This window comes from Phodopus roborovskii, unplaced genomic scaffold (genome assembly GCF_943737965.1).
Source record: "Phodopus roborovskii unplaced genomic scaffold, PHOROB, whole genome shotgun sequence".
Classification (NCBI taxonomy): Eukaryota; Metazoa; Chordata; class Mammalia; order Rodentia; family Cricetidae; genus Phodopus; species Phodopus roborovskii.
In genome coordinates this window covers 1,767-73,855 of record NW_026125064.1, presented here as the reverse complement: position 1 = coordinate 73,855, position 72,089 = coordinate 1,767, and the positions used below count along the sequence as shown (strand labels likewise).

Genomic DNA, 72,089 nt, shown 5'->3' with positions numbered 1-72,089 from the left:
TAAAACACAGGTGCAGTCCTTATGGGTGCATGATTTAATATAAAGCTAGTCTGTACGACCCTCAGCTGCTCAGAGTGTTGTGTGAGAAGAAAGATATGCTGGCTTCCAGCAAGCATGTAAAACTGCCACAAGGTAAGGCTAGCAGCATCTGTCTTCAGAGCCTTCAGCAGTCTGGCCTTGGGGAGTTGGTTGGTTGGAAGGACTTTGTTGAGGTTCTGCCTGGAGATTTGCTACAATATGCCCTCCTCCTTTGAAGCTGGTTGCTAGTGAATTCTTTCCGGCTGTCTCTCCTCTCTTATAGGAGGCCATGGGCCTCCAGACTGTAGTTACAGACGAGAACACTAAAGCAATCAAGGTGGAGGTGATTTCAGGGCCTGTGCCAGACTGGAAATGCTGTGTCCTTCATTCACTTGCTCTTGCAGGCCCTGGCTCCCAGGGCGACACTTTCTTCTCATGGAGCGGCACCAGCGAAGATGCAGATTGGCCGTTACATCTCAGTTCAGGAGATCCACAGAGAGGAGGAAGAGAGGGTGATACAGTCTGTGTGGAGGAAGGGCCTCAGTTAGGCCCACAGTGAAGATGGTAGGTGCCAGGGCTGGGAAATCAACTATGCAGGTAATCTCATGCCAAGACGAGGTTGGGGAATCAGATACATAGATGAGCCATTTGGCTGGACCCATTTACTGAAGTTTTCTCCAGCGATTTTAATGTCAGACATACCCCAAGTCCACTGAGCATTTGGGGGACCTCTCACCCGGCATATTGCTGATGCTTGGGCCTGAGAGATCATATGTAAGGTTTTGGCTCAACGCTAGACTTCTCGGGACCAAAACATGCTCCCAAACTATGGCTGGGGACAGAATGGAGTGGGGTCTAGCTTCAGAGCAGGTGCCACATACATGCCTGGGCTTAGGCAGGAACTGGAGCTGATGGGAAACACTCTTCGGCACTCCTGGTTGCTCCTCCTCGAGGGGTCCATCCTCTTTCCCCTCCCCTTGACGTGGCCTCTACTTCTTCCTGGTCTTGGGGGCGTGGCCTCTGCAGCTTTCGGTTCTTGGCCATACTTACCACCTCAGCCCTTCGTCTGACCTCTCAGTCTTCTCCAGCATTTGCTAACCCTAATTTCTGACTTCGACTCTTGGTCATCCTCCAAATGTCATCTATCTGACCCTTTTGTTCTCCCTCATCCTCCCTGTGCCACCTGAAGCCACAACGCCCCTCTGGTTTATTTGCTCACTTGCTCCTTAGCTCCTGGGACTACAGTGCACCTGCACTATGCGGTCTTGACCAGTCCTCATCGCCTATGAGTTTGTGCAGCATTTGGAAAGACCTTGCTGCTAGTCTGTCCAGTGTTAACTCCCTGGTCCTATATTTTGGTGGTGAGCCTAGCCTTTAACGGCTGAGCCATCTCTCCAGCCCACTTCCTGGTCCTAACGGATAGACAATGTCTTTAAAGGCAACACATTGTCCTATGAGAAGCACTGGTAATAATAAGGACCACTGGAAGCCAGCCGAGTCATGGCTGACCAGGAGTGTCAGCCCAAAGCCCCTGATGCTGCAACTCATAGTCTCTGGGAGGGCACCCCCCCCTTCCACATAGCACCATCACAGAGGGTAATGGAAGCCTACTAAGGCGTCTATGATGTGATAGCCCTTTTGTACACCATAAGGATGAGTCTGTGCTTAACGTGCCTTCTGATTGGTTTACTAAAAGGCAGAATGGCCAATAGCTACGCAGGAGGGGATAGGCTGGACTTCTGGGCAGAGATGCATCTTTAGAGTGTATGAAGAGAACATCCCACAACGGGCTTGCCACCGCCATTTGTGGCACTAAGGACTCTGTGAGCTAAGGTACAGTTCCAAAGTAGGCTAGGATCTGGGTACTCAGCTGGACGGCCCTTGGCTGTGAAATACACATTTCAGTTGCTCTTTGGCATTGCAGGCCAGCATGGAGAAAAGCTATTCTTCCCCAGTCCACCAGAAAGCCATAATCTCACTTGGAAAAAGGTTGTAAAAAAAAAAAAAAAAAAAGAGTATCTTGGCCAGAGCTTAAGCATCCAGACAACTAAGTCACCAGTCACTGATATCCAGAGCTCATAAGGGAGAGGAGGAGGTTGTTTAAGCTTGTGCAGCTGTGCATGGAGCTGGCCTAGGTGCTGACCTGTTCCTGACTTCCCAAAGAGTTCTTCATTCTAGAGTACTGCCTTCTTTTATCCATATGCTCCACAGACCACCTCAGAGTTGAGGAGTTCAGCAATAGCAGGGCAATCTGGAAGTTCCAGGAGACTATTATTTACCACTATTGCCAAATATTGGCTTCTCAAATAGACAGGAGGCTAGGCTAGCCTGGGATGTCCCAGGTGCTACCTACCTGTCCACCTGACACCTGGCCTGTGGTGCACACTTAGTGTTCACATGCTTCCACTGCAGGCTCTGATATGGTTCAAAATGCTTAGATGGTGTTATTTAATCCCTCAATTCTTCTCAGGTCTTCCTCCTACCTCTCAGGACCAATCCTTGAAAACTCCTGCTGGGATGCTAATTGCAGTTGGATTAAAATATCAATTTTGTGGAGGTGGTTTGAAGCCTTCCCCTCAAAACCCACAGAATGAGTTCCTAGTCTGTCTTATCTTGCTTTATGTCTTTTAATAAGTTTTTAAAAGTAATTTCCTTCACTATTTGTAGTTCTTGTTTTTATTTCTAGAAACATTGTGGATGTAGAGAAATGCTACGGATAATTGCATTTTACTTTGTATGCGTGTGCTCACATTAATTCTAAAGTCCCTTTGGCTTTCTAATATTTAATACCTTCAGCAAATAAAATGTTATTATATCACTTTTTCTCAGGGTTTTCAATGATTACTTTTCACTGAGCTGTTGGAATCACCCCGACTACATTAAACAAAAATTACAAAAAAGCAGTCAGTTTTGTACAATTCTTGGCTTTAATTAAAATAACGGTGATACTTTGCCATTTAAAAATGATAATGATTTTCACTAAGAATCTTGTGACTAAGCATGGGTTTTTTCATTCTATATCTATATTTGGCTGAAAGATCTCATTAGGAACAACAGGTCAGCATATCAGATGTTCTGAGTGTCTTTTGATTTATTGTTTAAAAAATTCCTCAATGCTGGGTGGTGGCGGCACAGGCCTTTGGTGAGTATCTGAGTTGGAGGCCAGCCTGATCTACAGAGTGAGTTCTAGGACAGCCATGGCTGCACAGAGAAGTCTGTCTTGAACCCAACCCCCAAAAATTCCTCCATAATGTATTAATACAAAATTACACATTTTGACAGATATCTGGGTCTGCACCTACTCCTACCTGAAATTAGATAGAAGATATAGATAATAAGATGGTTAGGTGAGAAATAGGTCAGTAATAGATACAAAGAAAGATATTAAATTGATGATAGATAGATGTTACATGATATATAAGGGGATCATAGATGCCTTGATACTATTGCATTAAAATATGAGTGCTTTGCATTAAAATATGAGTGCTGAGATTATAAAATAAGGTCAGCCAGTGGTGACACACACCTTTAATCTCAGCACCCAGGAGGCAGAGGCAGGTGAATCTCTGAGTTTGAGGCCAACCTAGTCCAGGATGGCCAAGGCTTCATAGAGAAACCCTGTCTTGAAAAATAAAAAAAAAAAAAATGTTATAAATTAAGAAAATATGCATCCTTTCTTTTGGGGCCAGGCAAAACAAGGGAACCTTGTATCCTTCAAATATTTTATAAGTTCAGTTTCAACTCCAGGTGGGCCTTTGGCAATGGTAGTCCAGTCTTGTCCACAGGACTTTAGAGATCCAAGTTCCCACTTGTTTTTCTAGTCATGTCCACTCCAGTTCTCACAGTGGCGTCTTCCCTGCCCATACCCTCCTGCCCCTTCTCAGGCGCGCATGTCTGACTGGGGTTTGGGAGACATTCTTGTCCTATATCTCATTAGTTTCAGCTCCATATTGATTTCTTCCCCTGGTTCCTTAAGGGTTAGCAATTTTCTTTTTCCTTTTCACTCATCCTGCTGTTTGGACCTGGCTGTCTTTTGTTCTATGCTCTCCTTCCTGCTTTTGTGACTGGCTGTGTTTTCCACCCCCTTTAATTGTCACCATAATTTCTGTGGCAGCAAGTGTGTCTACTTTGGGTAAACAGTGTAGCAGCCATTTCCACACAAGGATTTCTCAACTTTTCCCCTGTCCTCTCGATTATAACTTTTAGATCAATTTGGAGCACGTGTGATTCCTTTCTTCTCCTCTCCTATTCATAATTCTTCCCATTATGCTGTAGGATTTATAGAAATCCCCCTGTGGTTATTTTTCATGAGTTCTCAATGAGCAGTCATATGACACATTCTCACACAGTCTTTGCATAATAAACACCCTGAGCTCAGCCCAGGCACTGTGATCTGCTGAGAACTGCCCTTTCCAGTGAATTTTGTGAAGGGCACCCTGTAGACACTCCCTCAGAGCTCCTGTCTGGCACCCCAGTGGGATGCTGGCCCAAATAGGATTGTGGACTTCTGGTTCTTACTCAAAGTTGCTACTTCCAGTTCTTCCAACTTCCAGATCTTCCAGAAATGACAGACTCCCCTTTCCACCACAGCAATCTTGTTCTTTTTGCCTATATATTTGTGCTGTCTCTCTCTCCCTCTCTCCATTTGTAGCAGGAAGAATGTTGGTTCCAGAAAGATATCTAAGTCCTTCAGTTCTGCACATGTGACTTTGTGGGAAATCAGATCTTTGTGGATGACAGGGCATTTAGGGTCTCAAGATGATTGTGGGCATAATGTCCACAATCCAATGCAAAGAGTACTTAGGAGACAGGAGAGACAGAATTAAGACACACAGGTTGTCCTATTTTCATTTCTGTTACTGTGAAAAATTACCCTGGTAAAAAGAAACTTAAAGAAGGATTTTTATTTATTTATTTATTTATTTATTTATTTTATTTTTTATTTATTTGAGATAGGGTTTCTCTGTGTAGCTTTGGAGCCTGTCCTGGAACTGGTTCTATAGACTGGCCTCAAATTCTTGAATTCACAGAGGTCTGCCTGCCTCTGCCTCCTAAGTGCTGGGATTAAAGCTGTGCACCACCAGCACCCAGTGAGCAGAAGGGTTTATTGTGGCTCACAATTCCAGGTTATAGTCCATCACAGTAGGGAGGTCAGGACAACAGGAACTCATCCATGAGCAGACAGAGCAAATGCATGCAAGCCCTGCTCAGCTCACCTTCTCTATTCTTAGGTGGTCCAGGACGTACGCCTAGGGGAATGGTGCTGCCCAGATGGTCAGGCATTCCTACTACAATGAATGCAATCAAGACAATCTCCCGCAGATGTACCCACAGGCCAACCTGATACAGACAATCCTGTGCTGACACTCTCTTCCCAGCTGATCTTAGATATCATCAAGTTACCAAGTAAAATTCCCATTGCAGCAGAGATGCCTGTGAAGAGGGAGACAGAGGCAAAGATTGGACATTGATGCCTGGATGCACAAGGATTATTGCCAACAGAAAACAAGACCAAGTGCCTTACTTATAAGACAAAGCAAGTTCTAGGTGAAATAAAGACATTCTAACAAGTACAGGCTTATAAAGAAATGTAACAGTCATTTAAATTTAATACATTAGTCATAGCAATTCAGTCAGCAACATTCAGATGACAACCCTTTTACAAAATACACGTTAGATGACAGAATGTTAATTTCTACAATCTACAAATTAAAAAAAAACTCACCTAATATTTTAAATTGGCGAAGAGTACTAAACAATGAAGTTCTCAAAATGAAACCCAAGTGTGCAACAGTTGTCCAAAAAGATGTCCTAATAGTTCAATAGTAAGGGGAATTTAAAAGCACCTATTGCTACCCTAGGGTGTGGGGAGGGCACAATGATATGTTGCTAAGGAAAAGATAATTTTTTACCACTTTATTAACCAAAAAATTTTGAAAAACATTTTTTCTTAAATCTGAAAAACTCCTTTTTGATGATTCTAATACATGGACACAAAGTTATCATTTAAAAGTTACCCCAGCACATTACTCTTGGAGCCCTGTAATGGTTGACAGTGTGAGCTTCACAGGTCCTAGAGTCACCTGGGAGACAAAGCTCTGTGTGTGTCTGTGAGAGAATTTGTATCTCTTTCCTAGTGCATTGAAAGAATACCATGACCTAGACGACTTACAGAAGATGGGGTTTATTTGGGCTTACCTCTTCTCTTTGTTTCTTTTCTACTGTTGTAACAAAACACTGCAACTTGCAGGAGGAAGGGCTTATTTCAGGGTTGCAGTCCAGCGGGAAGAGTCCAGTCCATCACCACCACAGAGGGGATGCAGCATGGCAGCAGGGGCAGCTGAGAGCATGCATCTCCAATCACAATAGCAGGCAGAAAGGTCACTCAGGAATGGTGTTTTAGTCAGGGTTACTATCACTTGATAAAATGTGATCAAAAAGCAAGTTGGGGAGGAAAGGGTTTATTTGGCTTATACTTCGGCATTGCTGTTCATCACTACAGGAAGTCAGGACAGGAACTCACACAGGGCAGGATCCCAGAAGCAGAAGCTGATGCAGAGGCTATGGAGGAGAGCTGCTTACTGCTTTGCTTCATCTGGCTTGCTCAACCCACCTTCTTATAGAACCCAGGGCCAGCATCCCTGGGATAGCACCACCCACCATGGGCTGGGGCCTCCCTCATTGATCACTAAATGAGAAAATGCCTTACAGCTGGATCTCAAGGAGGCATTTCTTCAGCTGAGGTCCCTTCCTCTGATGACTCTAGCTCGTGTCAAGTTGATACACACACACACACACACACACACACACACACACACACACACACACAGCCAGTAAAATGGTGTGTAGTGTTTGAAGCCTCAAAGCCTGTCCTGAGTGACAATTCCTCTAGCAAGGCCACTCTCCTCCCCCCAAATATGGGGACACAATATTCAAATACCAGAGACTACAGGATGTAAGGAGTACAGAGACAGTTTTTGTTCAAATAGTTACAGAATTTATAGATTGGGTTACTGAAGTGAGAAAACTCATCTTGAATATGGAAAGTGCCAGCCATGGGCTGGGGTCATGGGCTAAAAACGAAAGGGAGACACTAAGCCAGGCTCCAGCATCATCTCTCCGATTCCTGACTGCAGATATTGCTGAGATTGGCTGCCTCAAGCTCCTGCCTCTCTGCCTCTGCACCTTGCTGGACCTGCAAACTTATTTAGATAAGTAGTTAACAAGGGCATGCCTATGAATCAACAGTGTGGTACTAGACAGTGGCATAGACACAGGCAGAAGATTACATGGTGGGGGGCTTTGTCTAAGCAGAGAACTGGAATCCACATGTATGTGGTGGCATGTGCTTATAGTCCCAACACTTGGGAAGCCAAGGCAGAAAAATAGAATTCAAGGCCAAGCTGAAGTGAGATCATGTCTCTAAACAAACAATAAAAGAGAAAGGGTAGATACAGACAGGCTTAGAGATAAATGATGTTAACTACATATATATATATATATATATATATATGTGTGTGTGTGTGTGTGTGTGTGTGTGTTTGTGTGTGTGTATATATATACATGTATATATATACATAAACACATACATATGAATGTATACAATGGATATGTATATTCTAAGAAACACAAATACATATGGTGGTAGTACCCATGTATGCATACATGTATGTAAGTCTTTGAGGTTTATATGATGATGGAGGAGAGAAAGTGGACAGAAGTGTTCTGGAATGTAGCCTTGGTCACATGGGAGTGAGATGAGATTGCTGTGAGGAAGCAACTGGGAGAAAGCAAAATGACGGTTGAATGATGACACCTGTGGGTATCAGCCATCCATGAAACATTTACCTCTGCCTGTCTGTGGATGTGTGAATGGTACCTGTGAGCTATACAGTCCATTCATAAGAATTTCCATCCATGGAGCTGGAGAGATGGCTGTGTGGTCAAGAGCAGTTGCTGTTCTGGCAAAGGACCCAGGCTCAGTTTCTAGCACCCACACAGTGGCTCACAAATACATGCACACAGTGTAAGTACCTACATGTAGGCAAATCACTCATTTAAATAAAACAAATCTTAAAAATATCTCCATCCATGTCTCCCCCATGGATGTGTGGCTGATACCTAGGAGCTATGTAGATCATTCATGAGAATCCTCACTGGTGCCTGTCTGTGGTGTGTCACTCCAGCAAAGGCTACTAATGGCAGCTACCCATGGAAAGTGGGGCTCTAGAACTGGGACTACCACTCTGTAATGTTCCGAGTCTTTATGATGACTGCACTGGGGATAGAACCCTTTTTACTGTGGTTGGAGAAAGATGCTGTTTGGGGACTGTGTTCAGTCAGGTAGAGCATGGAGGGCGCTGTGATCCTGACCTCCTGTCTTGCCTCTCACAGTTCTGGACTGCTCACAGTTGACAGATGGACACAGATGGGCACAGATGGGCACTGTTGCTTCAGGACCGGTGCCTTTACAACTGCTGATCATTGAGAGAAACAGAAGACCTCACCATTCTCCCAGTGTGGCATGTGACATGTACATACACCTGTGAGGGACACACTCGCATGTGTGTGCAAATATGCACAGTAGCATTACACTTACAGGCACGCACATACCACACAGGTCTGCACCCACACAGAGCACATATACAGAATGCACACACACAGAGCCATTCTCTGCATTCCCCCCAAATGCCCTGGATTCTCTGGAAAGATAAGGTCAAATTTCTGGTGGCATGTGGTTCCCAGGTCACACTACTGTCACAGTATTGACCCACAGTATTGACTCCCAATGTGGTATGGGAGGGCCTTTGTAGAAAGCCATGTTATGATGGGAGATGTCATTCTGTAACTATGTTTCTCTTATTGGTTAATGAATAAATCACTGTTGGCCAATAGGAAAGCAAGATAGGTGGGACTAGGAGACAAGGAAAACCCTGGGAGATATAGCAGAGAGGAGTCGAAGTGTAGGACACAAGAAAAGTAAGAGGTCCGGACCCACTCTCAGGTACATGGAAACACTTAGATTGATAGAAATGGGTTAATATTTAAGACAGAGCTAGCCAATAATAAACTCTAGTAACAGGTCAACAGCCTTATATCTAATACAGCGTCTCTGTGTGTTATTTGGGGCTGGCGTGGCTGAGGGACCAGGCTGGTGGGAAAACTGCTTGTAACAATGTACATTTTTTACCCGGAAGCCAGAACATTTGTGTCCACAGTGTGGGGCTAATGGTTAAAGCAATGACAAAGTGAGAGACTGACTGCTGATAATCCCTCAGAGAGGCTGGCCATTGTGAACAGGACCCACAGCTTTGATTCCCTGGCTCTTGCTGGCCATCCCACCAGGGTTACGCTTCATTTCCTGTCATAAGACAGGGCAGAAGCAATGGAGACTCAGTCCAGAGACACTTCTGTATTAGACCCTCTCCAGAGACAAACAGCCCAGAATCTTTGAGTTCATCCGCTTGAGCCCCACGCCTAGCAAACCTATCTGCAAAATGAAGTTATAAGAGGACCCACTGAATGCCGACATCCTCTGTGAATGTTGGCTGTCGTCACCATCAGGGTCTACGTTAGCAATCCTTTCATCCTTGTCAGCAGCATCTTCCTGATCACCATCACACCAGTAGCCCCCTCACACCCATCTTCCCCATCATCATCAACAACAGCAGCTGTATCATCGTTATCACACGCCATCAGCATCACTAGTTTCCGCCATTATCACCTTCGTAAGATCATCATCCTCATCAGTAGTGACATCGGTCCCTTCATCATCGAGACATCTCCATCATCATCACCATCATCGGTATCGCGGTAAACAGCAACAGTAGCCTTCTTATGGAGTAAGGAATCCTTGGTGCCTATGCCTACCAGCACTGGAAGGCAGAGTGAGGCAATCCATGTAGCTTCCTGTGTCCTCCATTGTGCTGTTCATTCACCTCCAGACCCTCACCCCACTGCTGAGCCATGAACCTGCCCCTCCCTGGGCCTATCTTGTCACCGTGGGGCGTTTCTGCTGCCATGCCCATTCTGTCACTTTCCTTAAGTCCCCCTGCTCTCTATTCTGTTCATTGAACGAGGACTGTACCTAGCCCAGAGTCTTGCTGGTAAAGATATGGTTTCTGGGTAAGTGAAGATGAATTCTGCTTTCCCTCATCAGGCTGGCAGGAAAGTTAAAGGGACTCACACAGAGAGCCAGGCATTGTGCCATGCATGAGGGCTCTGGATTGGCTCACCCAAGGCCCAGCACAGGGCTCTGCGTGTAGCACCTGGCTCAGGAACGTTTCTGCAATACGTTGGTGTCTTGGTCTTTCTCCTTGCCAGATAAGGTGACTGTTTACGGGATGTGTTGGTTTTTCTGGGTGGAAAATGCAGAGAAGCGTGCAGTTGGAAGGGCACCAGAGCCAGGTGCCTGTGACAGGCTGCATGGCAGGGCTGATTGAGCTGCCAACGGAGAGGGCAGTGAGTGGTGGCTTGCTTGGGACAGCAGGTACAGAGTGCCAGAGCAAGGCCATCATGTCAGGTAAGGGAGGTGGCTGTCAGGCTGGCTTTCATTAGACCAAACTGCAGCACGTTGTACAGCTCCATCCAGAGCTGGAGGAGGAGGATCCGGGATTCTCAGTGTGTGACTGGATGAGGTTGCCAGGAGCCAACATGAAAACCAGGATGGGTTCATAAGCATTTGAAAAAAAACTTGTTTACTTCTTTACTCATTTCACTAGGGAGAGGCAGGTGTCTGAGGAGTGGAGAGAAAAGGGGCATATTGTGGAGGGATTTAAAGAATAAACAAAGGGCCAAGAAAGAGCCTGGGGGAGGAGGGCCTGTCAGGCCAGTGGGTGGGGATCAGCTGGGCTTCAGGACCCTCTGAAGAGGTGACCGGCTGCAAGGCCAGGTGAGCACACTTAGGCAGAGCACACTCAAGCACACTCGGGCAGAGCATAGCCACTCAAAGGTGGCCATGTGACACACTAGAGACTCACCAGGAGGTGAGCTACCTGGAATCAAGGAGTTAGTGGGACTCAGAGCTTGGTGAAAGCCAGGCTCAGGCTGCAGATAGCATTGTCTTCCCAGAGGCCTGCAGGAGGGTGGGCCATGAGTTACCAGTACCAAAATTATGCTAAGCCTACACCCAAGCAGACCCAGTACCCTCCCCCATGATGCCAGGAGGTGAAGGTTAGGGAGATCTAAGACCTGTTTTCCCACCACTTTGTAACAGTCCCTACTCTAAGGTCCTTTGTCAGCCTCAGACCTGCTTGCTCTATGAGTTTCTCGACTTGAGACAGTCTTCTCTAATGCCCTAGTGTGTCCCAGCTAGCAGATGATCTGTAACTTTCTGTCCCACGGGAGGAGAGAAGATTCCATGAGACACAGTAGTTTGTTGTTTGCTTTTGAGATATATAGTTTCACGCCTTGCAGTCTGGTCTTGCTAAGCAGAGGGTGAGCTGAACTTCTGATCAGCCTGCTCCTACCTTTCAGCTCTGGTTTACAGCTGTGCACACCCATGCCTGGTTTATTCAGGGCGGGAGACTGAACCTGCCACTTCCTGCATGGTAGGCAGGCACTGGGTCAAACTGAGCCACAACTTGGGGATGGTTTTGTGAAGCCCCATGGATGCGAGATGGCAAGGGTGGGGACCAAGAGGAGAATTGCCTGTAACAGGTATAGAAGGGATTTGTCCCCTGGGGCACAGAAGGGAGCACAGTGACCTGAAGAGTACACCTGTGTGTCATCAGTCCACACATGTGTCTGCAGACACATGAGAGAAGCCGAGGGGCACAGGGAAGTGGAGCAGGAGCTCCTTGGGTGCAGTCTCTGGGGGCATGGCATGGAGTCCAGGTATTGGTTAGAGGTGATGGTGCCTGCTGGGAAACAAGGAAGTAAAGGGTAGATGTAGAGGCCATTGCTGAGTCCTAGTTTGGATCATGGTGGCTCATGATTGGCAGGGCATCATTCCACCTTTCAGAGCTCCTGCAAGGGCTGGGGAAGGGGGTGACCAAGTCTCTGGTGATGGGAAGGCATAGGGTGGCATAGACCGCTGGTTGGGGAAGGGATGCAGAATTCAAGAAGCAGAGCCATCTGAGAGTGCATGGCACCCGGTGACCTGGACCTCAGTGGGGAGAGACATGTGCTGGTGGGAATGAATCAGACCTTCCCTGCTGGTGGGAACACAGCAAGGTGCCAACAATTTAGAAGCCATTTTGTAACTGCCCAGACAGCCAGATAGAAGCTTATCGTCGCCTCCCACCATTCCACTCCTAGCGACTGGCTCAGGCGAAAGGAAAATTATGCCCACTCAAAACTGTCCATGAATGTTTGCAGAGGCATTATTCACTACCACCAAAAAGTGGGGACACTCCAGATGTCTTTCAATTGATAGATGGTGTATAAACCAAAGTAGAATGTCCTCACAGGGAATGCTACATGGCCATGGAGAGGAATGATGGTTCATACATGTTCCAACAAAGGTGAAGCAAAGTTGTGATGCTGCCTGGAAAAAAAACCATTCAGGAGGGGTGGATGGGGGGGTGCATACAGAGAATGAATCCCCAAAGAGGGCTCTCTGTAGAAATTAAAGTAGGTTCTACAATACCTGGAGTTGGGGTGGGGGTTGTTTATGGACTGAGGGATGTGAGGGAGTTGGCCGAAGGCATGGGGTTTCCTTTTTGGAAGCTGTGAAGTGTTCTTAAACTGTCGGTGGCAGCACATTATCTGAACATATTTAAAAAACAAAAAAACAAGAAACAAACAAACAAACAAACAAAAAAAAAACCCACTACAGAATTATACACTTCCAGAAAGCTGCATGTGTGCTTGCAAGTTAACAGCTCAGAGCTGTTTGAGAAAGGCTATTTCAAAAGCACATGCCTGGTATGGGAGATGCAAAAGGGTGGGGATGGGGGGGGGGGAGAAAGCTGCTGGATTTTCGATACAGCATTGTGGGTGTGGGAGCCCATTGTTCTGCTCCAGAAGGAGCACAGCTGGAGTACTGGCCTGAGGGCAGAGCCCAGGGAAGGCAACTGGGAGGGCATCTGTGCTTCATTTGAAAGCAGATTCCTTCTCACCAATGCCTTCTCCTGAGGTGTGTGTGTGTGTGTGTGTGTGTGTGTGTGTGTGTGTGTGCGCGTGCGTGCGTGTGCGTGTGCGTGTGTGTGTGTGTGGTCCAGCTCTGGGCATCTGGGCAGGTTCCGGCTTTGAAAGCAGCAGCACAGAACAGTCACAAGGGAGCGGCTGAGTCCAGCATGTCTGACTTGGGGCAGCAACTGTCTTTTGCCCATCAGAGGTCACCAGCAGTGTAGATCTCTTTAGAAACATTTGTGCTTAGAAAGCAACAACAACAGGAATCTACTGTAAGCTGGTGTGCCTGTCAAGCCTTTGGAAAATGCTGAATGCTGATGAAACAGACATGCTGAGGTCACAGAGACACTTACACTGGAACAAACTGTTAACAGAAAAACAAGCCCATACAGGGGACACTTGGCTAGCAGGCAGGGACCCCCCCCCCCCCCCCCGTGTTTCTTGCTTTGCTATCAGTCCTGTGGTGGCAAGGTGCTGTCAGTCACGTGAAGATCTTCCCTTTCAGATCTGAGCTGCCTTCTCTCCCACCCCTTTTATGTTGAGGTAGGGATCAATAGGTGTATCCGCACCCCCACAGTGCCCAGAGAGACTGGAAAAAAACGGCAAAGCTGACTCCCTGGGAACAGGAGTTGGGTTCCTTTGAGGTTGGGCAGGTGGCATTTGCCCTAGCCTTGCTGTGGGCCGTCTCCCATATCAATTTCCAATGTGATATGTGACAATAAAGACAGTTGTGAGATGTAAGGATTCTCGTAAGTAACTTAGGCAAGGCAGGGAGGTTTATGACCACTTAGGATGACCAACAGTCTGGATTAACCTACTGGGGGACCATGATGCGCCTCTGCTGGGCTCTTCTGCCTCCCAGGACATCTGTCCATTGTTCTTAGGATGTGTTATGATCATGAATAATGGTTTGGGACTGCAGGTGGTGGCTCCTTAGTCCTGCAAGGTCCCAGAGTGGGTGATGGATGGAGGGTGGATGTTGAAAGTTTTATTGAGGAGGAGGTAAGAAAAGACACACACACACACACACACACACACACACACACACACACACAGAGAGAGAGAGAGAGAGAGAGAGGAGACATACAGAGATAGAGAGAGGACAAAAGAGAAGATGAGACAGGAACATTCCTGTCTGCCCCAGGGGAACAGTGGGAAGAGAGGAAAAGGGGTGTGTCTTTTAAAGAGGTCCTTTGCACCTGCATGCATACTTTGCAATCATGGAACCCTGGGCTGCTCAGGGTGCTGCCTGGGTGCATTCTGACAGGCAACGGGACCGGGCCAGCATAATGCCTAAATCCTTACAGGGTGTGACCAAATGATCAGTGTAACCCAGGATGGAGACCCAAGAGAGGATGGCACAGATATATAGGAACGAGAACATCAGATATACATGGTGGACATGGGCAAAAGGAAAAACAAGGCTTCTCAGCATGGAGATGGCTTTGGGAGGCTGTGGTAGGGAGTTTGCGAATGAGGATGCAGAGGACCACTCTGGGGGGCACTGGAACATCAAGGTTGGGTGCAGGCAGGCTTATGTAGCTGTGAAATGGGCCTTGGTTTCCCCAGGCAGCTGGAAACCTTGGGTCCCCTCTTGGGTCTCCGGTGGTGAGGGCAGGGAGAAGAAACTGAGCTTTGACTGCCCAGGGTGAGTGAGGGAAGCATTGGATTCCCAGCAATGTCCTAATAAAGCGGGCCAGAGAGAACTGGGTGTCCTTGGAGTCCAAATCCATGAGAGGCTGGAAGGGTGATGTGCCCATGGGCCTGGCTGGGGACAAGAGAAGCTTGAATCTATTACAGCTGCTGTCTCCTGCAGGGAGGGAAAAGGACAGGCTCAGGGCTTGGGTGTTGCTGTGCTGAGCACCAGGAATAAGGCTCAGGGGTCTGGCTCCTGGTTCCTTTTGCTCCTCACCTCATTCTCAGGGACTGCCAAGTGGGCGAGTAGACAGAGCCTTTCCATCAGCAAAGATTGTGCCAGGAAGCCTTGCTCTAGACGGGATTGTGGCCTCCACAGGGAAACAAAACCAGGGACATGAAGCGGTGCTTGAGTTTCAGTTAGCATTCTTCTCACCAAGGCCATTGTGGTGTAGGATAAACAGTGCTCACTGACCCACTGGGACCAAACCTTAGGGCAAATGGACCCAGGACAACGGCAGGCACACTGCACGGTGGGTAGAGCTCTGTTGCTGGAATATGCATGCAATAAGACAGAGCATACAGCTCAACCCGACCACCTTGGAGCTGGGTACTGAAAGGTTTCTGCACCCCGATAAGCCTCTCTGCCAATGCAGCAATCCAAAGGAGACCAAATCAAACTGAGTTTTTGTTTTTTTAAAGCCCATGTTTAATGGATAAAATGTTCCAGGATGGCCTTCCAGCACCCCCAGAGAGGAGACTGGAAAGAGAGACTGGAAAGCCACTGGGGGGCAGTTGAAATACCCTGTGGTATTTCTGGGGGAGGGGGTCATCATTTGGCAGGCTTTCTGAGATGCAGGAGGGAGATGGGGGGTGGGGGCTTGGGTGGGACTTCCACCATAACATTCCAGACTCTGGGTCTATGGATGCCAGGGGCTGGGATGAAGCACCCACCAGAACAGGTAGCAACCCTTGGAGTAAGTTGATATTGCCTCTCCCACTCAAATACATAGCAGGGTAAACACCAGGCAGAGGAGGGAGGTTGCCATCTCTGCTGAGCCGTGACAAGCCTTAGGTGGTCCGTAAAGTCATGTACATCTGACCTTCTGTCCTCTAGGAAGCTGGCTGATTCCATAAAGCAGGGCTGGCTTGGCTTATTGGTGCACCTGCCTTCAGGGCTGGGTGGCAGACATAAATTAGTACAGGCTAGATTCCCAGGGGGGACTCAGGCAGCCATTCAGTCATGCAGGTGGCAGCAGCTGCTCACTGTCACAGCCTGTACTCCTGTCCATGTTGAACAGGAGGTGCCAAGATGTGCCCAGAAGGGGATCACAGGGCAGCTTCCTTTCCTGTGGTGGTAGCTGTAGGAGGGTAGCGTGAGGACAAGGGTCCAGTATGTTTGCTGGGGGTTAGGGGATACCTTTGAAGAGTCTGTACAGTCACCCCAGCCTCCATGACAGTGTGACACAGATGGTGGCTCACACAGCAGACATATATCCTTCCCAATCCTCTAGGGCCACCATCAGCAGAGTGAGTGCAGAAAGCCCATCCTCGGTCTAACCTTCTGTTCTGGACAGAACAGAAAGGCAGGAAAAAAAAAGTGAGGTGCTGTCTCTCTCTTTTAGAGCCTAGACACCCCTTTTGTGCCCCGGGATACCAGGACACCAGGCTTGATGGCCCCTGAGGCTTGTTCCCAGGCTCTTCAGGCTTCTTCCTGGTTCTGCTGCTTTTGGTCTTGAACCAAACTGCATTACCAGCACCTCAAGGAATCCACCTTGCAGATAGTCCGTCCTAGCTTTTTAACTTCCATATAATGCAAACCAATTCAATTGATAAATCTTTTCCTGACCAGCTATCTGGATATCTATGTACATTTCTAGTATCTATGTATATAACTATGAATCCATACCTGTACATCAATGTATCTATCTATAACATGTATCTTCCTATATATGTCCACTCGATTGGTTTTCTCTCTCTGACCAATATTCACCCTGTTTCCAAACATCACATTAGAATATATAGCTTCAATATCTGACTCACAGGAACACAAATATCCAGCTCAAAACAGGGGCCACTTGTGGGAAATCAGTGACCCTTCAGCTCTAATCCTCTCTGTCCTTCCTTATAGAAAATGCACTGCTTTTGGGAACATTAAGTGCTGAACAAGCAAAGAATAGCATCTATAGCAGAGAGTAGATGCCCTGGACCAGGAGTCTGTCAAGGACATTAGACTTTCTGGGCCTGAGCTGGGATGACTTGCTCTTGGCAGGTCTTTGGTCACAGTGATGAGAAAAGAAACAGATAAAACAGAAACGAACAAGAATAAAAACCCCAGAAGAAGAAAAATGAGCAGAGGGTGTAAAGAGGCAATTACAGAAGACAGAGACATCAAGAGCTTGGAAGCCTTTGGAGGTTAAAAGATTAAGATTTTAAGGTAATGGCTTTATACCCATCTGTGGTAGTTTGAATGTAAGTGGCACTATTAGGGGGTGTGGCCTTGTTGGAGTAGGTGTGGCCTTGTTGAAGGAAGTGTGTAATTGTGGGGGCGGGCTTTGAGGTCACCTATGCTCAGAGTATGGCTAGTGTTACAGACCACTTCCTGTTGCCTCTGGTTCGAGATGTAGGACTCCCAGCTCCTTCTCCAGCACCATGTCTGCCAGGGTGCTGCCATGTCCTACTATAATGATAATGGACTGAACCTCTGAACTTTAAGTCACCCAGGTAAATGCTTTCCTTTATAAGAGCTGCAGTGGTCATAGTGCTTCTTCATAGCAATAGAAGCCTTAATAAAACACTCCCAAGCTCTCACATGACACCCATGGAACTTGAAAGTACTTGAAGAGGGTGATGTTGCTTGCTGAGGGGTAGAAGCTCTCCCCATGGGGAGGAATGTTAACTGCCTTCTTTCTTCCTAGCAAGTCATCAACATTGATGGAAATTCACATCCTCTCACTGAGGCTCTGGGAAGTCAGCAACCTGAGGACCCACTCAGCTTGAGCTATAATACTCCTTTCCCCAAAGAGTGCTTAGCACCCCGAGTCCTCCACCTGCATGGGAAAAGAAGGGACTACCTTCTCTTTGGAGTCCAGATGAAGCCATTATGAGTCTTAGATGCTGAACACGGAGCTCCATGCTGGCTTGGAGTCAGCCCTGAGAATTTTCAGAAACTCAGGGCAACTGAGAGGCTGTACTAGAAAATGAGAAATGGGGGGAGACATGGACTCAGCCTCCAAAAGAGGTAAGTTCCAGAAACGACAGCCCCATAATTCCAGAACAAGCTAAGAAGCCTGATTTGTAACAAGGTCCCAAAGACCAGCTATGAGGCTCCCCAACAGCAGGTCAAGGTAAAACAACCTGTGCTGTGATTGACAGGCAGGGGCAGTGTACCACATAGGGCCTGAAGTCCAGGGTGAACAGAGCCTTCTGCAGGCTCCAGTAGCCCTGCTGGTTCTTGTCCACATGCTGCCTGCACAATTGGTTCTGGATTTTCTCCTTCTTCACATTTTCCATGATGTCCCCATCTTCCTATGATGCTGAGATGACAGTAGTGCAGTCCATCATAAGGCTCCACCTCAAAGTCCCAGACTCCATCAAACCCGTAAACTTCCTTCACCGGTGAGCATGAGGTGGGATGGAGTCTATTAGGAACCGGCAGGAACACCGGATAGGCATATGTCTTCAGGCCTTCACATTGGCCTCCACACCTGGCAGTCACAGTGTACAGGTTTGACCCACTCAATGCTACTGGTCTCAAGTGGTGTTTGTAAGACATCTTTTTGGATTGGTTCCCACCACTGAGTCCTTGGTCACCTGGCAGTGATACCACTTCCTAAGATCGCTCATTGGTAAATAGAGCCCCTGGCTGGCAGTCCAAGACCAGAGTCACTGGTATGAGATCTTCAGTAGATTCCTACATACCTCACATCTCACACTTGCAGTCTGTTATGATAAAGCGTGGGGGGAACCTTGTGTGGGTGACCTTGGTGGATTCCATGGTGGGTGAGGTTGACCGAGGCAGAGGGACAAATATGCCAGGCAGACAGAGCTTAAGTGATAAGTTTTATTAGAAAGGGGAGGGAAGGGGGATGGAGAGAGAAAAGAGGTGAAGAGACAGAGAGACAGAGGACAGAAGAGAAGAGGGAGACAGGAGAAGTCCTGTCTGCCCCAGGGGAACAGCAGGAAGAGAGGATAAGAGGGCAGGGGTCTTTCTTTTAGAGGGGTCCTTTGCACCTGTGTGCAGACTAGGCAATCATGGAACCCTGGGCTGATCAGGGTACTGCCTGAGTGCATTCTGCCAGATGACAGGGGCAGGCCAGCATCATGACTGAGTCCTTACACAGTACCCTCAGAGCATCCTGAAGATCCATGCTTCTGTCCTTTATCCTCACACCAAGACCAGCCCTGGGGAAGCAGGTCACTCCATCCCTCCAGTTCTTTATTCTCTGGAAGCACCAGCTTCTTGGATATTTTAAGCCTCCCTACCCCCAGTCACTTGACCACCTCCCTCCTTCTCATTTCTGTTTTCTCTTTGTCCCTTTCACCCTTCTCTTTTTAAGTTAAAAAAATTACATAGAATATACTGCTCTCCCCCCTACCGAAGTGGGAAAAAAGAACCCACACAAATAAGATGTTAGGAAGCTCAAGTGGGCAATTTGGGCCCATTTAGTGTGAACTCACTCTTTTCTGTGCCCACACAGCCCACTCCCTGCCAGGACTTCTTTATTCCCAAGGCCCCTGCTGGGCCCCACGTGAAATGCAGATACAGACAGAGTGACCCCAAAGCAGGATCAAACACCTTTTATTGATGCATCCCCATTTCAGCCCACTGTTCACAAGGAACAAGAAAGAAAGTATCTTGGGAAAGACACAAAGAAACAAAAAAGGAAATACATGATAACATGGGTCCTAGATGGATATTTTTACCCAGGTCTTGCTTGTGTGGCTAATCTGAGTTCTGTTTGTGGTTGAGAATTCTGGGTCATCTGTTTGGACCTACAGCTGGAAGGCACCAGCAGATACATTCAGCGGTGAAGCCTTGGCACCCAATGACAAATCAAGTGTCATCTCACCTGGATTCTCAAGCAGAGGCTGTCCAGAAGAAATGCTGGGAGTCTTCTATCTCAGGAGAGAATTGTCAGTGCAGTGTTTGGTTACTTCACATTTCATCCGGTGTCTCTTTTGCCTTGGCCTTGGGACTTGGGAAACAGTGACTAGTTACCATGGTCCATCAATACCACCAAGAATCCTTAGCCACTAGAGGCTGACGGCCACAAGAGGGCAGTGTCTGGCTTCCCAGATCTGCTCCTTGGTGACAGTTTCCTGCTTCCTCCAGGTACATTGTCCCTTTGCCTTTCTGCCTAACCCTTCAACAAGCCTTACCAAATCTGCCAACCATTCAAAAGATGCAGCCGAGCTGTGTGCCTGCTTGCTTCCGGCAGGTAGAACAATGAACCTGGAACTTCTCAGCCTCCGGCAAATCCTGTATGTGCCGCAGACAGGGGTGATTTGTACTGGGAGTCTTTTCCTCCTGGACTTTCAGAGTATCATTGTGTAAGTTCCAGAGCCAGGGTGGGGCAATGGGAGGAGGCATGGTCCCCCAAACACAGCACCACCCCTCAGGGTTTGGGTACATGTTCCTGTGATCATTTCCTTTATGGAAAACGTTGATCCTTTCACACCCAAACTAGTTTTATTTTCTTTTCCTTTTCTCCCGATGTTGTCATTGCAACAAGATGATGCTCCCAGCCTAGAGGGGACCAGGCACACAAGAGGCAGATGAATCGGGGCTCAGGAGCATTTTCGGCACTGAGTGGCAGCCTTGGGGTCATCAGCTGGTGACTTGGCAAACATTTAATTACTTAGAGCAAATAAGATGAAGGAAAAGCCAATTAACAGAAAGATGATCTTCAACAGCTGGGAACCAACTCCCCAAAGAGCCAACTGGTTTCCTAGTGAAATGCCGGATGTGTGTAGGGTGCACCAGACCAACAGGTAGCATGGTGGCCCTGCTCTTCTTTCTCACATCGACTAGTCATCCTGTTGCTGGGCTTCACTCTTTTTCTCACATCGACTAGTCATCCTGTTGCTGGACTTCACTCTTGAGAACTTGACTGGCTGACAGGGCCTGGCATTGCCACATCTGGGGAGGGTTGCCTCCAGCACCCTACCTCTCCCAGCATGGGCTTGCTTGGAGGATGCAGGCTCATAGCTCCTGGAATGCAGGCGAGCACCTGGTGGAGCACTGAGAGTGGAGAGGACTCTGCTGGGGTTGATCTGTACATCTCAGAGCAAGGAGGGCTTTGCTCTGCGGCTGGAGGCAGAGTGTGGGCACAGGAGCAAATTTCCATGCTGACAGCAATGCCTGGAGTGGGCTGCTGGACCAAGGAAGGTTAATGAGGTTTAGTAAGGATCAGGAGAAACAAATAGGCCGAATAGATGTTTATTCAGGGAGAAATCACTTACAACACAGACAGATGAACACCAGCACATGCCTCCGGATGTTCTCCTGTCCCCCGAACTGCAAGCAAGAGAGTGCTCCCGGAGCCCCTTCCTCAGACTGTTTCCCCAGGTAACATCAGTCCCTGTCCCCACCCCCAATAGGTGTGGTCTGTGCCACAGGTGTGGACAAAGTGAATATCTCACTGCAGAAGGTCTCGGGAGGGGAGGCAGTGTGAGGACGAGCCAGGTAAGGAAGTGATGCAGCCACGATCCAAGTGTTCCAGTTTCACTTCTGTTGTACAAAAATCAGCACAGGGGGCAAATGCTTATTTGTCTTTAATTCGAAGGTACAGTCTATTGTTGCAAGGGAGTGAAGGGAAGAGCTCAAGCAGTTAGTCACGTCACACTCTCAGCCGAGAGCAAAGAGAGAACAAATGCATCCTCGCTTGCCCTTAGCCAGATCTCCCCTCTCATACTGCTCAGGACTCTTCTTAGGGAATGCTGCTGCCCATAGTGGGCTGAGTCTTCTTCATCGATTAACAATCACCGCAATTCCCCCAAAACTAACCTGTTCTAGATAATTCCTCTCAACAGTGTGTGTCCACTTCTACCAATCCCCACCTTATTTTATGAGTCAGGGTCTCACCTCCTGTTTTCATCTTTTAAAATTTATTTTACATATCAACCGCAGTTTCTCCTCCCTCCTTTCCTCCTGTCCCCTCCCCCAACTTCCTACCTCCCCATCCACTCCTCCTCTGTCTCCATTTAGATGGAGTAAGGTCTCCCATGGGAATCAACAAAGCCTGGCACATCAGTCTGAGGCGGAACCAAGCTCCTCCCCTCTGTCAGTGTCTGCTGTTTGATAACTCAGTGGCATTTTCTAGGACATCCTCAGAAAACTAGCGCAAAACCTGGGGCACAGTGGTCACTATGACCAAGCAACAGAGTAAGAATCCGTGTTTCCCTGTAACTGCCACCCCTTCTTGGTGAAGTAGGCCCTTTGATGCCTTCTGGAGGTTAGTTAGCACTTAGGCCCGCTATGGGAATCGACAACTCTAACAAGATCCCGGGAGTAGTAGAGTAAGAGTCAGGTAGAATTCCTCCAGGACAGAAGAAATTCTCTTCCCTTCCCCTTCTCCTCTTCTCCCCTTCTCTCTCTTCCCTCTTCTTCCCTCCCCCCTTCTCTCCTTCCCTTCACCCCTTTCTACTGAGGGAAGAGGCACTTTGCACCATATAAGGACCATGATGGCATATTAATATGGACTTGGCGGTTTAAAGTCATGGACAATTGTTCTCTGTATTCTCAATGCCAGGAGGCTAAAGTTAGGAACCATCAGAGCCAGTCCCTCCTGAAAACACCAAGGGAGTGGACCGTGATGCCTCCTTACCAGCCTCCAGCAGCTCAGCCACCCTTGCTGTCCTTAGATTGTGGACTCAACTTTTCCATGTCTGCTGGTTTCTCTGTGTGTCCACTTCTCAAACCTCACCTTGATTTGCTCTTGCAAAGACAGCAGCCATTGGATGGTAGTTCCAGCCTACACCGATCATGATCTCATCTCAAATTACTTAATGTGTCTATAACAGTGAATCAGATATCAATTTACATGTTGTGGGAGTTAGGACTTGGCTATCTATGCCTCCTCAGGGTACAGACTATATATTACACATGTAATTATGCATGCTACATTACACATACGGATTTACTTCATGTTCTAAGACTGCACCCACTGCTTAGCTGTTCTGATATATATATATATTAGCAATGGATAGTTTCATATTCTAAGATGGCAGGACCTGAGCCAGCAGGCTCCATTTCTGCTCTGAGCATTAGAGTGAGGACCATAGAGTACAGATTTAACTTTCTATGTTGTGCACACCCTTCTGGAAGCTGGGCTCCTGGGCTCCACTTCCCTTTTGTAGAATCTCCTTTCTCAGGAGAAGCTGTCAGATCTTTGAAAGCATGTATGGATCTGACCTAGGTCCTCTGCGTATATGTTACGGTTGTGGAGCTTGGTGTTGAGCTTGGCGCTCAACAGTGGAAATAGGGGTGTCTCTGACTCTTTTACCTGTTTTTGGAACCCTTCCCCTACTGGTTGCCTCATCCAGCCTTAATACTAGGGGATGCGACCAGCCTGATTGTAACTTGTTATGCCATATTTGGGTGATATCCCTGAGAGGCCTGGTCTTCTCTGAAGGGAAACAGAGGAGTGGCTCTGCAGGAAAGGGGAGGTGTGTAGGTTGGGGGGCGGGGAGGGAGACTGGGAGGAGAGGAGGAAAGGGAAACTGTGCTCAGGATGTGATGCATGAGAGAAAAATAAATAAAAACAACATGAGAAACAAAATGAAAACAAAAAACAAGTGGAAAAAAAATTGGAATGCTCTCTGATCTGGAAGGAAATGAGTAGAAGCCAGTTGGGAGCAGAGGCCTTAGCTGAGAGCAGATGAAATAATCAAAGGCCAATGACCAGGTCTGTGCCCAGTGACCTTTCAGGCTCTTCTAAGTGCCTTCATTTATATAAACATGTTCTTTGTTGCCTACGACAGAATACATTCAGCAAACCCAGTCTCTATTCCTGACATCTGGATGTGGACATGTCTGCTTCTTGGGTGCCAAAATGTTCAGGGCTCTGGAGATAAGTGGCAGAGGACATAAGACCCCCAGCAGGTGAGTTCCAAGGTCCATAGAAGAGTCAATGTCACAGAAGAGGAGGAGAAGGGATGGGAAGTGTGTGTTGTGTTGGAAAGTAATGTTTTGTGGGAAAGCAACACTATCCAGTGCAGAAGCCAAAGCCAAATGAAAGGCTCGAACCAGAGTGAGCCAGAGGGACATCACGTAAGGACATACACTGGGAAAATGCTGTAATGAACCCATTGCTTTGTCTGCTAACTGGAAATATTATTTAAAACCACACAAGCCATGTGTGCATCCACATATCACATAGGATTTGGCCAAAGTAAGAACAACTATTGGCAAATTGCTAATGCCATTTGAAAGGGAATATGACTTTGGAAAGTTTTAGCTTGACATGTCCCTTGAAGTTAGATTTAGACCTGGCTTTTGGATTGACATAATGTAATGTTTTAGTGACAAGGGAAAGTAATTGACCATGTTTAAGTAAAATCAGATTAGAAAAATCAATTACACTTAACGTCTGTTCCTGTAAGACTGCATGCTCCTGCGACCACATCCCCCCTCACTGTGCTGTCCGTGGAAGTGAGAAATGGTGGGTCCTAGCAAATACAAGAAAAGGAAACAAAAAGAAATACTTATTATGGAAATGCTTACACATACTGCTTAGAATACTTGGGCTTGACACTCAAAATTATAGGAACCGGTCCTGAAAAGCCATTTGTAAGTGACCAAAACCAGGTTTTAAAAGTTATTCTTTACCCAGGAGTGAGGTAAAGACCAGTCTGGGCTGCTTTCAGGGAAGAAGGAGAAGAAGGAGAAGGAGAAGAAGAAGAAGGAGAAGGAGAAGGAGAAGGAGAAGGAGGAGAAGGAGAAGGAGAAGGAGAAGGAGGAGAAGGAGAAGAAGAAGAGAAGAAGGAAGAAGAAGCTCATTATTAGTAAAAAGAAAAAAAAAAAAAGCCTAGCCTACTATGAATTTTGTCAAAGATTAAGAAACCCCTCCATTAAGGAGTTTAAAATAAAACCTGACTTGACATATACCAATGTAAAAATGAGCCAAAGTGCCTTTTAAATAACTTATGCTTATTTTAAAACTGCCACTTTCAGAATTGCTGTGCCCCAAGTCTTCAGAAGCACCGTCTCTGTAATTCAGTGCTGTTGTTGTGAGCTATGTCTTGTGCTAAGCACAATATTTCAGAAATTGAGAAACTGTTCCAAGCTATCTAGAAAAAAAATGTTTAGGCATCTTTACAATGAGATTGTGCATGAAGAAAAAAGCCCTTCACCTCAGTGGATGCTCTGTTAGACTCAGCTCAGTTATATTTCATCCATTTGTACAGAGCAGACCCGCACGTGCTGCAGAGTTTCCACTTAGCAAATCACAAGGAAGTCAAAGCACAGAAAACCCAAGGGCATGACACAGCAGAAAGCCGCCCCAACACATCTCAGAGGATGACACACAGGGAAGCCCGAAGAAATCCCTACTACTGCCAGGCAGAGAACACCAGGGCCGTAACAGATGATCCAGGCACAGACATTTCATTTATTGATTTGAAAGGCTTGCTTTCTAAAAAAATTGTCATTTCCCCCCTGGAGGATGGGGTAGGTTTATACACACATGCACTAACCATTTTCCAGTGACACTTCCTTCTGTCTTTTAGGGTTGCATGCATTTTGTTTTCTGAGGACGGCAGAATATATTAGAAAGGAATAATCACTAAAGTGTCAAGAGTGAATTGTGGGGCTGGTTTAAAAGTTCTCAGGAAACTATGACATTTAGCTAGCACCCCATTCTACCACTGTCACAATGGCGACTCTGTCAAACCAAGCAGCAAGATTAGGGCAGCTCTGATCTCAGCCAATCTCATGTCACCACCAGCTATTGCCGAAGATGTAGTGACACAAATTGGCTGCAGGGCTACCAAGCAGGGATGTCCCACCTCTGCAGGGGGAGTGGCAAAGTGCTCTCCATCCCACAGTGTACGCCTCAGAGACCCAAGAAGCCATTATGCTTGACCCCTGCCCTAGATAGGGTGACTATGTCTGCGGCAAAACACCATGACCAAAAAGCAGGTTGGGGGAGGAAAAGGTTTACTTGGTTTTCACTTCAGTCTCACTGTTCATCACTGAAGGAAGTCAGGGCAGGAACTCAAATGGGCAGGAACCTGGAGGCCAGATCTGATGCTGGGGCCATGGAGGGGTGCTGCTTACTGGATTGGTCCCTATGGCTTTGTTATGGAATCCAAGACCACCAGCCCAGGCATGGCATCACCCACATGGACCTGGTTGTTCTCCATCATGTCCTCCATCATGTCCTAATTAAGAAAGTGCCCTACAGGTTTGACTGTAGCAAGATTTCATGGAGACTTTTTTTTTTTTTTTTTTTTTAATTGAGGGTCCCTCCTCTTAGGCAACTTTAGTGTGTGTCAAGTTGACATAAAAGTAGCCAGCATAACCCCTTGGTCCCTTCTGATTTTGTTCAGAGTGTTATGGTCTTGACTACAATCTTGCTTCCTCTAGGATCTGCACTCTCTTAGAGACCCCTGATTTCATCTGTTTGGCCAGCACACTTAACTCCCAAGCTAAACTAGCTCATTATTTTTCCAAATGTCAACACTTTTCGGCTTTCATTGGCCACATGCTGTGGGTTAGATGGGTGCTAGGGTTTAGTGATACTTAATATTGTGAGAGTCAAAGGCTGTAAAAAAAAATAGTGGGTCAGAACATAGTAAAACAGAAACAAACAAACAAATAAATGCAGAACTGTAATTCCAAGTCCTCCACGGCGGATTCCCAAAGCTGCAATAGGGGAAGCTCCACCCATGTACCCAACTGTGTTAGCATGGAGTAGCCTCCCCCGGATGTTTCCCAGACACCATGGAAGCCTGGATTCTGTACTGATCTAGTGTTGGGAAAATGTCTGTACTCACATATGCCCACGTGAACTGTCAAGTGGTCTCACGAGAAGTACCACCAAGTTGCAGGAAGCCACAGCAGGATGACCTTGGCTTTGACTCAGTCGATTTTGGCGAAGCCACAGCCTTGACTCTCTGTGGAGTGCATCAAGGAGACGTAATGGTCACAGTCACACCATTGGGACACAAGTTCTATTTCCTCACAGAGCTAATCCCACATGCTGTCATGTAACACGAATTAATAAATGACCCAGAGACTGATATTGGGGTTCAAGCTTCAAGCTGAATACCAGAAAGGCACTAGCTGGCACTAGCTCTTACCTCTACCTCAGGCTGAATGGGCTGATCCTGTCTCCACGAGCTCTCACCAAGCCTCAGACTGTAACTTCTCCTCAGCGTGGCTGGAGAACGAATACCTCTCCTTCTATCTTATATACTTCCCTAATGTTGGGATTAAAGGTGGGAGCTATAATTCTCTTTTAGACTGATTCACTCTTGTTTAGATCTGGCTGGCCTTGGACTCACAGAGATCTGTCTACTTCTTAATCTCGAGTCCTAGGATTAAAGGTGTGTACCACCACCTCCTAGCTTATGGCTGCTGGGATTAAAGATGTGTATCACCACTGCCACAACTGCCTGTTCTCTGTAGCTTGAGGCTGACTTTGCTTTCTGAATCCTCAGGCAAGCCTTAGTAAATCATAAATAATATATCAATATACTGTCAGAAGGGCTCTGCTGCGATACTGGTGTCAATCCCTACACACAGAGCAGCTTCCCGTGCCATGCTGGACAGCCTCTGAGATGAGGTCTATGAACAAAGTCCTTGGAGGTGAGACGAGCAAGGAGCTATGAGCACCCACCGCGGGGACAGTGAGGGTGTGGCTCACAGCCTTGATGGGAACAGGCACAGCCTCTTCCATATGTACTGGAGATCTCTCTTTCACTCAGCCATGCACACACCTCACTTGTTCAGTTCAAGTCTCCCGCTGAGGAAGTGTCTGGCTTGCACAAATATCTAGAACTTGAGTGATATGATCTGAGCTGGCTTCACCTGTTCCTAGGAGTTACCCACAGGACCGCAGTTCAAACTCCCACTCGTCCTGTTTGTGAGAGAACACCAGTACCATGGACAGGCAGTGTGGCTGGCTGATGTAATGCACAGGACTGGGTGTCAATGTGGGGATGTAATTATAGCACTGCATTGTTTTTTAATTACTAGGCTTCTAATCATGGTCTTCTTATAGCCTGTTGCTGCACCATACCTTGCCAGTGCTGTGAGACGAATCTGTCAAGCTCATACACTAGACTTTGGTCCCAAAGCGCTTTCCCCTCCAAGCTTTGTGTAATGTGATATGCATTTAGTTAAGAAACTGCGCCTGAGGAAACAAACCCAGGTTCAGGAAGTGAATTGACTCATCAGAATCCTACGGATAAACGGGCTTTCCTGCTAGCAACCCAGGGTCTTCTTTAACGGTTTACAATTATTTCTCTAAAAGCCATGAAGTTCAATTTTGGTAGATGGCTCAAACACAGAAACTGAAAAGTTGGGAACTAAACCTTGGATCATAAAATGATGAACTTTAATAAATGACTCTTGCAGGAATAGTATGTGTATGGTGGGCGTAGCAGCAGAGGGCTCATGTGAGGCTTGCTAAGATGCCCATTGTCCAGTCACCTTCTTTTTTTCTGTAGGGGATCAATTTGTTAGCTTTGTGGAAGTGAGATTCCAGGAACTGGCCAGGCTTCCTTCTCACACTGGGCTCCACAACAGGCATGACCTTAAGAGGGGTAGAGTGATGTCCAACGAGAACACAACAGTGTGGTCAGCATGTAGTGGACATGGTACACCTAACTGCCCTGCCTTGGCGCAGACCACGGGGAAGGTGGCTTCTGGAGGACAGAGTCTTAGCAATGTTTGTACTTTAAACGATCTCCTACTGCTTTCAAAATTTGAAAAATTACCCATTTTAGTCTTTCTAAAATTTTAATTAAAAACTCACTTTGGTGTGTGTGGTATTGCACACTTGTGTGGAGTCCAAAGACTCATGCTTGGTGTCTGTCCTTGACTGTTGTTGGCCTTATTGTTTTGTGAGAAGGTCTCTTAGTGAACTTGAAGCTCGATGATTAATCAGTGACACTGGCTGGCCAATGAGCTTCGGGGGGATCTGCCTGTTTTGCCCCATTCCCTTCTAGGCCACACTTAGAGGCACATGCTACTGTGCATGGCTTCTAGCGTGAGCTTTGAGGATCTGAATGAAGCTTTTCAAGCTCGCATAGCAGACACCTCACTGACTGAACCCTCTCACTACCTGAAAATGGCATTTTAAAACAAACAAATAATTGATTTGCCCCCTAGATTTATACAAAAATAACACAAATGCAATGCAAAATAAATTAAACTTCAGGTGCCAGAAAGAGACAAGTTGAGTGTGATGCCTTCCCACTTGGTGGCTGGAAGTCAAACAGGGCCATTGGGGTGATTCCAAGTCTAGAATAGTCCACCTGGGAACAATGAGGGGAACATTCTTCATTCTCAACAAACAAAACTCAGTCACCCAGGTGTGCATGTGTATCTATCTCTTCCTGAAAGAGCTTGTTTAGAGATTTTCCCTCTCGGTATCGGGAAGAGCAATTTGTGTCCTAAGTCTTCAAGGTCCACAGCTGAAGCAACACTGTAACAACCAACAGCCACAGGTACAAAGACCATGAGTCAAAAGTCGGTATTCAGGACGGAGAAGTCTACACACTTACTGCTACCCAGTTTCTGTTGATCACGGCTGCTTTGGAGGAACCTGAGCAGGCAGGGCACTCTTAGTATCTTGTCCTTTTAGCACAGCAGCTGCTTTGTATATTTGGGGAGAATAAGAAAGTTGTAAGAAGGCTCTGGCTGTAGCTGAGTCGATAGAGTGCTTGCCTAGTATACACGAAGCTGTGTCCAAGCCCTAGCTCTGAATACGCTGGGCAAAGTGATGTATGTCTGTAATTCTAGCACTTGGGAGCTGGAGGCACAGCGATTAGGAGTTCAAAGCTAGTCTCACCTACATAGCGAGATTGAGGGCCAGCTAGGAATACATGAGACCTTGTCTCAAAAGGAAAAGCGATAGGAAGTAAAATGACAATATGGGGTATATTTGGTTGGCCCCCAGGCACACTGGGACGAACCAGTCTCTGGCCTTTGAGATGAGTTTTTCTGGGTCCCCAAGTATCTTTGTACAATGAGAAGCCCCCCAAAACTGTTCAAGAAGCTGATTCTCTCTTCATAGTTGGAAGACCGAAGTGGCAGCATTTGAGCACTACCTGCCAGTCATACAACCATGCTTGCTGGGAAGGTTCTAGTTGGCTCCCTGGAACCATTTTAGTTGTTCAGGTGTTTGCAAGTCTGGGCTCCTAAGATATGCTTCCATCCTATAAAATGTTGGCCCAACACGTGTTTTGGTGTTGACAGTGTCTGAAATATTAACACTTTAAACGCAGATGAAAAACTTCCAGTGGGGTTGGAGAGCTGGCTCAGTGGCTAAGAGCACTGTGGGCTGTTCTTCCAGAGGTCCTGGGTCTGATTCTTAGCACCTGATGGTGGCTCAATTGGACCTGTGAGTCCAGGGGGGACTCGATATCCTCTAATGGTTTCTGAAGGTACCAGGTATGCATGTGATGCACAGACATCCATACAGGCGAAACATCTACATACATTAAAAGAGATATACACACATACAGACAGAAAGACAGGAAGATGGAGGAAGGGAGGAAAGAAGGAAGGAAGGGAGGGAGGAAGGAAGGAAAGAAGGCAGGCAGACTGACTTCTAGTAGAAGGCTAGGTCACGACAATTGATTCTGGAGGCTGGGTGTCAGGTATGCATGGTTTTATTTAAAATGTGTCCAATAAGATTTTCCACTTGGAATGAACATTTTTGCCTCTTTCTGCATGTCATCATAAACATCATCTCGTTTCATGGGGTTTCTTAGAAAGTTCTAGGTGATTTAACAGAAGAGCAAAATGAAAGTGTGGGGCGATTAAATAACAGGACATTTACACCACAGTGAGGGCGCTCTTGCCTCAACCTCAGGGACACACAAGTGACTAGTGGGTGAAGTATCAGACCGGGTCATGCAAGTACTCCTTGTGTCACTTGTTGTCCTTTGGCAGTTCTGGTGTCTCCTGTTGCTAGCAGGGAAGACAAAATGAGTCCGATGACCTCAGCAAATGGGCAAATGTCTTTTGGTGGCTGAGAGGAGATGCACACAGCCGCATGGTTGTCAGAGCATTCCCTAACATCTGAAGAGAATGTTCCCCTGGCTAGTCTGCCGCACTGAGCCCCTGGGGGATGCACCTTATGTTCCGAACCCCCCGATGGCTGCAGCACCTCCTGCCTCTCACATGGCACTGATTTATCTGTGAACAGCAGCACAGCAAGGTAAGCGCGGAGACCGTTTTAATCAAGTGGCAGTTGTAGTTCTAAATCAGCACTAGAACCTGGCAATGTTAGATTTGTGTTTTTCATGAGCCAAAAGTCAGAGCATGAATGAGGTCTGAATGTCATCACAGCAGACCACAGGCCACAGAAAGAAAAAAGACACATCTCCAAGTGATGTCGACCTGCCAGGAAGACAAACAGAAACAGAGCGCGGCAAACAGGGGCCAGAGGGGCTCAGTGGTGTGCGGTGCTCCTGACTTGGGAACAGCGCCTTGTACATGGAAATGAGGTGGGCGGGGCACTGAGATTCCCACCCACCGCTCTGAGCTGCTGCCGCTGAGGAAAGAAGCTTAAGGGCAATGCGACAGGTGGGCAGAGGGGGTGGGGGATGCGGGGCCTGGGAAACATCATCATCTCGACATTTGTTCTAAAGTGACTTAGAGACGGTCATTTATTATGGAAACATAATCCCGAACAGTTCTCTCTTTCTCTCTGTAAACACATCAGTTCATAAATAACTTAAGCGTGTCCTTTGCATTCAGGACACAGTTCTGGCTGGAGTAGAAAAGGGTAGAAGATGAGCAGCGGTGGGAGGAGATGGCAGGGTGGAGTGTGGACGGGCAGCTCAAGCGTCTAGGGTTCGTGCAGTCATCAGCCATCAGACACGGGCGGGGTGACCCAGCCATATTTCTCATGAGTCTTCACCAAACTCTTAAAGGTTGCTTCGGCTTCCTTGCGGCTGAAGGACTTTTTTGACTTGCCAGCTTTTCTGCAGATCCGTCCCTGTGTGAGATGGAGAAAGACACCAGGTTAGAGTCTCAGCAGATGGACTGTCTCTGAAAAGGCTTGCTGAAGGAACATACGGTGGGCATTTCTGATGTCTGAATGCAGGAGAGGTGTTGACCCCCAGCAAGGACTACGTGGCACTCTCACGGAACAGATATGGGGTGTCACAGCTTTTATGGGGATCATACTGGGGAGTCTGGGACTGTAAGCCTTTTTGGGGGTGTAGGTATTTTCCCCCAAAACCACAGCTCCAGCTTTATCCAAACTATTTCAGTCTGTGAGGCTGGGAGGCAGACTCCCTTCATTCCTGAGAATACACTTGAAGGATCCAGAGCCTTCTTACTGGAATGCTTCAAGTGTAACTTCTGGGTTTCCTTTGATAATAAATACATTCACACACAGATGTGTATACTGCGCATTCACAATGCCATCAATTAAAAACTAAAATTTAAAATCTAAGCTTGGAAGCAGTTAGTGACCTCCTGTCACTTCATGCATTATACAGGTTGGGAGGCAGGTGGGGGTCAGAGGTCAGAGTCACCCCCTCAGAAAGACTGTGTGTGTTCTGAATGGCTGGAGACCGGGTCGTGCTGTGGGCCAGAGGACCTGGTCCATCTTAAGGTGTCTGAGACAACTCTGAAGAGAGGCTGGGTGTGTTCAACCATTTGATATGTAACATGTTCTCATCTACAAAGTTCACCCTTAAAAACCATGTGACTTAGTAACAAAAAGAATGTAAGTTTATGCTTCCATGCGGGGCCTAATTCATAGCTAATACATGCAGCCCGAAGGCAAATGTGGGGACATGCCTGCTGGATGGTGAGAAATGAGAAAAGAGGTGTCACAATCAAGACAAACATATATCCAAGAGCCTGTGGGCTGTCACCAGAAGCTGGGATGGCAGTGGGCCCTTACTGGATAAGCCTGCTGAGGCTCCTAGTCATCTAGCCTCTTAAGTGACTGATTACCTGAGTTGTCCCCTGTGGCCTTGTGGACGTGCTTGCTTACTCCTAACCATGTTTTCCTAGTGTTTAGTTCTCTCTTTGAGCAACCATGCACACAGTCTATACAGGCAGGGCCCAAACACCCCCAAAGACACAGCTGCCCTCCATCAGCCAGCGAGTTCCAGCATCCAGTTGCCCACTACTTCTTGGTAAACGAACAGGTCTCTGCATTCCTGGGTTGCTACACTGATATCTCAGTGCAACTGTGTGCATGTACTGAATCTTAACTGGAGTCTGGTCTTCAAACTACACCACAGCCCTGTTTCACCACCCATGCATGCACTGAGAGTGGCATCTACTCAGGCTGTTGGACCAGAGGCTGGAAGCTTGCTGCAACCCTAGCTTGCTCTGATAAACTGAGTGAGAGATGCTGGACTGGCTTCTGAATCTTTGGCCAGTGGCGCTGGGATCGAGAAACCTGAGGATGGACGGGCAGCTTGCACGTGTGAATTCAGAGCTTGTACTTCCAGTTCAATGGAGCCTTCTTATTCACAAGGCAGAAACCGGGGGAGAGGTGCTCTGCATATCCAATGGCTCCACTTCCAGTACTCTCTGGGTTACTGCTATGTCCCTGCTATCCAGGACACTTGACACCCTTTATAAAGACTTCCAGTCTGACCATGTGAGCTTTCAAAGGGAGAAGGGACGGAGAGGGAGGGGAGGTAGCCAGCTGCCTGATACTGGTAATGATGTCCCCAAGTCTCGCCAGGGTATGAGCCCATGCTTAAATTACATACTTTCATACATTATGAAGGGTGGTTATACCCTGTAACAAGGGGACACCAAGATTTAGAACTCGGACAGCTGTGGCTGAGCTCAAAGTCCAAAGCTTTGGCATCAGACATAGGGGAAGGTATTTGTGCAGGGAAGTTGGTTTACACACCCATGAGAGCAGACAGTTTTGGACAATGTGAGTATTTTAACCGTCTCTGCCATCCCTTTGTACAGTACTGATGACTGGTGGTCTGACTGAGAATTCTGAATTAAAGCACCCAGACAAACAGGCTTGCAGTAATTATAGAACATTCATGGCTTTGTCATGAACACAAACTTTGTCCATTCTTTTGTGAAAGTCCCAACTGTCAGAAGATACAACCAACAAAACCGCTGGCAGAACAAGTGGCCCTTTGTTGCTTTTCTCTCTTTCCGGGAGGATCATGAACACAGAGTCCAGTACGAAGTCAATTTGATGGCAGGAGAGAGGCTGTTAGGAGCCAGCAGCTCAATGCCTTCTTTCCACCAAGCTAGCCCGTGAGAGGCTCTCGGCCCTGCAGCGAGTACACACTGCCTGGCTGCTTCAGATGGACCATGTAGGCGTTACACAGGTCACATTAGGTTTTGGAGGCATTATTTCTTTCCCCAGTTCTGCCAGGTGGCTACATTGTTTTCACGATGTGTCCTGCAGTGCCACGAGACAGAGAGAGTATACCCCTCCCACACATCCTGTGGCCACTGCTGAGTCTGCAAGAGGGTGTGCCCAGATTGCATTAGCTGAATGATAAGACTCTCCCTGAGTGTGGCTGGCAACATTCCACCAGCTGGGGTCCCAAACTGAATACAAGGAGAAAGGCTGCCGAGCAGCCAGCTTTCATCCTTCCCTGCTTCATCATGGAGCATGGGATGTGGTGCTGATGCTGCCTCACGCTCCTGCTGGCATGACTCCCTGCAGTGATAGGCTGTACCCTGGATCTGTGAGTTCAGATAAACCCACCTTTCCTTAAATTAGGTTTGTCAGAACTTTTGTAGCAGCAACAAGAAATGTTACCTAAGCACTTGTTACAGATTCCCTGAGACAAGAAAATGAGTTGGCAACACCAAGACTTGTGAAGGAGATACAATTAAGGACTGTCTGGCTCATTCTCACAGCACCCACCTGTTTCCACATGATAACCCGAGTCTAGACTCAGATAGTCCTTTTGGATAACTCTCACTTCTTCTCAACTATCTTTACTTGTATTTCACGAGAGTGTCACTGGATGTGACTCTCCTCCTCCTCCTTCACTATGAGAACTTAGTGTTATTCTGCAGAGTCTATGACAACATTCCTGGTGCTCTTTCTCTCTCTGGAGCTATAGGTTGTTAACGTGATGCCAGGGAAATGTAGTATTTGCTTCCTCTACCTTTAAGGGTTCAGCCCCACCGTGATGAAAAAGAGGGTTAATAGGAACACAAGAGCTGGGCCTGCACCTCTGAAACAAAACCATTAGGTGTGCTGTTAGTTTAATCTTGCTTTGCTGGATGCTTGAAAAGGTAGTTGTGTGTGTGTGTGTGTGTGTGTGTGTGTGTGTGTAGGTGTGTGTGTGTGTGTGGAGGTGTGTGTGGAGATGTGTGTGTGTGTGTAGGTGTGTGTGGAAGTGTGTGTGTGTGTAGGTGTGTGTGGAAGTGTGTGTAGGTGTGTGTGTGTAAGTGTGTGTGTGTGTGTGTACATACTTGTGCAGAGGCCAGAGGTCAAACTCAGGTGTCACTCCTTAGGTACCACCCACCTCATATTTCGATACATAATTGCTCACTTTATCTGGAATTCGCTGAATAGGCTAAGCTGGCAGGTGAATCCCGCAATCCTCCTGTCTTTGCTTCCCTAGTGCTAGGATCATAAGCATGCCCCCTCCCAGTGCTAGGATCATAAGCACGCCCCCCCCCCCCACCTCCCATGCTTTTCCTCATGGATTCTGGATGTCAAGCTTGGGGACTCATGCTCACACACAGCAAATACTTTGCCTACCTAGCTCTGGCTTTTGTGGGGAGGGGGAGAACAGACATGTGATTAAACAAGAAGACATCCCCATGTCTTAGCAGCTAACAGGCTAATAGGTGACTCTAAAGACTGGTCCTCTCTAACTTTGCAACGTCTCCATCGTGTCTACCTGCGCATTGACCTGCAGTTGTCAGAGCCACCTTCAGTTGCCTGGTGGCTTCCTTCATTCAGTATGCTGGGCACTGGCTTTAAAAAGGAAAAGCAATGCCACCTTTTAGAGCTTTAGGACCATCATGTGGACACGATGAGGGTGCAAGTGTGTTGTGGCTTAGTTGGTGTTAGTGACACTTGGGCGGAATAAGTCTGATGAAGGTTATTCTGTACAGAGTAGATATAAACACCATGCCTGGCCTCATTCCACTAGGTGCTGGTGCAAGGATTCAGGCATTATGCTAACCCTGCCCCCTGGCAATGGGCAGGATACACACACCACACACTGGCATTCAGACAGATACTTAGACAGCTCAAAGGGCCCTGCGTTGTATGGCTACATAATGTATTATGAGGCTGCGTAAGGACTCTGTACTCATGTGCAAGCTTTCTCTTTAAGTGAGCACCTCCCACCTGCTCTCCCTTCCATCTCTGTCCTCCCCATTCCCCATTCCCCTTCCCTCTCTGTTCCTGGTTGGCCAGCATCTATCCCTCCCTTTATGACAGTGTTCTTGTTCAAACAATGTCAAAAAAAAATGTCCTGGGAGAACAGTCACTAACAACTGCTATCTGGCTTAGGGCCAAGCAAAGGGGTCTGGGCTCTTCCTTAATGTTCAGCAGATACTGGTGGCCTTGTCCCTGGAGTGGGAACATTGCTGGCTGCTGGGCTGAATCATATCCTAACCATCTTCCAGCCCAGCTTTGGAAAAGGAGAGGGGAGGAGGGAATGATGTGGGGCTGGAGAGAAGGCTTGGCCGTTAAAGGCAATGCTCACAGCCAGAAACATAAGCGAGAAGGTGCCATGGTTCCTGTGTCCCCAGAGATTTTTCTTGGTGGTGCTGGAATTAGATTTGAAATGTAGCCCCAAGTAAAGGCTTGAAATAGACTGCTGTACTTCGGAAGCCATGGCCAGATGCTCTGTGGGCTTACACATGGAATTTTTAGGCGGTGTGGTGCACGCACGCACACATGTGTGCATGCTTATGCATGCTTACGTGCACCGAATGGGGGAGGGGTAGAATTCAACTGCTTCCATTTCAGGTCCTCAATCCAGCACTCCCTCAGCTCGTGACTGTGGGTTGCTCTCAGTTTCATTGTCTGCAAAATAACCATCATGGTCCTATTAGAAAATGCAGGGCTTCCAAAAAGATTTAGTATGCAAAAGCAGTGAATGGGTTTTATTGTCAAGCTATCATGTTGTCCATGTCCTTTAAGGCAATGTCAGTTTGCCTTCTTTTAAAATGTCACAAACATTCTGTCTTTTAAAGTGCGTATATTATGACTTAGGTTATTGGTTATAAAACTGCCTTCAGGCAAACAGGACCCGCACTACCTTATCTAATTTCTAGTTATCTGATTATCTAGTTTCACTGTAACTGTTTAACATTAGCACCTAAGTTCTGTACTGCTCACTTCCATAGGTCTTTACTTATAATTACCCCATTTGGTATTTGTGTTCCATTTGCTTGTGAGTTTTGATGTACATTGATGTTTTCAGGTACCTCCTGTAGAATTTCTGGGATCCTGAACATTTTTTCTGATCTCCAGAGCTGAGCCTTACTTTCAAAAGCTTTGGAACTGCAATTGCAGATGTAAGGCATCCAGGAACCTTGTACTTCAGCACAGTTTCCAAGCCCAGGTAACCCTTCCCTAGCCTTCTTTTCTGTCACAGGACTCCCTGGGGAGATACAGAAACCGCACAGGCTCCTGGCTTGCAGAATAGGGACACTGGGTGCCTGGAAACTTGAAAGGAGGCCTACCTAGGACAGACTTTCTTTTAAGGTTGGAAATTCAAAGCAAATCCTAAGCATTTGTAAGTTTCCAAAAGGGCAGGTAAGACACAATGCTGGTAAGATGGCTTCAAAGAAACCAGCTATCCAGTCACAGAAAAGGCACACAGAAGGGAGCTCCAGGCCCCAGCAGCATCTAATCTTAGTGGGATGCAGTGTCAGGCCCGGAAGAGCACAAGGTTAGAGAGAACACTGTGTCGGCCCAACAAGACACATGTGTGCAGGGATCGGGGCCAGAGCACTGGGGACAGGAGAACAGAATAGCTTAAGGAGAAGATGAGTTCCCAGGGCCAGGGACTAAGTCTGTACTGGCTGGGTTTGGGATGTACATCAGAATTCCAGGCTGAAGGGGTAGGGATGGCTGGATTGGCTCTCACACCTAGAATCTGAACAACTATCGTGAAGAGGGTGCACAGGACAGATGTGAGGGAGAGAAGGGGCCAGCCTCCACTCTCTGGTGGACCACAGGCCCCTCAGAAGTCACTCTCCCCTGGCCCTAGTGCTCTTCCTGTCGCGTGTGTCAAAAATTCCCATGGTGGTGAACTTCTGTGATCCATGGGGAGGGCAAGTAAGGATACACAGGTCATGTGACCCAAAATCACCCACAGGGCCAGCTCTCAAGGAGCCTTAGATGTGTGAAGGTGTTTGGATAGCAAACACCCTACAAGCCCATACACGTGAACATTGTCCCCAGGTTGGGGTGGAATAATTAGGAAGTGGGTTGCTGGAGACACGCCCTAACTAAGGCTGTTCTAGATCAAGGCCTGTCTCCGCCTCCTGGTTCTACTGAGGTGCTCCCTCCTTCAAGGAGCTGCTCTGCCATGCCTTTCCTTCCAGGATGGGCTTAGTCCTCTCAACCCATGAGCCAGAATAAACCCTTATTCCCCCAGGTGGCTTCTTGTGTCAGGTATCTGACCACAGAGACAAGGAAAGTTTAACTGGTGCAGATGGCTATTTGAGCTACAACCCTTCAAAGCTTGAGCACTCTCTTTCGATTGTTTTAGTGGTTGCTGCATTTAGGAAGAAATATGTTTCTTTAACAGAAAGTGCAGCTTATCCATGAAGGGACCCTAAGTGGGCAGCCTAGAGCTCCCAAGAACTGGACAAGTCACTGTCATCTGAAGAGTCTCTGGTGGCAGTGAGAGACATTGGGAAAGCACAATGCATGGGGCTTCCTACTCATCAGCCTGGCAAAGGAGGCCTCCAGTTGAAATAATAAGCACAGGAAATAATGAATGAATGAATGAGTGAATGCAATGGGCAGACTATGGTCCCCACAATAGGAGCATCATAGACCATTTTTTTTTTTAAAGAATCCAGCTCTTTAGTGCAAGGCAAGAGAACTACATCTCAATGCAAAGTCATTTCACACAATAGGAAACATGTCCTTATCAGAACCTCACCGAGAAGTCATACGTGATCACAGATTATCTAAGCCAGTCCCAAATATTTTCCCAGTTCTTAAGCAGTTTATGGATTCAGGTATACTCTTAATTTTGTGAAACCTCATGGAAGGACAAACCATCACTGGTTTTGATGGTGTTCACTGAGAATCTTTAAAGTGAAGGTGCTTTATTTAACAGTGACTTAAAAATTCCCCAGCCACTGGCAGTGCCAAAGGCATGCTTTATGGATTCTCAAAAACACAGAGCATCATTTTCCTTTCCATTCTGAAGAAAGTTCTAGCAATGTTGAGTCTGCACTGAAGCAGATGGTATTTTGCTGGAGGACTCGAGCACAGAAAAAGCAACACTTGTGCTAAAAGTGTGCACGGTATCAGATGATCATTTTAAAGTAGGTGTTTTGAGAATTACTAGCCACTTCTGCTTGAGCAGTTGGGTCCTCAGGGTTGGGTCCAGTACTGTTTATTTTAACATAGTGGAGAGACAGTAAGAAATCACTGTAGGTAGACAGGTACACAGGAGCCACCATGTGCTAGACACTGCTATCAGGATGTCTGCAGCACATTAGATATGATGGGGGTTGACCTTCTGTATATGTGTTTCTTATTGGTGGATGAATAGAACATTGTTTGGCTAATAGAGGCAAGAAGATAGGTGGAACTGGGAGTCAAAGAGAACTCTGGGAAAGGGGAGCAGAGATAGAGAGAGATAGATAGAGAGAGAGAGCTCAAAGAGACGCCATGTAGCCACCAAAGGAGTAACAGGTCGAGCACTCTCTGGTAAGCCAAGATCACATGGAAATACTTAGATTAATAGAAATGGGTTAATGATTAAGACAGAGCTAGCCAATAAGAAGCCCCAGTTTAATAATTAATAAAAGTCTCTGTGTATTCACTTGGGGCTGAAGCAGTTGGACCTGTCGGGACAAGAAAAGTCCAGCAACATAGACATGGTGGGACACCCTAGCAATTGGGCTCAGTGCCCTTCTATACATGTGGAGTAACAGAGACACAGAAGGATCAGTGAGGTGCTGAAGGCCACACAACTCGGAACACCACTCCAGATTGTCACAATGGGATCTTTGGCTGTGAAACTAGGGTGGCCCATAGAACAGAGGACAGGCGATGCAGTGACACCCACTTCCCACACGCTTCCTTCCCCTGGCTTCTCCATGACTTCCTCCGTAGGCAGCTCTCTCCTGTCTTCAGTAACACCCCCTTTTAGTCTGGAGCCTCAAGCCTGTACCTCATTATATCCCCACTACGCATAAGCCTCAAGCTTGCTAAGGCATCAACCCTGCCTTTATTGCCATTTCTGGCCTTCCCCGTCTTCCCGGAGATTACCTGCTCTAGCTTCTTTCTTTTGCTGTGATAAAACACGGGGAGGAAATAGTTTGTCTGGCTCATGCTTCCAGGTCACACTCTGTCACTGAGTGGATCAGGGCAGGAACACAAGCGAGAACATGAAGCAGAAACCATGAGGAACCCTGCTTGCTAGCTTGCTCTCCAGCTCATGCTTAGCCAGCCCGCCAGGGCCACTTTCCCAGGGAATGGTGATGTCACAGTGGGCGGGACTCTGCTGCAGCAATTCACAATCAAGATCTGTCTCCATAGACATGCCCACAGACCAGCCTAGTAGACATATTTACCCAGCGGAGACTTTTCAGGTGACTCTAGGCTGCATCGGGTTGACAGTCAACACCGTGCTAGGGGCTGTCTTATTCCACAATAAGGAGTGATTGGCACCGTTTTGAATATTTATTTTGTGCTGTGCCAGGAATTGAACCTAGGGCCTCATACATGCTGGGTAAGCACTGTACAACTGAGCTATATTCCTATCCGTGGGTTGATTGATTGAGCTCCATGTAGCTCAGTCTAGACCCAAACTCAAAATGAAGTAAGGAACGACCCTGACTGACCCTCCTGCCTCCATCTCCCAATTACTGGAACTATAGGTATGGATTCTGGAAGTTAGACCTAGGGCCTTGTGTGTGACGGGCAAGTACTCTACTACCTGAGCAACATTCCCAGCCCCCTTCATTTTGTTGTTTTTAGACACTGCTTTTTATGGGTCAAGCTGGGATACAGAACCCCTCCTGTGTTTTCTCTCTTTTATAGTTCTAGATTCTATACGGCAGCTACAGAAATACCCTTATACGCCCACCTTACTTTCATGGGTAGACCTACAGATTATGTTACATCGGTATTTCTGCATTTAAAGCATCTTTTGCCCAGACTTAGGCCCATGAGAGTGTGTCACTGCTGTCACCAAGGCTTCTGCCCCTAGTCGAAGATGACTCTATGTGACTGTACCCTCTGCGAGTGACTGTCAAGGAACGATGGTATTTTCCAAGTCAATTTGGCCCCTTGCTTCAGATCTTGTCCCACATTCTTCCCCAAGTGATAGGTTTTCCTTAGATTACCACATCTTCCATCTCCGCGGGATGCATTCTGACAGTGGAATCAAGCTTCCATCTCCCAGTGCTACAGGGGCCTGTACCCATCCAGACTCAGACTCACTCCTGTTCTCCTGTTGGGCCTGGGGACAACTTTGCTCATTCCAGTTCGTGGCTACACACCTGCTGCAAGCTCATGATGTCACAGGCGTCTCCATCTGTTCTCGAAGGTCCTTGTCTCACACAGGGGCTTTCCTAGCACATCGCATAAAAATGTATGGACCCATGGCTAGCTTCCACACTGTGGAAGGGGCTACACCATCTTTGTCCCCAGGGAGGACAGCCCCTCCGTGATAGGCACAGCCGAGCAGATGGTTTCCAGGGAGACACGATGTGATAAAAGTTACTCACCTTTCACACTCCCTGATTTCTGCCCTTTCCCTACAGAAAGCCTGACACTGACAAGGCCCACTGTCCCCCATGCATCACTATGTTTGTCTGTGACCCCAAACTCTCCCCATGTTAGCTGCCATTGCCTTGATCTCTCTCCACCATCGATCAATCGGAACATTTCTTTATTTCATAGTTCCTGTTATTTGGTTCCTTTGGCACAGATAATAAACAGGCAGTGTTCTTGAAGAGAAACTCCTCCCAAATCAGGGGGTACCAAGATACCCCTGGATAATGTGGCAGCAGAGAGTGCCGAGGATTGGTGCCCCAGAAGAGAGGGCAACTTCCCCTCTGATATCTCCCCCTGCTCGCAGAATGCCACGATTTGGAGAAAAATGGTTTGTTCTGGAAAAATAAATGCACCAAGAAGGAGAACAGTATTTCTCAGGCAGCCAGGGCAGCGGGGCCTGGAATTCACTCTGCAGATGGCTTTCAACCTTGGGGCACAGGTTTGCCTTTGCACTTGCTGTGACATTTCATGGCTGTGGTCTGTTCTTTAAGCAACAGGACTTGTAACGCCAGAGAAAAGTTCACATTGCCTATCACAGCACGGCGCTTGCAGATGGGGAGAGAGTCATGGCATTAAACAAATAACACTAACTTGAGATATGTTTTCTGGAAAATTGGAATGAGAAAAACGTTATGATCTGGGCACACACCACATAAAACACTCACTACTTTCTTAGAATAGTTTGTCCTTGGTATAAAAACACAGCAACAAGGCTATAAGGACGTCTACTTCATGTATTTTACCAAATGTGTCCACGAGGACAGGAAATTGAATCTCAGCCATTACACATATGCACACACTTGCTGGGCTGAAGCCCACCAGGCCCTGAGGCACAGTGACAGAGCACAGTGTCCCAGGTGTGACTTTTCATACACTATCAGGGGAACCAAACTCATTATGGAGAAGCGTTGAACCTCTGGGAAGCACAGCGAATGTTGTGTGGGGGTGGTCTCTACAGAGCTGCCCACACTCTATGGACAGACAGCCCTCCTGGTCCTCAGTTTACCACTATGTTCAGGGACATGACATTTACAGCTTCCGTCCTTAACACTTACCCAACTGCCACTCCTTCCAGACGCATCACTCTCCCTTTCTCACAGTGGGCATTTTAAAGGTCCAAATGATCAATTTTCTTCTCAAAGTATCTCCTTTTAGTGCCTCACTTAAAAAGAAGCTGGAGAAACTTCCTGGGGGCTGTGTATCTAAAGTCTGTAGCGTTACCAACCTGTCTAGTGGAGTACTCCACTTTCCGGGCAAGACAGCAAGCCTGGGGCAGCCATCGCTATCCTGGGTGAGGGACACAGGGTGGCTTCCATAGGCATTCGCTTCTGTCCCCTCACAGTGACGGCGGTTGCTACAGGTCTAATTTAGCACGAAGGGCTGGGCTTCAGGTGATTATTGAGAATTCTTGTCATGGTCTTGCAGTGTCTGCTTCTACATCAGCATGACCCAGAGGAGTTCATGACCAGAGCTGAGCTCAGGTAGTGGGGTTTAGTGAGTCTAAGTAGGTGGGTGAAGGTGGGCAGTCTGACACAACATTGAGGGATGTGGGTATGTGAGGTAGATCCACCTTGATGCCCTTGATGACCCAGAAGAGACTAAATTGTCAAGGATCTAGAAACTTGAGCATCAGTGCTGGCCACTGCTCTAAGGGCTTAGCAGTGTGGCTGCCTTAGACTCTCCTGGAGTTGGAGGGGATCACTGGTTTACTTACTGATGGCAGGGAAACATCTAACAAGGACAAGTGGGGTTACTACTACAAATCCCAACTATGTTATCCTGTTGAGAAAACAGTGCCATTAGCAAGTGGGTTGAAGGCAATGCCTTACCCTGAAGGGACCAAGGAGTGTTGCCACAAACATGTTGTGGTTCACAGGGACTTTTGTTCCCTGCAGCCCTTTCTCCAAAACACGCTGAGCTCAGGAGCACACTTGTCCGAGTGAGGCACCTGCCCTTGGCCTTCAGTCTTGCCCCTAGAGTACACTGTTCCTCAGCCCATTTTCCTAATGAGCAAACACAAAGGTGTCCTATCTGAGGCAGCAAGAATTCAGCTACTCTGTGACCCAGCAGGCAAGCCCCAAACACCATCTTAAAACTGATGCCTCCTCCTGTGGAAAATTGGACCTTTAGGCCCTGAAAAACTTTTAATGACCGAACTCCATATAAGAAGCTGTAACCGTTGGATACATTTGCCCCGAGAACACCCTCTGGACTGTATTGTGCAGTGTCTGCTAATGAGGCGCTAATGAGGTGACAGGCTGTAGGCGCAGAAACAAACAGCCACTCAGCAAGAACGAAGACTTTTTCCTCCACCACCCCCCACCAGCCACTGCAGACAGTAAGGGGGCGAGGATCCCTAGGGTCTTAGGACACTCAGCAGACTGCTCATCGTCCTGATTTCAAAGGCTCCAGAGTGCTTGTTTTGAGTCACTTAAGTAGGTGTGATGCCCTTCACACAGGTCATCCCAATACACTTTACAGAATCACCCTATCTCCAAAGTCAGGCCTGGCTGTGAAATCCAGCAGCCACCAGCAGAGACTATCCCCCCCCCCCCCCGAGGCCTGGGTACCTTCCTGTTGGAAGCTCAGTGCTTCCAGATTATTCTGCTTGCTCTCCCCGCACCTTCAGCACAGGCATCTCCTGTGAGGGTTGGGGATTCCAGGTCCTAGCCAGCAAGGACCAGAACATTCTATTTTACGGCTCTCTCCACCCCACCCCAGCCTCCTCCAGTTGTCCCTTTACTTCTACCCCCCCCCTCCCCCCCCACACCACCCACATTGCCTTCCTACTCCCCACTGTCTACTAACATGATGTCTTGTGCAATTCAGAGCCCCGAGTACAAAGAAAATACCAACCACACAGTGTGTTGCAGCCAGCTGGAGGAGAAGAAACGCTCCATATGATTTGAGGGCTGCACTATGTCTGTTAAAAACTCTTTCAAATCTGCTGGTGTCATACAGGTACTCCGAGCTACCGGGGCTGGCTCCAGGGTAAATGAGACCTAGTGTCTTTTCATGTTGCCAACGAAATGGGGCAGAGATATGGCAGGAAACAGCTCAGTATGTGTTGCCAAAACAAGTTGGGGACCTCAGTCCAAAACACAGTGTTCTACTACCATAAAAAAAAAAAAAAAAAAAAAAAACCAGACTTAAGATCGCAATCAAACGAAGAAGCTGATTCCAAAATTCCAGTTTCTAGCCTGACAGGCTGATTTCTCTCTGACCTAATAAAACGAAAAAGACATTCTCCACAAGTAACCGGAGCGGCTGCTAGTACTCCCACATCATTTCTGAGGGTATGTTCTGACAGTTCCTTGATTTGTACGAGTACATGGCAACGCAGCCTTTGCTTTTTGAGCAAGAATTACACTAATGAAAAGAATTCCACCAGGTTTTCTGAACATCCCCAGGAGCCTTCAAACAGTGCCTACTGTATACTCTGGTAAAGTTCATGCCAGACCCTGCTCTGAGGAAGTGTGCATACTTCCCAGTCTTCATCTGGGTCAGGGTTCCAAAATCTCTCCTGGTGAGAGGGAAACCGAGGCAAGGTTTAAGGGGCACAGATTCACACAGCCAGCTGTAGACTGTGCAATGTTGGGTTGTAGAGTTTATGATTGCGTTCACGTTTCATTCCACTTTATAGCAAAACCCCTGACCCTGATATCTGACTAATTGCTCATGAACTGAGTTCCGCAAGCCCTGCACAGCTCTACCCCTGGCATTCTGGTAAGTGCTCACACAAGTTCATGGAGCCGACACACAGTGTCTATTGTAGAATTATCCTCCTATTACAGGATGTAGCCCTTACACCACCATTAGAAGTTTAGTGTAAACATCACCAATTCTCAATGTGTACCAGGTGGTTTTTCACACATGATAGCTGGGCTAATTTTAAGTACAGTTGTACTTTTGCGAACGAACGATTGGAGAATTGGGGGCAGATGACTTCTCTGTGGTAGCAGGGCAGCACCATAAACCTTTGTCTAGTTGTAGAATCAGAGCTGAACCCCACGGTGCTTGAATATTCACCAGAAATGTCAGCCCCTCATGGACTCCTGGAATCCTTCCATACTTTTTCAATGAGCCAGGGCATGCAGCCTCACTGAGCTATGGAATAGCCAGCTGCCACCATGCTATACATGCTGTCATCATTGCTAACGTCCCGAGAGTCCTGACTCTCTGCTAGCCAGGTAACCAACATGGCCTCAATGACTATTGTTATGTTAACCTTATGTGCTATTAGATCTCACATGCATGCCCATCTTAACCCCACAGAGCTGGACCTTCAGCCACACTCAAATCCTGATAAAAGGTTCTCTGTGAATATCCTTCACAAGGGAAGCAATTTCAGGACACTTAGGGTTTCACAGTAAAAATTCACCAATGCCACTTAAAGTGGGCAGTGCAGTGGCTGTTCGCTGGTGACACCATGGACGAGCTACTGTGCATAGCATTAGGGGATATTAAAAGGAGTGAAACAGTATGTCACCAAAGCTCCCTTTCCTCATAATGGCAAGTTCATCCAGGTGTATTTTGTACACTGGCAAAGCGAAATTAATTCCCCTCTGCCTTGCTATTGTGGTATTGACTTTGGCTTGCTTTATGCTTTAAAGGCTAACAAAAAATCATCCTCACTCACTCTTCATATTTGCAGGGCCCCAGTCCATGTCTCCCTGGCTTTGTTTCACCTGTGCTTGTGTTATTGGGGGTTTTCTTGTCACCGAGGCACAACATCACACCGACTTTGCTGTTTGAAAACTGCAGGATTTGAGTTTGCAGAAGAGGTGAAGCCAGGCTACTCTTGATGAATGTGACATGACAGGGAACACTGGCACCCCCAAACTGCTGTGTAATGCTTATGTTTCCATCTCCTTTACAACTGGACTGGCTCCATGGATGCTTCCCATAAGGGAATGCAAGCCAAGCAGTGTCAGGTACAGCTAGGAAGGGGCTGTGGACCTGATGGGCTCAGGGTCAGGGTGGAGAGCTGATGCAGGAGCCACACCTGTATCAGACTTGGCTCTGAAGTGCAGGCCACTGGCCAGGCCTGTGTACCTGTTGGGAACAGAGTTTTCTGCTATGAGTAAAATTCTTGACAAATAATGGAAATTTTCTCATCAGCTACAAAGAGTTTGGATAAGAAAGCCATGTGCAGAGAAGTGAAGCTGATCTTTGCCCATGTGATGGAGAGAGACTCCAAGAGAAGGGAAACCAACAGCCATTGGTGCAGACATATTACATTCTGTTTGAGCTTGGAGGAAGGTGGTCTATACCCAGCATCTACCACCAAGGATAGATGGATGTAACTACTTTCAACCCAGGATTCATTTTTCTGGAGGAGGAGAACAGAGAAATGTCCACAGGGGAAAAGAACTAGAAATGATGGAGTTCCAAGAAACTGGTAACAAAACCCAAGCAACCAGGAAACTTAATGTGCAGATGCCAAGCCTCAATAGTATAAGAGAATATAAGTAAAAAAACGAGCCATGCTTTACCAGTGCCAATGATCATAGGGTGAAGAGGTGAGGGGCTCCTTAATGGTAACTTCTCCTGGGGCAACTTGCTGATATCTGTTCAATAAGTAAGCAGCATGACCCCACCCTTTGAAACAGCACCCCACTTGTGAGGTTTTGTTTATGGTAATGAGCACAGGAGGAAATCTGAAGTGTAGTCTATGTACTATGCATGCTGTTGATGACAGGGAGGGGCTCCAGGATGCTGTCTGTCTGCTCAGTCATCCAAGGTACTTCTGTTCTTTCAGGGAGGTGTGGTGCGGCTAGCAGTCTTTAAAGAGGTAAATGACCAGAAAGAAGGTATGGGCAGAAAGATGTGTGAGTTTCAGGCCACTGTGCAGGGGTTGTCCTGTGTCCTGTGTAAGTGTGTGGGTCATGTGATCACATGGGAATGCTGAGAAAGTGCATGGCCTCTGAGAAGTGGAATCTGAAAGCATTCACTCCTCACTTTCAAGCTGCTGCATAGACTTCACACGAAAATCTAGGATGCCCTCTAATCAGAGAGCCATAGACGTCAGACAACCAACACGCCACCACAATCTTCCATGCTGACGTCCTGTCCAGGGTCTTCCTGGCCCTTACAGGAGGAAACAGGCCTGTAACAGTCACAGGAAGAATTTAGAGTGATAATGACCACCACACCAAACTAGAGTTGGCTTGTTTGTGCCCAGACAGTGTGGGACTATGGAGGGACAGAGAGGACCCCTGGAAAGGACATTGATAAAATGTTATGTTATACCTGTCAGGTAATTCTGAGTCTTTGGTGAAATTCTGTTATCATTGTTGGTTCACCTGCTGAACCAGAATGGTAGCACAGCCCCTTACCACCAGCTTCCTCAATGTCACCTCTCTCTCTCTCTCTCTCTCTCTCTCTCTCTCTCTCTCTCTCCTCCTGTGTGTGTGTGTGTGTGTGTGTGTGTGTGTGTGTGTGTGTGTGTGTGTGTGTCTGTCTTGCTATGTAGCCTTGGCTGGCCTGGAACACACAGAAATCATCTTGCCTCTTCCTCCCAAATACAAGGATTAAAGGTGTGTGCCACCATGCCTGGCTTGCTAAAGATGGAGGTAAGGTCCCACCCCAGCTTTATCAAGAAGCATCCCTGAAGGATGGAACCAGGGAACCATCTATTTCTCCATTAGATTGCTTCTATTTTGAGGGTGGATGACTGAAGTCAGCAAGCAGCAAAACACAAAATCCATTTATACCATTTGTTGTTTAATTTCTTTTTAGGGTTAGGTATATTTAGAAGAAGAAGAAAAAATTAAAGATAATTTTAAATGTTATATTGCAAACATTGGGGATATCTCCCTGAAGTTAAAATGTAAATATCTGCATGCCTTCTATTTGAATAAAAATTTACATAAGTATTTTAAATATCCATGTTAACTTTACAAATACCTTAGATACATATATACATACACCTATATTTACACACACTTGCACACATATGTGTATGCATGTACGCACAGAGAACCAAGCCTATCCTTTTTTTTGGGGGGGGGAGAGGGACAGGTCTCCCAGGGAGATCAACCAAACATGGTATATTGAGTTGTAGTTAAGAGTAGGCACATTACAGCCAGGAGTGTTGGCACATACCTTTAAACCTAGCACATGGGAGGCAGAGGCAGGCAGATCTCTGTGAGTTTGAGGCCAGCCTGGTCTACAGAGCAAGTTCCAGGATAGGCTCCAAAGCTACACAGAGAAACCCTGTCTTGAAAAAAACAACAAACAAAAAGAATAGGCACGCCATCCCATCATTAAGGAAGGCTGGGTGAGGTAACTAACTCAGTAGGAGGGAAAGGGTCCCATAAGCAGGCAAAACCAAAAACTAACCAAACCAAACCAAAACAAAGTCAGTAACTTCCTGTGCTCCCACTGTTAGGAGTCCCACAAGAACACCAAGCTACACAACCATATCACACATGAAGATTGTTGCCATCAGAGCCATGATTGTTGCTTCAATTTCTTTGGGCCCTGCTTAGCTGAATTCGTGGGCCACTTTCTTGTGGTGTCCTTGACCCCTCTGTTAGAATCCTTCCTCGCCCCTTTGCACGGGATTCCCTGAGCTTCGCCTATGTTTTCAGCCTTAGCTATCTGGATAGCTAGCAGGAGGTTTGTGGAGACTCTCCTAAATGTCTGGGACTGGCCAGCCTTGGTGGCCATGTGTAGAAACATGCCTAGAGCCATCTAGGTGGTCAGCAGCTGGACCCAGGAGGTGCAGCCAGACCTCTGGCAGCTTTGCAGCCCTCTGTAGACTTCAGTGAAGGAAACCAAGCCTGCCTCATTCTTGCAGAGTTCAAAGGAGAAAGAACGCAGATGAAGTGTGGGGTGGCTGGAGGCATGAACTCTATCAGTTTCTGCTGGTAGCCTGAAGGAAGGGTGATCGCAGTCTGTTCTTGAGCCTTGGTGGCAGGCTGGCGGTGATGTTTGGGGATATTCTAACAAATGCCGCTGCCTTTGAGTAAAGTAAGTACAGATGCAAGGTTCACACTAATAAACAAAGATGTCCTCCCTGATATGCCTGGAAGTGGTCTGCACTCTTCACTCGGGGTTGCTCAGTGTTCGATTCAATCAGACTGTGAGAATTACCAATTCCTAATGGTTCTTGGATGTGACTGTAACCAGGCAAGAAAAATATTATCACTTGAAGAAGGAACCAAAGGCTATTAGAGGGATCTTCAAACATGGCTAAATTTCACTGTGACTATGCTGCCAGGACAGTGAGGAATTGGTTCACTTCTCCAGTGTCCATCTGCCCATTTCCAGGCAATCAGCAATACAGCACTTCAAAGGCTGCCAGCCACAAACAAAACCCCATAGAGCCAATTCACATTCACAGAAATACCTTGACTGGCAAATGTGATGCTGAGAGAAAAGCAGGAACTTCAAATTGCATGAAATGCTCATGGTGCCAGGGAGTGAAACTGTTCTGTCCTTGGTGTCAACCACAGAACGTCCTTGCGCGGAGTGTGGCTTTGTTGCTAAAAATGTCCACTCTTCCGACACTGCAATTACCAGGCACTCAGCACCCTCCAGCTTTCCCCTAATGATTCATAATCTTGCTGTACCCCAAGGGCACCTTCCCTGCTTCATTAGGTGAGTGTCTGCTAGGTCCAAGGAATTCCAAGATTCTGCCAGCTCCCCCCTCCCTGCACCCTGGAGGGGGATATTTTTATGAATTTCTCTACATTTGACGAATGAGAATTGAACCCAAACACAGATGGCTGAGCAACAGTGCTTTCACAGACGCGTCTTGCAATGGCTTGTGAGTACCATGGAGACATGTTAAGGGCTTGTTTTCTCCTGGGTGTGGGGACACATGGCTTGGCTATTCAAGGGAACTGCAAGAGAATGCTCTGGGGATGGAAGGCTAGCATTCACTTCACAGGAGCCAGGAGGGGGAAGAAGGGAAGAGGCTTCAGGGAGGATGGATGCGGGGGGACACACTAGGGAGCTTTGACTTTGGGACACTGAAGGAGGATTGTGACCCAGTCAATGAAAATACCTCACATCACAGATCACGGGGTCCTAAAGCAGGCTGGAGGTAGACACTTGCCCTCATTTTTGAAGGAGGAAGCCTGAAAGCAAGGATTCATTAAGACCCAACACCAAGCCAGCTGTAGTGTGTGTGTGTGTGTGTGTGTGTGCGTGTGTGTGTGTGTGTGTGTAGTTCAAGTCTGGGTCTCTGCAAATTGTCTCAGGGTAGCAAGCAAAAGGAAGGCATGCTAGCAAGGAACATGTCCTAATGTGGTACAGAGGTCCATGGGGACCATGAGGTGCTCCCAAACTTTGGAAACACAGGAACCTGGCACGAGGGATTTGGGTGACTACCCATCTTTCCTTCCCCTCCTGACTTCCTGTTATGAAATGAAAATATTGTCTCTTATAGAGAGGCAGCAGCTCCTGATTGCCAGATAACTCTCCTTAGCTCTGAAATTTGGAAAGTCTACAAAATAGAAACTGGTTGTACTGTTTAAGAAGTGTCCTGATCCTGTGCCAAGGCTTCTAAAGTCCCACGTAAGAGTGAATTTCGTTATCCCTCCAAGCTGTAGTTTCTCTCTGGGTAATAGGACATCGGCCCTTAAGAGTCCTGAATGCTCATCTCCGAAGGGCTAAATACCAGAGGGAAAAAGATCTGCCTTCTGAGTTAGAGGGAATCCATTCTCAAAGGGCCATTAGTGTGTTTAGCTTTGCACTGGGGTTCCCTGGGATTGTTGTCCTATAACCAATGAAGTCTCTGGGGCCATGCTGGCCTCTCCTGCCATGCCTTCCAGAGTTCAGTCACTTTCTGCCAGCATCTCAGATCCAAGAGTCCTCTTGGTGATCTCCATGTGCTGTCCAAGGCCTTCTCTAGCTGGGCAATGCAGCCAGGAGTGAGCACCCTCCATTACCACCAGTGAAGCAGACACTTGTGATGAAGCCTTGAACATTAGGCAGACAAGTGGAGAAACACCCAGGAGGTGTGTGTGGTAGCCACTTGCACTATTTCTCAGTTCTCTTTTGTCTGGAGACAGCATCTCATCACCTGGTATTTGAAATGTTGTCCAAGGAGGAATTTGTCACTCATATGCAAAACTCAGAATTGCACAAGGAAAAGAATCCTCATAGCACAAGCAGATGGTGCAAAACCCATCTCTGCTTCACACAAATCATTGGGCTCTTAGTTTGCATGTGACCTTGGTCACTAGGCCTACTTTTCTAACTTTGCTCAGTGTGCAGTTTAAGGCATTTCCTTTTAGAAGCCCTAGGAATATTCTAGAATGAAGCTACAGAATCTTATCACAAATCTGCACCACTGTACCATGAACCAGGAGAAATGGGGGTATCACCTGTCACATGCCCTCCCCCTCCTCTGTTCTGAGCACACATTGTGTACCCCTATATCTCTTCATGTGGCTCATTTTCTTCTTGTTGTTTCTGTACCCCAAACATATGCCACGTTTAAGATGTGGTGTGCAAAAGTAATGAATGAAGGATTTACTCACTCGACTCAAAGTGAAAACCTTCTTGAATATTCTGCACGAAAACATTATTCATCTCTGAATGTTATCACTTATTGATTTAAAAGAACAGCAGGAGGCAGAAAAATAAAAAGAACTAAAGGGGATGAAGAAAACTAAGAATCAACACAAAATTAAGATTGTACTAGTTCTCATAATTATGTAAGAAAGAGTAATATGCAAAGGAAAAGTTAAGTGGCAAACATTGAGTGGAGTACAGACATATGCCTCTGGAAGACAAGATGGAGTACGTGTCCTGCTTTGTCCCATTCCACTGAGCTTGACTTACAGGACTAGTTGGTACCAATGTCTTATTTATATTGAGACCCAATTTTTACAAAGTAGTCTTTCACAGTGTATTTCATAGAGTTGGAAATGTCAACCATGTCCCTGCAGCAGGACTTTAACATTCCCCTTAGCCTTGCTGGGAATCCTAACTTAATGGTAAAGTGTGGGCACTCCCATCAGATTCTGATCTGTGGTTCCATAACTGTAGAGAAACTTGTTCTGCCCTCGGTGCAGCACAGTGAGGGCTGGGTGGTCTTTGCACTTCCTGAATCCTCTGATGGGCTCACTTATTCAGTCTGCAGGCTGGGTAAAATTTCTCTAATTAGGAGTCTGTCTTGGACCCTTGGCAAATCCTAAATGATGATGTTCCAACAAGGGACCATGTGAAGGGAAGAAGGTGCCCTTGGGATTTGTGCTCCATAGAAAGGATAGTGAGCCAGGGTTCTTGGTGCTCACTGAGGGCCTGGTATATCATGGTTCAGTCTTGTCACACTTAGGGGCCCATGAAATCAGTGAGCTTGTCTTGTTTCCTAAGACTGCTGGCTCCTTGTGTCTTATGCCAAAATCCCTTCCAGAAACTCCTAAACACTCTATTCTAAAGCTGAACACAAATTAGAGGCTTAGTCTTCAGCACTTGAAGTAGAGACTCGAACCTCTGTGGGTCAAGCCCCTACTTTTTTCTGACAACTCCGAGGACAGCTTGTTTGGCATCCTCCATGCAGTTTGTCCCACATTCGGGTTAGCATGGCACCAGGCAGGCATGGGGCTGGAGCATTAGGTGAGAGCTTATGCCTTATCTCCAAGTTGGAAACATATATATATATACACACACACATACACACACACACACAAAACACAGAAATACACAGACACACACACACATATACACAGAGTGAAAGAGAGGGGAAAACAGAGAGAGAGAGAGAGAGAGAGAGAGAGGCTCTAACTGGAATAGCCTGGGCTTTGGAACCTTCAAGCCCACCCTCAAGAGACACACCTCCTCCAACAATGCCACACATCTTAACCCTTCCCCGAAACAGTTCTACAAACCAAGAGCCAAACATTCAAATATATGCATCCATGGGGACCGTTCTTACTCAAACCACCACACCAATAAGCTATTAATTCTGAAGACTATGCATTTCTTCTGATTATAGAGATGGCATGGGGTCATTCAACAGTCCTGAGAAGGTCAACTCACAGTCACCCTTGCTTATGTCCATTAAGGCACTGGCTCCCACCAGGGACACAGAACATCACCATTGACTGACAGTTACTGCAGAACCTGGGTTTGTCCTTCTCTTAGGACTGGGAGGCTTTGGCTAACTTTTTAAGGATCTCTGATGATAATGGGAAAAGCCAGCAGGATGCTAAGACTTGAGCGTGCTCTCAGTGCTGCAGATGTGACTGGAGCGAAGGTGGAAATGGAAGTCTCACGATTTCGTGCAGGATAGGACGACTGAAAAGCTTTCAAGTGAGATTAGACTCAGTGAAAGAAATGCTAAATACGAATAAACATGGAAAATAAACATAAGGAGACAGTCTGAGATGCCATGTAGAACTATCTCTATTTGCTGGTCAGGATGCTCAAAAACACATCATGCCTACATCGGTAGTTATGGCAACACACCCAGGCCCCAGATTGGTCAAGTTATCCTTGTAGACTCCACTACTGTGGAAAGATGAAATCCTTTCCTAGAACTAGCCTGGAGGCCAGCAAACCCCAGTGATTCTTTACCTTTGTACCCTGCAAGTCCCCCTTTCCCTGCTCACTGATGACACTACAGCCTGAGTGGCCACATCTGACTTTTTACATGGATGCTTGGATCTGAATTTATGTTCATGCTTGGTCAACAAGCCCTCTCAGCCATTGAGCCGTTTCTCAGCCATAGAACAGGATTCTTAGGGGACCAGAGTCGAGTACAGTTATACAGGTGAAAACTCCCAACTTCCAATAGAAAGGCAATAACTAGAGTGCCATATGACCCAGCTGTCAGTCTTGGGTAGGTCACCATCACAAGTCAGTGTGTGATGGGGTGAAATGAAGTTCACAAAGGCTGTGACAGGGACTCATCCAGAGACTGCAGTGGCGAGAGAATGAAAAGGGGTACCCTTTCTTCAGATTGAATTGGGGCTTAGTGTGGGAAATTCGAGCCAACTGGATGTCTATGGGCAGGAGGCACTGATACTTCAGCCTGTGTGTGGTGGCCTGAGGGCTTCTTGCCATTAGGGGAGGCAGCTAGCAGTAGGTGTGGTCAGGAGGAATAATGAGATCAGAGCCCCAGTCTACCTCCAGAAACAGGATTGTTTTTAACCTCACCAAACAGTAACATGGAAGAACCTAGACACATGAGGGCTGTAACCCATTCTCCCTAAGGTTCTGACTATGTGCTTCAGGATAAGCCTTAGGAGCATTCCCAAAACTGCTGTAATCTCAAAGCAGATGCCACCTGAAGCTTCTTACCTGACTCAGGTGCTCCCAGGGGCTATGACCCAAGTGCTCCCAGGGGGCTGTGACTTAGGTGTTCCCAGAGGCTGTGACCTAAGTGCTCCCAGGGGCTGTGACCCAGGTGCTCTCAGGGGCTGTGACCCAAGTGCTCCTAGGGACTGTGACTCTGAATGGGAAAAGCCTCTTTACCTTCACTAACTTTCTCCAAATTAAATCACAATAACAAAGCCATAACTTTGTCAACAATAGTAATCCTAGCACTTGTCAGGCTGAGGCAGGAGGACTGTCCTGAGCTTCATGCCAAGTTGAATCACACAGTGAGTTCCATGATAGCTTGGGCAGAGAGTGAGATCCTGACCCAAACAATAGAACAAACAAAAAAGTAATTCCACATCCTAAAAAGCTCACATCATAGCCGTCCACATTTGTAAACATGGTAGAGGCTAATGACTGTAGGATGTGAGGACTGCTGGCTGTGTCTCTTAGTCCTGATAGTGTGTTAGTGGAGTGTCATTTGACCTCACAGTTCAGCTCATCATATTACAGATGTAGTAACTGCAGCCAACCACCATAGTTTCCTAATATGTTTTATTCTGTGCTTCTAAAGGCATATTCCATGGAGGTGACATTTCAGGGGCCACATGTTTTGGGGAGAGGCTCCAGGAATCTTTATTTCTCCTGCCTGACCCTCAGGGACAAACACAAGACCTCCATCGCCCCTGCTAATGAAAGGCAGATGTCAGGATCCTTTTAAAATGAGATCACTAATAAAATCATCATCCTAATTCAATTCAGTAGAGTTCAAGATCACTTTTTATCAGGTTAGTCTTATTTATGAATTAAGTTAATGTCCTTAAAGTTTTATGTAATTTTATGGGTTGATACAGTCAAAAAAGAATTCTTCTCCGAGTTCTCTCAGATTGTTATACTTTATAACATCCATCATAAAGTCAATCAAAGGGCACCGAGCACAGGGCTGGATTCAGACACCTTTAGTGTCCTGCTTGTCTGCCTGTACATGGAGTGCAGGTGCTGTCCCTGGAGAACACAGCCTTGCTACTGTGGGCAAGGAACCTTGCTTTGGCCCTCTGCCTTCTCCAGGCCAACCTGGAAGGAAGAGAGCAAAGACAAGAAGAAGAGGTGACAGACACTCACTCCTTGACATGTCCTCAGACACCTGCAGGCATGTGCTGTAGGAAGGGATTCTGACTGTGAGAGGCTGAGAAGGTGGGGTAGCTGGTACTGTCCTTGCCTTGCAACCCATAAACTCCAGCAAGAGACAGGCAGTTCCCCCTGGGCTCATTTACCAGACAGTCTAGCCTATTTGGTGACGAGAGACTGTTTTTGTTTTCTTTTTTAAAAGATGGGCAGTGAAGATAAATTGTCTCTTCTCCTGTTTGGCGATGGGCTGTGCTCCAGTGTCTAATGCATGTGCCCCACACAAAACAAAAACAACAACAAACCCAGCAGGACTATGATTCACATACTATTCTATGTATCTTCCAAGGAAGGGGAAATAGCATATAGTATTATACAGAGATATTCTGATAACTCTTAAAAAGCCCAGACATCTATAACTCAATACATTTGTAACAAACTCCATTCTTGGTAGGTTTCTCCTATAGTATCTCCATGTTCCCTTGCCTGGAAAGGAACATTGTATAAGGTGTGGTGTTAACCTCTACACAAATGAATGCTTGAAGTGATATGTATTTGATAATAATCACATCAAAATCCCAGCTAACTTTTCTCGTGAAGCCACAACACGCCATTCCTGACTCTTATAAGTCACAGTGGCTGTCAGAAGTGTTCCCATCAGGTCCAAATACGACTCTGCCCTTGAAAACACTGATATTTACTGCTGCTGTGATAAAGGAAAATCTGTAACTCCATATTCTGAATTTTTTGAGAAGTCTGATTTTCAAGATTAAAAACAGAAAGTACCCTTAATGGCATTTATCTGGAGATTTTTCTCTGCAATTCCTGAATGGGCTGAGCACATTTTAACTCGAGATGTGACCTTATCACTATAGAGATAGCATTTCCTTATCTCCCTCATCAAAACCCTAACAATTTTTTCTGGGTGTGAGGGGAGATGCTTGCCAAATATTGTGACGGGGAATTGGTATTTATTTTACAGAAATTATATGTAAAGTAGTAATTTCTTCAATCTTACTGATTTTGCCAATGTGATAATTATCTTTAAAAAGCACTTCATTCTTGAGTTATTTTCAGAATCTTTAAAATTCCTTTCTCTTTTGTATAGAGGAGAAATAAAACGGTGATAATTATCTTTCTCTTACAGTTTCAAAGAATTGAAGCATGCTTACCATTCTCACAATAGACTCAACAAGCTTCTGTGGAGTTTGGGTTTTGCTAATTCGTCAGAGCCATGGCCCCAGTTTGATGGACACACTGCCCCTCCCCTGCTTCAGTCCTGAGAGCTGCAGCCACATGGGCTCTGTGAGTGTGAAGGCCGTTGTGCCATGCACAGTCATCTATGGTGAACAAACAAGCTTGGTATGGCACTGGAGTGGTGGCTGCCATCTAGGCAGCCACTAGAATGGATGGCTGTGGTCCTGGAGCATTTGATGGTGCCTCAGCCCTGTCTCTTTCTCCCCCCTTCTGCTTCTGACACGGGAGTCCTCACCCGAGAGTGCTAGGTTTCCTCTTCTGTAAAGTGAGAATGAAAACAGCACCCACCTCATAGGCTACTGTTAGGATTTAATGGAAGGATCCATGGAAACAACTGTGCAAGCAGTTGGCTCTTAGGGAAGGCGATCAAGTAGAGGGGCCCCACTCTCCCTGCGGTGACTGTGGGCATCGTCAGAGCATGCTCAAAACATGGCTAATGTTAATGAGACATCTTTACTCTAAACACCCCTCCTAATGTTTATTTTTCCCTTTAAATAAACTAAAATGCTGGGACAGTTTCACTCCCCAACCGACAGCTGTTAGACACTTATCTTGTGCCCCAGATGCAGATGCCTGAAGCCAAGGATTATCAGCCAAGCAGCCAGCTGGACAGTCCTCTAGCCAGCACTGGCTGCTTTGAACACTGCCATGATACCTTGAGGAAGCTACATGGCAACCACAGCTGCTTGCTGCCAAAGGCTGTTTCAAAACAGCTTGCAGCTGACCTCTTGCCATTACAAGCCGTGGGGAGCTCTAGATGATCCTGCAGTCCAGTTTTGCTTAGGTGAGGATGAAGCTCTTCCCTAGTGGCCCAGCAGAAAGCTGGTAGCTGGCACAAACACTCAGTGATTTGCATGAGGGACCACAGTGACTGGTGCAATTATAACCTTTCATTTGCATCCAGGACTATGGTAATTGGCAGGTGCCCTTACCAAATTCCCTCTCTAGCTATTAACACAGGCTGCTTCCTCATGCTTGGAGTCAGCGAGGAGAAGCCTCCTATGCCAGCCATCCTCTGGTGTTGCAACATCTAGGCAATGAAAGGCATTTATCAGCAGCCTTCCCTCGCTTACACTTGATCGTTAGCGTTATCCCAGCGGGCTGAGCTGGTGCATGAAGAGGGGAAGGTGGTAGCAGGTGCTGGCCACAGCAGTGGTAATCACAAGAAGAGCGGACACATCTGAGTGATTTTCTGGGGGCAGAAACAGCAGAGGGCTTGGAAGAGGTGAAGATGAGAAAGATACAGGACTTGGCTTCTGGAAGAAGTCTATGAAGCTGCCCCGGGACCAAAGGTCTTAGGCACCTTAGGCCTGAGAACTGCAGTGCCAGTCACTGTCAAGGGTTGAGCATCCTCACACCCTAGATCTCGGAGCTACAACACTAGTCACTATAACACTGAGGGCCCCGGCATCTGAGGTCTATGCTGTGCTGGAGCATGAGAAAGCACCCCTGCTGCTGAGTGCCACCAAGTCTATGGCTTCTAAAGCTTGGAGCAACAGGCCCCCAGATCTCAGGGACTGGAGCTGCAAGCCTCTGGACCCTCAAAACAGAAAGGCCCATCGACGCCAATGTTGAGTTTCTTTCTCTCTACCCACAATCTTTCACAGACAGCAGAATCACCTGATGCGTATTCTCATTATTAGATTACATTGCAGAAAGGGGGATGTGAAGGGTGTGGGAAATCTGCCCAGACTGAGGGACACTGTGAAGACAAGGAAAACAATTGTCAACATCTAGGAGCACAAGCAGAAAAGGGGTGTTTTGCAGACAATGCAGGTGGGCTCAGGGAGGAAGCCATTACTGTGACTGGAGGAGCCGGTATGTTGGCAGAGTTCTGAAGGATGGACAGGGGCTCTTTCCAGTGACCAAGGCCAGAAGGCATTCCAGAAAGGGCTGGTGGGACTCCAATGGGGGCCATAGGAGATGGAGGATTGCCACTGAGGTGAGCCGTACTGGCAGACTATGGCTGTGTTCTAGAAGGTTCATAATGTGTAGTCTGAACAAAAGAGATTTGCATGCAAGTGGTGGTGGGGGGAGGGCAGAAGCTATAGGGAGACTGGAGAACACACATGATGATCCCTCCAAGTGTGAATCCCCTGAGTACAGCTGCCTTGCTGCTTGGGGAAGGACACACTTTACTAGCTACTTTCCTGATCTCACCCACCCTCACTCGCCGGCCTTTCCTCCTGGATGGTCCCAGACTCATGGGATTAACAAGCCATGAAGATGACCAGGGACAGTGCACAGAGTAGAGAGAAGACAAAGAATGTCAAGAGTGTTATCACTACAAATCATGGTAGACCTTCAGCAAGTGGGTGGTGGCTGACTGATGTGGAGGTCAAGGAGGGAAATAACTAATCAATCAAACCTCATCACACTCACCAGGCGGCAATGAGGACACAACAGGTTATCTGAGCCACTGCACCCACTTACCAGGTGGAAAAGCATGGTCCCTGCTGGAAGTTCTGCTGCCATTACAGTGAGTTCTTGATCAATTGTTGGAAATACCCATCATTACCTTTTAGCAACAAAGCACACTGGGAGAATGAGCAAGCCCCTGTCAAGGCTTGGCTTCCTTAAGTTGGATGTTACCTTTGAAAATGTCACTTAAAGCAGCAGGAGACGCTTCCCATTGAAGTACCTGGTGCACATTCAGATCACCTGTCCATTTGCCAGGTCTGTGAACATTCTACTATGTGCACTTCCTCAAAAAAAAAATTACAAAAAAAAAAAAAAATAAATAAAATAAAATAAAAAAAAAAGCAATCACTGCTACAAACATGCTGTGCACTGTTCTAACTGATAGTGAGCTCTCCAAAGCAGGTCGGTTCTCCATGGGCTTTTCCAACAATAGAACCCAGAAGTCCCAGGGCTCAGTGTACACGCCTTGAAAATGTTCCAACTAATGGATTATGCACAGATGGTGCCCGCTCCCCATCTCCAGCTCTGCCCAGCTGGACCTGGGGATACTGAGTGCATCGACCTGAGCACACTGTTTCTCTCCCAGCCTTCTCCTCCTTGGGCTGTGTAAGTGGTCATAGGGAAGGAAGGGTTTGCTTTCACAATGGCCAAGGAAAGGCTGGCCAGCAGCATCTTCCAAGGTCTGCACCTAGACCATGATGTCAAGCTCTGAAGCCTGGGCCTTGGCCCTGGAAGAGTTAAGATCATCAGGGACATAATGTATCCCCACATGTGAGAATGGCTGGCAGAGAAGAAAGGACAAGCAGTCATGTGGTCACCTTCCCCTGTTTCTCCTTAGCAACCAAGTAGTTGAACTGTGCATGGAGGACCCATATAAGTGACTCATTTATTCTATTATATCATCATTATTAAATATTTTATTATTTTTACATGAGAGATACTATGGCTGGTTCCTTATCTGTTCCCAACATGGCTGGGGTACTAGGGTGGCTATTCTGCCTCTAAACGTGGGTCCAGAGGAATCATCCCTGGGGATGAAAGAGGTGGTAGAGGACAAAATAGAGTCTAATGGCAGTGTTACTATCAGAATTGCAACAAAGTATCCCGTGACACAATAGTAATGACAAGCTGTTGTCTCTTCAAACAGAAAGATCTCCCCATCAGTTACATCAGAAAGATAAGCAAACACACACCCGCATCCTATTCCAGCAAACTCTGGTTCTCTGGACTCGCAAGGCAGGAGAGTCAGTAGCTCCTATTATTAACTGTGCTAGGTACTGGGGGTGGGAGCTCTCGACGGAGCTCTTGGATTGGTGTGGGGCTATTTTTAGGATGCAGAGTCCTGTCTGTGTCCTCCTGCTGCCCTACTTGATAGGAGAACAAGTAGCTATTTTTTTTTTTTCCTCAAATAGTCAGGCATATCGATAGATACTTCAAGCTGCAGAGTCATCGTTGTTGGTAATTATCTCTGTCCCTTCCATGCACCACAGGACAAAACGACACAGTGACTCATAAGCATAAAAACTTTTGTCTCTTAGAGTGAATCAGACATACTCTCTACCCCAACTCTAGTTGACACTATGCAGGATACAGGCTCCCTGGCTTCCCTTGGAGTATGCTGGTATTTCTTGGCGTGGCACTACAGGCAAGATTCATTGTTCTGTGCCTTCACAGCATGGCTTCACTCATGATGTTTTACAAACCAGTAGCAGACTCTCTGGAACCAAGGTGTTGAACTAGTTAATAAATCCCCATATGGGTTGGCTATGGGTATGTCTCCTTCATTCCAGTTTAAATGTTGAACCTACAACCTTTGGAACCTAGAGACATGACCTTATCTGCAGATAGAGTCTTTAATGGCTATCAGGTTAAAATGAAGCCCTCAAGACAGGCCCTAATTAAACAGGACTATATCATCACGAGAGGCCAGACAGGCGCACACGGAGGGAAGAATGTTGTGAGAACCAAGAGGGAAGGCACCATCTACAAGTCAGGGACAGAGGTCTCAGGAGAAGCAGACACTGTCACATCTTGACTTTCAAGGTCTAGCTTTCAGAGCTGTGGGGGAATGAAGGTCTGTCCTTGGAACCATGAAGCTGTGGCACCTCTGGGATATAGCTCTTGCAAATTAACAAAGCTTTGGACACACAATGTCTGTTGCCACGGTGTGGTATGTTCAACCTGAGTGTTCCAGGACAGTTATGAACATGACCCGACACAAAACAACACACTTACTTTAAAGATCTATCTATCATCTATCTATCTATCTATCTATCTATCTATCTATCTATCTATCTGTATATATCTGTATATATATGTATATGTATATATATATATACACATAACACGCATATATACACACACATACATATGTATATATTTGTAACTTGATTGATTGTGCCATTCTTGAATGTGAGTATCACAGATAACTTGAAATTACAATGTCCAAATGTTGGACAGAGGGCATTTAAAGTAAAAACTCACAACTGGACAAAGTGCAGAGAGGAAGTGACTCTGGAACGCTCGCAATAAAGTGGATATCTGTATCTACCCCCACCCCAACACACAAGGTAGAATGTCCTTACCCTTAGAGACCATCAAAGAGGAAGGGTGTGTGTGTGTGTGTGTGTGTGTGTGTGTGTGTGTGTAGGAGGTCAGAGTCTTTTGAACACGGCAGGGCTCCTGTTCTCATGAACTCACAGCTGCTTTCGTTGCCTATGCAAGGTCCATACAAGATCTAGCCAGGAAGCAATACAGCAAAGGGAATAGTGAGAATGGTGTTTTGTGAGCGCCCACATGTGGCTGAGAAGCCGTTGGCTAGCTGATGGGAAGAGCCAGTTTCTTTAAGGCCTCTGGTAAGTCAATCCAGGCACTGCTGATGGGCTCACACCTCTTAGCATATGAGTGACACAAGTCAGACAAGTTATATGAAGTTGAGAGAGATGGGAGTATTGGAAGTGGATCTGGAAGGAGCTAGGGGGGAGGCCTGAGGGGTACATGTGATCAAACTACACTGTGTGCATGTATAACATTCTCAAAAAATTAATGAAACATCACATATATTTTTAAGAAGGTTGCACAGGCCTGGCTGCAGACTGCAAGCTCTAATGTGACTCCTGGGCTATGGCATCTGGGCTGCACAGTCCTCTCTCTAACTTCACCCCTCAGATAAGCAGTGATCCCTGTGGGCTTCCCTCATCGATGAAATCTTAGAAACGTGGCACTCCTTTAGTTGCTGACCAGACTTTACACAGACACTCAAGACATAAGGATGGTTTGGTCCCAAGGGCCTGTGAACTTTTTGTAGTGAACTGGTTACCACTGCTTCCATGTGGGTGACAGTGATGATTACGTAGGTGACAATGAATGCACGGCCACCTGGAAGCAGCAAAGGTGTTCAGGTGGTCCAGTATGAGATGCTGCCTTTTCTCCCCCTTTGTTCACCAGAGTCTGGCGTCTCTCCTTATGAGAACCTGAAGTGGACACTTAGGTTGTCCTGACACCAGGGAGCTGCGGTTTCCATACCGGATGGTGGTTGAGATAGGAATCCACCCCAGGAAGCTTTGGTAGCTGCTGTGCTCAGACTGGCCACGCTGTGGCATTGAAAACAGGAAATGTGAGCTGTTGCTGTCACTACTGTTTGTAATGCAGACACTTAGTTCTGAGGGGACAGGGAAGGGAGAGGAACTGTCATTCAGGGGCCATCTGGTTCTCTGATGACAATCATAGCTAATTAATTAAAACAGGGACACTCAGGAGGTGTGCAAGTGTCTGAAGAGAATCCTGAGCTAGGGCATAATCAAGTGCCTTTTATCTGCAGCCATGGGAGGGCTGTCTGCTGTGACCAACAAATGTGCCCCATTCCATGCTGGTGAGCTTGGTGGCACTCAGTGACCCGGCTCTCCTCTTTATTCTTGGAGCCTAGACTTGCAGGTTCTGCTCTCAGTAAGCTCAGAACTCAGAGTTTCACCGTTTGTTTGTGATGCCTGCTAGTGCAAGCTGTTTGTGATGCCTGCTAGTGCAAGCTTGATGCTGGCGCTGCCGCTTTCCTTCAGTCCTAAGACAGAACTCTGAAAGCCTTTCCATGCTAACACCGTCATGTTGGAGCTACGAGTTGTGATCCTATGGCTCTGTGCACAGCAGAGGAGGCAAAATGCTACTCTGAAAGCTTTTAACTCTTGCACTGGATTATCTCAAAGGCCCAGAAACTGTTCTTCCAACTGCAGAGAACTAACCATTACTCCAAACATCTCATGGTGAGTATGGAGGATCACATCTGTAACCCCGACATTCAGGATGTTGCTGCAAGAGGATTGTCTTGAGTTTCAGTATCATCTTTAAAAGAAAAAAAAAAAAAAAAAAAAAAAAAAAGAATGTCCCTATTTAGAATCCTTCTAGCTAGTCATAAACAGGTAAGAGGCTTATGTCTCCTTATACACAGAATATATCATATAAGAGAGAAATGTATTCATTTAATTCAGAGTAACCCACAGTGCAATGTGAAAGCCACTTTGGAAATAGAAGACACCCATTCAGCCCAGACAAAGCCTTATGAAGTTCTTGAATTCTTCACACAGAGGGCAAACCTGACCGTTTGACTTTGCAGACATTATCAACCAAATGCTTTTGAATGTTACATGTTAAACTCCTTGAGATTTTTCCAAAGACACTGGAAGGGTACTTCCTCATTTCAGAAAGTTACGTGAGTGCTCTCCTGTAAAAGGGACAAACACACCTTTTCTAACTGCAGCTTGAGAAACAAATCCTAAAGAGAAATGCAGACAGACAGAGGGACAGCACCATTAGAATGCAACAGCCTCTTCAAGTGATTGTGGGCGAGTGGCAGCCTTTGAATAGCTAATCAGGTGTTTGGATGGGTCCAACCCACATCACCTCTACCTATGGGATTAGTTTGGTAACTACTACATGTGCAGTGAACAGCCCTTGGTCATGGATCTGCAAAGAGACAAAGGCTTCACAGTCCTCTGGTAACCAGAGAGGCTGCTGCTGTTCCATCATACCCAGGCCCTTAAAACTTTAATGACAATTCATCTCTTCAGTCCTATTATTGCGCTTGAATATTTCATGTGTAGCACATATCACTCTCTTTTGGAGAACTGTATGTTGAAGTCGGGGGATAGCAAATACAGAGAAAGTAAACGGCTGTTTTAAAAAGTCTTGACTATCATCTAAAAGGTACCGTACGGCACCTCATCAGATGATGCAATGCAGCCTGCAAGGTGGGAAGGAACAGGGTCCAATTCCTTATCAGATTGTGATAGAAAAAATGCTGCTGTTTTCAGTGAGCAATTCTCTCATCTGCAATGAATCTTGGTTTCTTTATAAAGAAATAGAACATGTATGACAAAGACCGAGAAGTAGAAGGGCATCCAAGGAGCTGTCTGTTGTTTGTAGCATCAAGCAAAAATTGTAAAACTATCAAGATACTTCCTCATTCAAAATAATTATTTCCCTGAATCTCCAGAATGCACCCTGGAACCTTAAATATCCCTCAAGGCCATAATGCCGCAGACTTGAGGCTATGGGGCAAATTACATTTCTCTGACCCTCCAAGTCATCTTCCCTGAGAAGTGATTGAGAAACAAATGACCATGGCATTCCTGGGGACCACCCTTGCATTGCATTCATATAGTCAGTCCCCCTTGGGAAATAGAGATAGCCCCCTCGCCCATTGGCAGGTACTCAATCACATGCGCCCGTATCCTGGCCAGTGTCTTGGGGTGGGATGAAGGAAGCTGGCTGTCAAAGCATCAGCCGGCTCAGTTATAGCACCTGCTCTGGAGCCCTCATGCCCAGCCTACTCCTACGGCAAGTGTGACTCCTGGGAATGGTGGGCTGGCAGGATGGCTTCGGGATGCAGAGACCCTTTTGCTGGCATTGGGATGCCTTTCTTTATCTTCTTTTTTAAACCCCAGGTGTTCAGCCTTGAGAGAAATGGGCAGAATGAGCTCCGTTTGATTAGTGTGTTTGGTTAGTGTGTGCACCTGCGGTGAAATGGGCAGAGATAGGCACTGGGGAAGAAATGATCAACTCCAATTAACTGGCTGCACAGAGACCATGTGGAGGTCACTGGAGGTCTTTTAAAGAAACTGAGAATTCTCTGGAAATACTGAAGATGTCCAGGCCAGATAGAAATGCGATTTGACAAAACGATGTTAGGAAATGCCCACCGTAGATTTGAATGTGTCCAAGAACATAGAACACTAGAAAACAAACCCACCATGCTCTTCCCTGCAGCTGGGTGGGAGGCTTGTGTCAGGAAATCCATTGATCTCCTGTAAGTTTTGGGGTTGTATCTCTGTAAAGTAATAGGTGAGGGGACTCAGGTGACCTGCTGAGCGTTCCTTTCTGTGCTTGCTTAAATCTTTAGCCTCCAACCCATGGTGTGTGTGTGTGTGTGTGTGTGTGTGTGTGTGTGTGTGTCAAGTTATCAACAAAAGAAACAAGGTCTGAGGCCCAGCATATACTCCAGAGATGTTTCATGAAGGGGCAAGTATCAGGCTGAGAAGTTGGGTGGCGATCAGGGCAGCTTTCCCCGGATGGAGTCTGGCCTGATCTGACACTCATAAAGACTGGAACCACACTTCTGGAGTCTTCCTAGAGAACTTTGTACCTTTAAAGGGGGGCTGCTGGAAGGAAAGAGCAGGGGAGAGGCTTAGCAGCAGGCCTGGTCTGAATAGAGTCTACCTGAGACATTCGAAGAAGAAATGTGTGTGTGTGTGTGTGTGTGTGTGTGTGTGTGTGTGTCTGTGTGTGTGTATGTACATGTGTGTGAGCGTTAGTGTGTATGCTTGTGCATATATTCGTATATATACATACATACATATAAGTGCTTTTATGGGTATGAGCATATATATGTGTGTTTGTGTGTGTATGCTAGTGTGTGTGTGTGTGTTTTATGGGTGTGAGCGTGTGTGTGCGCGCGCCCACGCGTGTGTGGCGTGCCTCGCTTGCTTATGTGCCTGAGTGTGACATGCTGGGCTGGAATCTTAGGTCCTAGGCTTCAGGAAAAGTTCGTATCTTCATGGTAATCACACTGACCAGAGAAGGGAAGGAAAGTATGGGAAATTCAGGAGAGTGGAAAATGGGAAAGGGATTTGTGGGGAAGAAGACAGAGGGAAGAAGTATCACCAGAGGGAGAAGAGGAAGAGGGAGTGAAGGGTAGTCTGCGGAGAAGTAGAGAAAAGGAGGGAGGATCTCAGAAAGCGAAAGCAAGAGAACCCAGCGGTTCTAGCGGGGCAGGCGCTGGAGTCCAGGGGGCTGGCATGCAGAAACGCACAGGAAGAAAATCCCCTTAGGGAAAAGAAGCGGAGGCGGTCGGAACTAAGTCTCCCCAGGCAGGTTTGTTCACAGTGACCTGGCCCAGCTCTCACATGCCCCTAGAGGGGTCAGGCATCGCTTCCCATCTCCTCCTAGCTTCGAACCCCCACCCACCCCTACCTCCTTCCTCTGGTTTTGCAACCTTACCTGGCCCTTGACCAGGCTGGCAGCAAACTGGCGCATGACGGCCTCCACGGTGTAGGGCGCTGGACCAGCCGCGCGGCGTGAGCAACTCCATGCAGATGGCGCCGCCGTCCAGCACGTAGCCGTTCTCCAGCCGCGGGCTGAGCACCCGCATGAAGGGCGGCGAGAAGGGGAAGTTATCCGGGAAGGTGAGGTTGAGCAGGATGAACTCGGTGTTGGTCTCCTTCATGTCCTGCCACAGCACCGAGTCCTTGTCCACCTGGTGCAGCTTCACGTTCCAATCGAAGAGGCTGTCGTTCACCAGCTCCACCGAGATGAAGCGGTCACTGAGGCGCGCGATGTCCTGGAGCTCCTTCATGAGCCGCCGGCTGCGCACTTGTGTGCAGTGCTGCTGGCGCGCCGCGGGCACCAGGCTGCCGCCCGTCGCCGCCGCGGCCACCGCGGGGCCCGGCCCCGCCCTGGCGCCCGCCGCCCGCTCCCGGGGCCCCCCGGCGCCCGCCGCCCCCGCCGCCCCCGCGCCCGGCTGCGGCTGCTTGTCGCGTGCGGCCAGCTCCGCGGCGCGCTTGCTCTTGCCCTTGCCGGGGCCCGGGCTGGCGTCGCCCGCGCCCCCGGGTGCTGCTGCTGCTGTTGCTGCTGCTGCTGCTTGTGGCCGCCGCTCTTGCCGCCTCCTTTGCCGCGCAGCACGCGCTCTGCTGGCCGCCGCCTCCTCCGCGGTGGTTGTGGTGGTGTTTGGGGTCCTCCGTGTCCCGGTTGTGCAGGCGAATGAGCCCGATTTTACGGAGCAGCGTGGCCATCTTAGGCTCGGTTTTGGCCGGCGGCTCCCCCGGGGCTCCTGATCCCGGAACGGGATAGTTGGGACACGCGGCGCTTGGGGCGGCGGCAGGCGACCGCTCAGCGGGGCGCGGCGAGGGCCACCTCAGGAGCCGGCGGCCGTGGCGCAGCGGAGCTGGTAGTACCGGCGCTCGCTGGCCGCTGTGTCGCCGCTGTCATATGACGGGTCTGCTCCGGCGAGAGCTCCGGCCGCCCGGGGGGGGGGAGGCGTGGAGACGCGGAGCCACTGCTGTCCCTGGCCGGTCCCAGAGCGCAGTCCCCGGACGCCCGGTGTCCGTGGTCCTTTGTGCGCGGCCGCAGACTGGCTGGCCGGGAGTCTGAGAACAGCACCGAGGCGGCAGAGCTGCCCGCGGCGCCCCGGAGGCGGCGAGGTGGCCTCGGAGTCGCGCTGTGCGCCTGCCGGGCCGTGCGGCGCTGGCGGCTACCGCGGGGCCCGGGCCACTGCCGCTCTCGTCGCCGCCGCCGCTGCGGCTGCTGACATTGCAGAGGCGGCTGCTCCGTCTGAGCCGAGCGCGGCGCGGAGGGGGCGGCACTGGCGGCCGGGAGGGGGGGCGCGGGGCGGAGCCGCGGGCTTGACTGCGCCGTGCCACCCCCGCCGCCGGGTTCCTGCGGCGACACACGCACGGCCGCTGGGGGGAGACAGCGGTGCGCGATCGCACCGTTGGCTCTGGGCGGCGTGCGAGCCAGGGAACCAGAGATGGGTTGGCCTACGCTAATAGGGTCTCAGAATCACTGCATTATTCTATCCCCAATTCTGGATGCCGAGTCTGGGGTCTAGGTCTCATATCCCATTTAACCTCCTTGGACAACGTAGAGGGGAAGGGTGGAAATCTACCTCTTTATTAATCCTTCCAATCAGATGGATGAACCCAATGTGTCTATGCAACAGTTCTGGGCGGGTGGGAGCGAAGGACGGCAGGAAGGGACACTTTCTTCAGAACAGATCAAAGAATCCGACCCGAGAGCAGGATGAGAGTCCAGGCCAGCCGCAAACCCAAAGCACAGCCTCCAAGTCACGACTCAAGTAAAAGCCAACACACAGACCCCACTGGGCAGCTCGGCTCCTGCCTGTTGGCAGCAGAGTCTCGGCTTTCCGCGGCCAGGTTGTGAGTAGTGGCGGCTTTCCAAAATGCTGAGGAGAAGCTCATCAAATGTCTTCCTGGCGCTGACCCGTGCCGAGGGTGGGAAAGGACATCCTGAGCAGCACCTCCCTCGCCCACAGTGCGAGGGACCTCCCCAGTGCTCGCATAAGGGGAGGGATCCGCCTTCCACCTGCAGATTCCCAGCCCTTCCTGCCTTTTCTCCTTCTAGCCTGTGGAAACTCACATTTAAAATCTGGTGAAAATTCCAACTAAACGGTATGTCAGATTAGTTCAAACTGTGAAGGGTCCACGTGATGCGTGTGTAGACCAATTGAGAAGGCGAAACCAACCCCTCAAGTACAGGAAATATCCTGATACCACCCTAGCCGCTCGGTTCTTGTTTCTTCTGGATGCGAGCACGTCGCCTTTTTGCTTCCAACATCTTTTTACCAGAGTTTGAATTTTCAGCGTGGAAAATAACTGGTGAGGTCACTGTGAAGGCACTGAGCGGAAGGATTCATATTTAGGGATAGATATGTAACAGGGATGAACTGGTTTAGAGGAGCAGAAGGTTCATGCCCAGCTGGCATTGCACTAGGAGAGGGGGTTCCCTAGAGGCCCCGGCAGTCCTTTGACTTTCAGCAGGACCCACTCAGTGTTGTGAACAAAGAACAACTCAGAGTATTGGGTAAATCAGAGCCAAGCTGACCCAAGGTCCCTTTGTCCTAATCTGATTGTTTTGTTTATGAGTTCATTCTATACCATTCTCTTGTTTTTATCATTTTGTGTCACCACCATCACTGTCGCCGCCGCCGCCGCTGTCGTGGTAGTCGTCGTCGTCGTCATCATCATCATCATCATCACTGAGAAAGAGCAAGAGGGTAGAAGTATATGCCTGCAGCTTCCTGAGAGTAATTTTCTTTAACCATGCAGGCTCAATAAAATGGTGAAAAGCTGGGGAGAAAGAGGCTGGGCAGGGGTCAGGGTCAACTACCTTGTTCATTGTTCTGTCAAAAATGCCTGGGCAAAGGCAACTTAGGGAAGATGCGCTGGCTAGTTTTATGTCAACTTGACACAAGCTAGAGTCTTCCCAAAGGAGGAAGCCTCAACTGAGTAAAATGTCTCTGTGAGATATGGCTCCAGGCAGGTCATTTTCTTAGTGATTGATGAGGAGAACAAAGCCTGTTGTGGGTGGGACGGTCTCTGGGGTAACAGTCCCCAGTTCTATAAGAAAGCAGATTGAGCAAGTCATGATGAGCAAGCCAGTAAGCAGCATCCTTCCATGGCCTCTGCGTTGGCTCCTGCCTCCAGATTCCTGCCCTGGATGAGTCTCTGCCCTCACTGTTTTCTTATGGTGAACTGTTAAATGGAAATATGAATGAAATAAACCCTTTCCTCTATAGCTTGCTTTTGATCTTGGTGTTTCATTACAGTAATATTAACCTTAACTAAGACAGAAGGAAAAGCTTGTTTTAGCCTGTAGTTTGTGGGCATAGTCAATCGTGGTGGGGGTGGAAGCCAGAGGCAGGCGGTCACAATGCACCCACAGTCAGAGAGCAAAGAGTTCATCTTACTTTCTGCTGTTTCCCATATTTACTCAGTCATGTTCATGGCATGATGACAGCCACATTCAGGGTAGTTCTTCCTTGCTCAGGTAAACTTTTCTGGCAACGCCCTTATCGACATGCCCAGAAATATGTTTCTATGGTGATTTTAAATCACACCAAGCTCACAATCAATATTAATTATCACACAGTCTATGCCTTATGATTTAACTTTTATGGAAGCCCTAGCAAGTATTCTAAGACAGTTTTTATTGGCAAGAAACTGAGTTCTAAAGAGACCCAGCTGCTTGCTCCACACTGCCATATGATAAGAGGAATGGTCTAGCTGGGACCCATATCATGGTGACCCTCTACCACCAGATCCGCAGGTCCCAAGGCCCCCAGGCTTGCCTAAGACTGATTTGCTGTGCCTATCCTAGCAGAGAAGATGAGAAAGCCTGAAAGGCTGAACGGGATTGCCATGATCTCTGAACCAGAGAACTTGGGCAGTGATGGGTCCACCCCTAGACCAGGGTTGCCATTGGAAATCCCAGACAGCAGTTGATTTGCACCTGCTCTTGAGAACATTTATTCTCTAGGGTAGTTGTTTCGTGTAGAAATGGTGTATCTCCCAAGGGTTCATATGTTGAAATCCTTAAGCTACGAGCCATGGGTCTTTTAAGAGATGGGTTTATTGAGACGTTATTATTGGCCTTTGGCTCCCTCTGTAAACACTCCTACCAGAAGGCCATCCACCATGATGTGACGAAAGAACTGGCACCATGCTGTTTGGATTTTGAGCTTCCACAATGGTGTGCCAAAACAACTTCTTTGCAAGTGACTGAGGAGTTTCATTGCAGCAAAGGAAGATAGAGTGTATGGCATTTACATAACATGTCAGGTTGTAGGTACGGTTAGAGAGTGAAATGATCAGGATTAATGCTGATGCTGGGACAAGACATCCAATCAGGACTGGCTGACACCAGGAATAAGTGTGTCATCTGTCTCATCTACAGAATCTAGGACCACCAACTCTATAAAAGTCTAAAGCCAGGGCTGGAGAAATGGCTCGGCAGTTAAGAGAACATACTGCTCTTCCAGAGGACCTGAGTTAGATTCCCAGCAACCACATGGTGGCTCACAACCTCTTGTACCTCCAGCTCCAGAGTTTCTGATGCCCTCTTCTGGCCTCCACA

The 72,089-nt window shown here is 47.5% G+C and overlaps 1 pseudogene; it reads right to left on the bottom strand.

The window, feature by feature from the left end:
• Positions 1–31,545: 31,545 nt before the first annotated feature.
• On the bottom strand, positions 31,546–68,262 carry LOC127225593 (ubiquitin-conjugating enzyme E2Q-like protein 1; annotated as a pseudogene).
• Positions 68,263–72,089: the final 3,827 nt, after the last annotated feature.